Source organism: Capsicum annuum, chromosome 7, assembly GCF_002878395.1.
Source record: "Capsicum annuum cultivar UCD-10X-F1 chromosome 7, UCD10Xv1.1, whole genome shotgun sequence".
In the NCBI taxonomy this organism is placed as follows: domain Eukaryota; kingdom Viridiplantae; phylum Streptophyta; class Magnoliopsida; order Solanales; family Solanaceae; genus Capsicum; species Capsicum annuum.
In genome coordinates, this window is record NC_061117.1 from 59,360,506 (window position 1) to 59,432,594 (window position 72,089).

Consider the following 72,089-nt stretch of genomic DNA (forward strand, 5'->3'; position numbering starts at 1 on the left):
ACGCTTACTGTCAAGTACAATTGAAGATAAAATTCAGAAATCAAACAAATACCTAATCAATCAAATGGTCTACTAACAGAACAACAATAATGTATGATCGAACTGTCCCCAACAAGAATATGTATCTAAAACACCATTACATTGAATAAAAATTTGAACTAACTGATGAAATTTGGAAAAAAATTTGCCATGCAATCAGCAAGGACAATCATAATCTATCACATATCCATCAACAATCAAATAAATATCAACTTAGAAACACAGATTTTTAGTAAAATCAAGCCCCATTTTTTTAAAAAAATTTAAATTCCTTCATCCAAATCAAATAAACACCTAATCAATCGAATAATCTATTAACAGAACAACAATAATATATGATTAAATCATCTCCATAAGAACATGCATCTAAAATACCATTACATTGAATAAAAATTTGAAGAAAACTCAAAATTCTAGGCACACTAGCCAATTAAATTCGCAAAAAAAAATCATCATGCAATCAACAAGGACAATCAGAATCCATCAAATATCCATCAACAATCAAACAAATATCAACTTAAAAGCATAGATTTTCAGTAAAATCAAGCCTCATTTAAAAAAAAATTCATTCAAAATCAAGTCAATCAACACAAATCGAAACTGAAAAAACGCAAAAAAAAATCCATTAATATAGAGCATAAATTACTCGAGAAATGGAGAGAACTAACCTGAATTACAAGATGAAATATCTTAGAGCTTTAAAGAAGATATAAATCAAAAATAAAGGTTGGGGAAGCTGGAAAACCGAAGAGTTTTGTGAGTGAGAGTGAGGAGAGAGAAAATTAATATGGGTATTTTAAAGAAAAGTAGGGATGAAAAATATCTTAAAAAGACTTAAGGGGTGACAACAAATTTTGAGACTTTACAAATTGGCTCATACGAGACACCTTTTCTATTTTATCTCCCTAAATCCTGAAAAAATAAATCCAAAAAGAAAACATTGTTTCTTTTCTCAATTAAGTTTTTAGGGTGTCTATTATACCAAATCATCTTCAGAAATTGGTAAATTTAATATTTCTTTATTTCTTTTAAGTATTTAAATGGTATCTTGAAATATCAAAAGACCAATGTTATGAGTTTGTATCCAAAATGACATCTACTAAGACCGTTTTATTAAGGGTAACTTACATAAATCCCCAAATGTTTAAGCGTTATAACACTTTATCCCAACAATTTGCTAAGTTGCAACATATCTCGAATTTTTAAATTTGTGATACATATGTTATAACGTGATACATATAATTAGTGATACATTTAAAACAAAAAGGATTTTTATTTTAGGAAGTAACAGATTCAATTATTACGGGGAGTAAAATTAGGCATAAATCGTGAAAATGATAAATCTGATTCCAGATGTATCATAATGATACATTTCATAAATTTACTCTCTAATCATAAAAAATTCAATATCACACCCAAAGAAATAATTTACATATGTCAAACATATGTTAAATGTATCAAATATTTATAAATAATTTAAAGTTAAATATTTGTTAAATTACATCATATCCCGAATTTTTAAATTTGTGATACACATGTTATAATGTGATACATATAATTAGTGATACATTTTAAAAAAAAAAAAAGATTTTTATTTTAGGAAGTAACGGATTCAATTATTACAGGGAGTAAAATTAGGCACAAATCGTGGAAATGATAAATCTGATTTCAGATTATCATAATGATACATCTAGTTCAAGTGTATCATAATGATACATTTCATAAAATTACTGACTAATCATTAAAAATTCAATAGCACACCACAATAAATAATTTACATATGTCAAACATATATTAAATGTATCAAATATTTACAAATAAACATATGTTAAAATTTTATCAATTGAGATTTTATAGGATGAAATATTTGGGGAAAAAAAAATCTTCAAAGATATACAGATTGCATGAATTAATTATGGAGTAAAAGTAGGGTGAGGATTTTATTCATATGTATCAAGAGTAAAATACAAATCCGAGATTTTAAGTAATTGTTTAAAAGGTAGGGGATTTTGGAAAATAAAGTCTCTTAGGTTTGTGGTTTTGGTAATTTATCCTTTTATTAATAACTAGTTTAGTCGCACGGGCCTCGCACGTGTAACTTTTGATTATTTAAAATTAGACGATTTCATTTATTACAAAGGTTTTTAATGAAGTACAAAAATTAAGAAGACATAACAAACAGTTTTGTAAAATAAATAAATTCAGTCCTAATTCTATACAAAGAAAAAATAATATACATCATAAATAGTAATAACACATACTATACTCCAAATTTGTAGATGTAGATGTAGATTTGTAGATTTTTTCAATCTTCTTAGAATCAAATTTAGTTAATTTATAATTCTTAAACTAATGGAAAAAATATTAGTTGTCATTAATTCTGATAACTTTTTATAAGAAAAAGTTTTACTATAAATATATTTAATTAATTTTCAACTCTTAAATATTAGGAAAAAATACTGAAATGATGATTTTGTCTAAAACAAAGATTTTTAATGAAGGGCAAAAAGTTCAAACGACATTTTTAAGACCCTTCACACTTTTAATATATTATAGATAATAAAAAATCAAAGTAGCTATAAGTCCAATCTAACAACAAGCTAAAATAAACAGATTAACTTATTTAATAATTAAAATTAAATTTCAAAAACTATACGAAAAATACTATAAGTTGTAACTTTTTCTCTTTTTTAATTAGATGAAAATCAACAACAACAAACTCAATATTCCCACACAATAGGGTCCAGGGAGGGTAGAATGTACGCAGTCCATACCACTACCCCCGAAGGAGTAGAGAGGTTGCTTCCGATAGACCTCCGGTTCAAGACAAAGGACCGTAGACCAAAAGAAGAGCAATATGATAAAGTAACAAAGAAGCCACATCCACAAAAATGAAGTATAATCAACAAACCAAGGATCCCCCTCCCCCAAAATTAGAACTACCCACCAAGTTATTCTTAACCCTCCTATCTACAGACTACCACTCGACCACACACCTTAGCCCTCAAGCTTAATATTTTTCCTCCAAACCTTCCTATCAAGGGTCATGTCCTCAGTAAGCTGTAATTTCTCCATGTCACATCTAATGACTCCTCTCCAGTACATCTTTGGTCTACTCCTACCCCGCTTGAAACCCTTCAAGGCTAGCCTCTCGCAGCTATGAACTGGGGCATTCGTGCCCCTCCTCATCACGTGGCCAAACCATCTCAACCGCACTTTCTGCAACTTATCCTCCACCGAAGCCACTCCCACCTTCTCCCGAATAGTCTCATTCTTAACCCTATCAACCCTCGTAAATCCACACATCCAACACAACATTCTCATTTCCGCTACCTTCAACTTTTGGATGTGAGAATTCTTAACAGGGCAACACTCCGCCCCATATAACATGGCCGGCCGAACTGCATCTCTATAAAATTTACCTTTAAGCTTGAGAGGCATCTTCTTATCACATAAAATTCCCAAGGAGAGCCTCCATTTCAACCACCCTGCCCCAATACGGTGGGAGAGATCCTCATCAATCTCTCTATTTCCCTGGATCATAGGCCCAAGATACTTCAAATTATCCCTTTTACAAACCGCATGCGACTCCAACTTCACTACCACCTCATCCTCTTGCCTCGAGTCACTAAAATTGCACTCCAAGTACTCCGTCTTAGTCCTACTCAACCTGAATCCTTTAAGTTCCAGAATCTGTCTCCAAACCTTCAGCTTATCATTAGCACCTTGGCGAGACTCATCAATCGAAACTACATCATCCACAAAAAGCATACACCAAGGTACCCCCTTGTATATTCTGCGTCAATACATCCATCAACAAGGCGAATAAAAATGGACTAAGCATGCAACCCTTCCAAGGCCGAAAAATATCTGGAGTCCCCACCCACCGTCCTTACCCGAGTTTTCGCCCCCTCATACATGTCTTTAATCAAACGAATATATGCCACTGGTATCCCTTTTACCTCTAAGCATTTCTAAAGAACCTCCTTAGGACCTTGTCATACGCCTTTTTCAAATCAATAAACACCATGTGCAGGTCCCTCTTCCTCTCTCTATACTGTTCTACCAACCTCCACACTAGGTGAATTACCTTAGTCGTTGAGCGACCAGGCATAAAACCAAATTGATTCTCTAAAATAGGCGTTATCTTCCTCAACCTTCGATCCATCACCCTCTCCCAAACTTCATCGTATGACTCAACAATTTAATACCATGGTAGTTATTGCAACTCTGAATGTCACCTTTGTTCTTATATAAAGGAATCATCGTGTTCCATCTCCACGCATCGGGTATCTTAGCGGTCTTGTAAATGCTATTAAACAAATGTGCTAGCCACCTCAATCCTTCTCCGCTAGCAAACTTCTAAAAATCTACTGGAATCTCATCAGGCCCCGTCGCCTTGTCCCATCGCATCTTGCGAATAGCCTCACAGATCTCCTCCACCTTAAAACGCCGACAGTAGCGAAAATCGCGAGACTTCTCGGTGTTCTCCAACTCCCCAAACACAATACCCCTATCCTCCACATCATTCAAAAGCTTATGAAAATACGACTACCATCTTTTCTTAATTAGAACGTCCTCCACCAGAACTTTGCCATCCTCCCCCTTAATGCACTTCACTTGGTCCAAATCCTGACCCTTACGCTCCCTAGTTTTGGCAATCCTATACAACCTCTTTTCCCCGTCTCTCTCCTCTAATCCCGAATACAGTCTCTCAAAAGCTGCTGTCTTAGCAGTCATAACTGCTAACTTAGCCTCTTTCTTAGCTAACATGTACTCTTCCCTGCTCACCTATTTCTCCTCTTCATCCTTAATCTCAACCAACTTAATGTAAGCCGCCTTCTTCATCTCCACCTTCTTCTTAACTTCTTCATTCCACCACCAATCCCCTCGATGCCGATCAGACCAGCCTTTCATGACACCTAAAACCTCTCTAGCAGTTTCGTTAATGCACCTCGCAGCCCTATCCCACATACTATCCACGTCCCTCTGACACTTCCACGCCCCTATTCCATCCAACTTTGCCTTTATCTCTAAAGCACTGATCGGAGTCACGCCACCCCACCTAACTCTAGGTCGACCCTCCCCACTCTTCCTCTTCTTGACTATCTTTATAACCAAATCCATCACCAGGAGTCTATGTTGGGTCGCAAGATTCTTATTTAGAAAAACCTTACAATTCTTACACAGAGCTCTATCCCCCTTCCTAAGCAGCAAAAAGTCAATTTGAGTCTTGGCTATCCTAATACGAAAAGTAACCAGATGCTCCTCTTTCTTTGAAAAGTTAGAATTCATTACCACCAACCCAAAGGCCCTCACAAAATTCAAAAGAGCAGATCCCTCGTCATTCCTATCCCCAAAACCAAAGCCTCCATGCATATTATCGTACCCTATTGGCAAATGCCCGATGTACCCATTGAAGTTCCCTCTTATGAAAATCTTCTCCGAACTAGGCACGCCTCGAATCATCTCATCCAAAACCTCCCAAAATCTCCTCTTCTCCTCCTCGCCCAGGCCCACCTGAGGCACATAAGCACTACAGACATGCACCGTAAACCCCCAATGACCAACTTAATAGTCATCACCCTATCACTAACCCTATTAACCTCCACTACCTGCCCCCTAAGATCTTCGTCCACTAAGATACCTACTTTATTCTTGCACCTCTCACTACCTGAGTACCACAACTTATACCCATCCACATCCCTAGCCTTAGAACCTACCCATTTAGTCTCCTGGACACATGCAATATTGATCTTTCTCTTCCTAAGAATCTTAGCTAGCTCTAACGACTTACCCTGAAGGGTCCCTATGTTCCATGACCCTACCCTCAACTTATCATCTCTCGATTCTCCTCTCCTAAAACCCTGGCCTCCGCGTCTCAACTTCAACCCAACACCAGGCCCCGACCCCAACCCCAGCCCCCCAGGATATGACCCTAGTTCACCATTTACCACCCCAGCCACTACTCACCAGATGTAACAAAAAGGTTCAAAAATAGCAAAACAGTAAAAACACCCTAAAAGCACACAGTAAATCCAAATTTTAAGAACGATAGCTACTAGAAACCCACTTAATAGATAGAAAATCCCACACAAATTATAGGCAACGCAAATACCAAAAATAATTACACGAATACAATACGATATAATAAAATCAAGTTCAAGGGTTAGAAGTCACCGGGAGTAATCCTGCTATTGCTGGATAATAGAATTTTGTTGTCGAAATAGGTCCATCGAAAAAGATACCACCGGAATGTCGCTGAAATTTCACAGGCGCATCTCCTTGCAGTTGTCAGACGCTGGTCACCAGTTGTCGTCGAGCCAACTATTTTCACTGATTCAGACCGGTGCCGCCCTCAGTGCCGCTGTGAGAAAGGGGCTCGGAGGAGAGAGTGCCGAGGAGAGGGAGAACTGGGGACTGGGGAGGGAGAGATCGAAGGAGAGGAAGTGGACCTTACCTTTTCTGAGGCGTCAACACCGTCGCCGGCGACTCCAACTCCGTCGCCGGCAGTCAAAAGTGACTGTTAGATTGGAACGTTAAAGGAGAAGGAGCGTTCAGAAAAGGAGAGAGAAAGGTGAAAAATGATAATAAATTTGAGATTGAGGGAGTAATAATATAAAATTATAAATCTCTTTAATACTAATTTTAAAACTTATATTTATAAATTATTTAAATATGTAGTTCAAACTAGTTTAAACAAAATAATTAATAATTATTTAATTGTGCATCATATCAATAACAAATATGATTAATGATTCACAAATTATCGGTTGATGTACCATAGGGGTGCAAGACTACAACATTAATGCGTCTCTCTTGGGTTGGTGTTAAATAAGGTCTCACTATAAACTATATGATTTTTATGGTTACTATAATACGTTGTTGTTTGCTAAGTTTAAATTATTTTGAGGTGTTGTTTAATATGTTTAAACTATTTTGAATTTTGACTATCGTTATTGAAATATTTTAGATCATAATCTAAAATATTATATTAATATGTCATTAAAATTATTAAACATAAGAATTAATAAAATTACTTAATTATAGGTCATATTAAAAACAAATTCAAGTAATGATTCACCAACTATAAAAATGACATAAAATAGAAGCGCCAGACTACAACATCAATGTATGACTCTATTGACTTGTTATTATTATAAAATTTCAAACTAAAGAGTAAAAAAATAAGAATTATCTATCTTGTAAAACCACACGATTAAGTAAATATAATACATAGATATATTTTGTCAAATTTAAAATTCGAACAATACTACTTTGGCCACCCTGATTTTGATCAAATGAAAAAATAATTAATCAATTTTATATTTATATTTTTACACTAGACTATTTTTTCTAGCAATAAGTACTACACAAAAACCATTATTTATGAAAATCATGATAGTTTGTCTATTCCCATGTATTGTGATAGTTTTCAATATATTGAACAATAATTTCTTTGTTTCGTATTAGTTGACCTTCTTTCTAAAAATATTTATTTTAATTTAATTGTCCAAGTTCTAAAATCAACAATATTTCATACATATGTTTTCCATCTTACCCTTGATAGAAATACTAAATGCATCCACGGTTTTCAAAATTATTAAATGATGCATAAATGATCTCAATTTTCAAAATCAAAGTTAAATGATTATTACCAGTTTCAATTATAAATACTCAATTTTCTAGATGTAATGCATGAGATGGAGTAGTATATATTAAATTTTTATGTTTAGTTATTGCATTGATTATTGGAATTTAAAAAGTATAAAACGGTAATTATGTAAAATGTATCTCTATTTATCAGTTTTTTAATGGATGTGCCAAGTCCATAGGGGCTAACTAATTCGAAACGAAGGAAGTATTAATAAATAAAGTAATAATAGAATTTTAAATTTAGGATGAAAGGGACAAAAATTTTCAAAATAAAATTAATTTATAGTGTGAAATAATTTTTATTATTATTATGGTCAAATTTGAGTTAAATTTTTATGGACAAAAGAATTTATTCCAAGATTTATCTATATCTATAATTTATAATCTATAATCTATATCTATAATAATAATAATCTATACTATATTAAAAGTGTAACAGGTCTTCGAAATATTGTTTGAACTTTTTGCCCTTCATTAAAAGTCTTGCTTTACACAAAATTATCTTTTTACTATTTTTCTAATATTTAAGAATTAAAAATTAATTAAATATATTTATGGTAAAACCTTTCTCTATTAGAAGTCATCATAATTAGTGACAACGAATACTTTTTTCATTAGTTTGAAAATTCTAAATCAACTAAATTTGATTTTAAGAAAATTTCAAAAATCTACAAATAAATATAAAAATATTAGAATAAGAAAAATTAAAAAGTATCAAATTTTTATGAGTTTTAAGTACGTTATAAGAATGTAATTAAGGATTTGACTTGAAAACTAAGAAAAGATTTTAAATATTAAAGAATAATTGTATCACAAATATGTTTCAAATTATTGCGTCTCTTTTAGCCCATGATAGCAAGGAAAAAAGGTATTACATGACAAATGCAAAAATGATGAGTCATCAACCATTTGAAATTTCTAGCGGTAAAATATATATATGCGTACACTAAAATATATGTTTATGTTTACATTATTATATTAAAGTGTGAAGGATCTTTGAAAAGTGATTTGAACTTTTTGCACTTCATTAAAAATTTCACAGTAGGCAAAATCATTTAATTTTAAGTAATTAAAAACTACACGTGCGAGGCACATGTAGTTAAACTAGTAGTATATTAAAATGTGAAGTGTCTTAGAAATATTATTTGAACTTTTTGTCCTTCAATAAAAGTCTTTACTTTAGACAACATCGTCTTTTCACTATTTTTTTCTAATATTTAAGAGTAGAATAATTAAATATATTTTTGGTAAAACTTTCCTTATTAGAAATCATCAGAAGTCATGACAACTAAGACTTTTTCCGTTAATTTAAGAATTCTAAATCAACTAAATTTGATTTTAAGAAGATTTAAAAAATTTAAAAATAAATATAAAAGCGTTAGAATAAGAAAACTTAAAGAAGTATTAAATTTTTAAAAGTTTAAGTACATAATAATAATGTAATCAATGATTTTGTAAATATTTGACTTTAAAATAACCGCACCATAAATATGGTTTAAATTGATGCATCTCTTTAGCCTCTAACAATCATAAAAGGTGATGATTCATCAATCACTTGAAACTTCTGGTGGTAAAATATATATGTTTATGTTTACATTATATATTAAAGTGTGAAAAATCTTTAAAAAATAATTTAAATTTTTATATTTTATTAAAAATCTTCATAATAAATCAAATTATTTTATTTTAAATAATCAAATATTATACGTGCAAAACAACTTCAGTTAAACTAGTATCATACAAAACTGAAAGGGCACAAGTCAAAATAAAATGGAGGCGGTACCACTTAACACTTTGTTTGGATGGTGGTTTGTCATGGTTTCATAATGTACGGTATAGTATGGTATGGTATGATACTGTACAGTATAGTACAGTACAATGTTTGAATAGACTGTATCGTTCACGACTGTTTGATAACAGTTTTATTGTTTGGTTTGATGTTATGGTATTGTATCGTAATGGGTAAGTTTACTAAAATGACCCTAGTTAATATAAATTTAAATTTATCAATAATTATTAATAAAATAATTTTCTTTCTACAAATATATTACAAATCATACCTAAATATTTGCAAACTAATGGTACAAAATCATACTTGTGAAAGGTTAAATAACTTTTTTACAAGTTGCTTGTCCTTCTCGTTTTCCCTTATCCTCTATCTCTCAGCTATGTCATGTATTGTATATATGAATGCATATAACTAGTTTCCTTTTTCGAGTGAATAAATGAAAGAAAACAGATTTTGTTGAAAATTAAAAAAATGCAAATCGAAATTAAGTAAACCCAGAAATAGATTTTTTGGGCAATTTTATTTCATCTTTTGTTTAGTGCTATATGCAGAGGTTTAATTTTAAGAAATTAATTTATTTTTTAAAAGAGATTGAAAGAATAATTAGAGAAAATAAAAAGGAATTAAATTGAAATGAGTTTTGTGCTTGCCTTTTGAAATAGAAAGGAATTGATTTTGTGATTACAAGTTTTAAGAATGGTAGAGAACAACGCAGGGGAAGGATTGAGCAGAGAAGCACAAGCGTTGACGGTAATATAGGGCAAAAGATAAAATAGGATTAGATAATATTATATAATGACATAATTGAAAAAAAAAATAAGAAAAACACGAGATATCATCAAATTGGTGGTTCTACAAATTGAGGTTACCATACCATATCTTTTAGAAAAGATTTAAGTCATTGCCAGACACCTAAAGTTGTCCCGAAAATTCACTTAGACCCCTCAACTAAGGCGACCCTTAACTCATCGAATTTTGATCAAATCGGGCCTTTTTTGTCTGATCAGCAACATTTATAGAGTGTGTGTAACGCACTCACCTGATGTGGCAAAAATGACCTATTAATAGGTGATGCGTGGCATTAAATCCAAAAATAATTAAAAAAATATTTCATAACTAATTAAATTATAATTAAAAATGAATTATAACTTATAGAAAAACATTAAAAAAAAAAAACTAAACACCCCACCCCTGCCTAACATTAACCCAATTCTGTTGCCTAAGAAATAATCTACTGCTTCTGAGAAGGCTTCGACACCATAGGCCCAAAAGTCACCAAAGAAGGCTTAAGGGATCAGATTTTAGAGGTTTTATGTTTGGGTTAAATGTGCAGTAAGCTTTTGTTTAGTTTTATTATGGGTAATCTTAGATTTTAGGGGTTTTGTTTGGGTTCTGTTATGATTTGGTAACTTTGGTGTAATGTGCTTTTGGAAATATAATAGAAAGTAACTCGTTTTCTATCTTATCTTCTCAACTCCAGTTTTTCTTTTTGTAGCCATTTTTTCTTTGATTTAGTATTGGCCGTGCTTGTCAAATAGAATTATAAGAGAGCGAGAGAGTCGATGAGGAGACCCTAATGGATAATTAAAGATAGGGGTGAAGATGCGGTGTGTGTGTGAAGAAGAAGAAGACGATGAGGGGGGGGGGGGGGGGTGGGATTGTGTGAAGAAGACGATGAAGGAGGGAGGGGGTGCTTTTTTTATTTTTAAATTAAGAAATTAGGATAATTAAAAATTATATTAATAAAATAATTTAAATATAATTTTTTTGATTGAAAAAAGTAAAATATTAATTTTTCTTCAATTCACGCACTCTAAGAGAGTATGTTACACTCTCCTTGCCAAATCAATATTTTGTGATAGGTATGAATTTTAGTAGTTCTGGTGCCTGACAGGTACAGGTCGTATGGCGATAACTTAAAACAATAAAAAATAAATATGGGTCCTTCACCATCCAAACAGGCACTTAAACTAAAGACCTCCTATATTATTGATTTTTTGTTTTAACCGCACCTAATTATTGATGAACAGAATAAGATGGGATTGGTGTCATCACTGAGTTGGAGTCCGGTTTATCAAGTTCTTTTTTTCCTGTCTCTTGGCGTCTTTTATTTCCTATTTTCCTATGTATCTTGCAATATCATCTTCAATGATATTCTTTCTATATACTCGTGAATGCTTTTTTACCTTAAATAAAAACGTTGAGATAGAGAGAGGTGTAATTTCTTATATTTTCTTGGTATTAGATTGATTCTGTAGAAGGGTCATATCAATGGCTAAGATATCTCGTCTTCTTGGATCCACCATTAAAGCAGCTATCACAGCACAGGTTTTGTTTCTTTTCTTAATTCTATTTGTTTTCTTGTTAAACACAATTAACTTTCTTCGTTGAATCTCTTTTTTTTTTTTTTTTTTTAAATTCTCTCTTGTTTGTTTTCTATGTTTTTTAATGGATTTATTTATTTTGATTTTCTACTTATTTGATAGAATGTGAATAATATATCAAATGATACTTTTGTTTGGCGTTTGAGGCAAACAGGAAATATGAACATTGAGGAATGTAATCAGTGTTATTGTAAGTGAGGTTTGTTCTCCACATTTGTAAATTGTAATAAAGCCATGACGGAATCAGTGATACACAATAGAAGACTGAGGGGGCAAAATGAGATAAAAGGAACGTATGAGAAATAAAAACAAATGGGTAAATTACTAACTCCAACTCCATGTACACTTATGCAAACATAGAGTACTACTTCCTGTAGGTCCATGTACACTTCTGCAAACATAGAGTACTACTTCCCGTAGCTATCGTATTCTTGAATCATATGCCCATTAACAACCCCTTGGTCCTCAAGGGCGATCAGGAGCTTCATCTGTCCATGATCAAATGGAAAACCAACTTACATCCTGTTTGGATTGGCTATGTGAGATGAAATCATGAGTTGAAATTGAAGTTTTGTTTGGATATGCAATTTAAACTTTTCATGTTGTATATGTTCTCATAAACATAAAAACTTCATAAGTTGTAAAAACTATCTGAATTGCCCCAATTCTTCATACAATTTTATCAAATAAGCAAAAATTTGTAACAAAACTATAGTACATTATCACAAAGCTATTCCATAAAATGCAATATTTATTGATCATACTTTAGTTCAATAAAAAAGTAAAAGTGAACATGATCAGTTGTAGTGTACTACTCTTTAATATAATTCTCCCACATTGTACGAATCTAAGCTTGCATTCTCAATCAAATGACTGAAAAAACGAACCAATATTATTATTTTGAGCCGTTTGTTGGTCAATATCATTAGTAACTATATCTCCATGTTCATATACCGTGAATATTTCATCACTCCTTGGGTATTCTCGCAAAAAATTATGTAACACTGCACAAGCTAGGACAATTGTCACTTCTGTGTCAATATCATAACTGTTCATGTCTTGTTTCAATAATGAATTTGGTGAATAATAAATGGTAAGGTAGGAGTTGGTTTGAAGTAATAATAAATTTTATGTTTGTGAGAGTAATGGTTATATGAGATATAAATAGTTTAAAGAGTAATAATATGAACTTTAAATTTTATTTACATATGAAATAAATGGTTGATAGATATAAATGGTGAGGTTTTATTATTTTATAAAATATAAACTTGTGGGTCAATTTTTGTATTTGAAAAATCTCAAATCATGATATGAAATCCCAAATCAAGTTTTTTGGAGAATTTGGGATTTCATCTCATGATATGAAATTAGCGATAAATCATATGTCCAATTGATCATTTCATCTCATGATTTTCCATCACGAGATGAAATCGCATGTCCAAACGACTACCGAGTTTTTAATCAAAAAAACTTTTAAGCACTTTTAGGTGTTTGGGTAAAATTGAAAAAGTACTTATAAGCACTTATTTTAAGCCAAAATAATAAAAATAAGCCAAATATCCTAGGATTTCTAACTTAACTTTTGGCTTATCCAGACAGGCTCTTACTCCTCTCATGTCAAACTTCATTAGCTCAATCAAACAATCAGGTTAAGTTGTGCGGACTCTTCACATCCGATGCCGTATCCGTGTTGGATTCTTCAAAAATACACTATTTTCGAAGAATTCGACATGCACCCGCTGACAATTTTGAAGAGTCCGAGCGACATAGCAACCAGGTCCAGTTAAATAGGATCCCATATATTCTCAATACTTTGCACTGTGCAGACTTGGCATATTTACCATCCAAATTAAAATCCTTTTCCTCTTTAATAGAAGCTTTCTTTATCATAATGTCTATTTCTTTTATCTGGCATGCATGAAAAAAAAGCGTTGGCGGCAATAAACTTGGCACATATAAAACTAAAGACGTGGCCAAATGACCAGTGAATTGTTGATGAAAAAGCAAGGGCGACATATAATTAATTCATTGCAAATTGACTCATAGCAGCTTCGTTTGATATTATTAGTCACAATAAGAGACCGAACTTATTGACACTGACTTATTGATATTACCGAAAGTTAGCTTTACATCCAAAAAACTGCAAAATTGTATGTGTTCCCTTCTCCAAATGCTTTTTGGTTCATTATGTGATTTCCTCACAACCCCAAATATCAATAAACTCTTTTGATGGTGTTTGGTTGACTGTCTCTTGAAAAATCTGTATTTTTGGTAATCAATCATTCAACTATTTATATACAGCTGAATAATGACTCCCAAATTGCATTTGGAGCATCACCATCTATTGGGTGCACATTTAGATTTACTTTATCTGACCACGGACCTTGGCGTTACATATACAAAGGAGTATTTCATTCAGTCATTTTTATAAAAATTTACAGCCATGACTCTTATTTCAAAATGTAATATTGAGTAACACGGGAAGTGAAGTTTCTTGAGATGCTTATCTAGTGCTTTTAAGTTCATTTTGTGCTATCATATTACGTATTTTTGAAAAGGTAAGATTTTATTGACATATTGTGGAAATTCCTGGTAAGAGGGTCGCAGAAGGTAAAAACCTCACACAAAAAATCTATCTACAAAAATCTGGCATGGTCCGCTGGACCTAAATATATTTAGCACCATGCACCAGCTATCCAATTGATCTCTTAGACTTGTCCTTAGGTGCAAGATTTTCAAGTCTTGACAAATTAATTTCCATGAAGCAGCATTGTTCCATTAAGTTATTTCTGCTCTAATTAATCTGGTTTTGTAGGCTGGTTTCCATGCAAAGCATGTTCCAGCAGTTAGCAGTTTACAGGGGCATATAGTTAAAACAACACCGGCAAGATATAATAGCTCCCAGGCATCTTTGGAAAACGATATTTCTGGAACTGATAAAGGGTAAATTCTGTTTCTGTTTCTTACCACTGAATCTCTTTCTTCATCTTCGTTGTTTATGGACAGTTGTTGCTGAATGGCATGGCATGTCTTCATGAGCACTTCTCCATTTTCAGTCATGTGTGTTTATCAGTATATTGTTGGAATATATTTCACTCTTTTGACATAAAAGGTGCACCGACAAGTATAAAAGAATTTTCTTAACCAATATATCTCGACTTTGCAGGTTCAAGGGTCATGATATGTTGGCACCCTTCACTGCTGGATGGCAAAGTACTGATGTGGATTCTTTGATCATAGAGAAGTCTGAGGTTGGATTTACCTCTACTTTTCTTGTTTAACTTGAGAAATCTTTATCTTTCCTGATCAACTTTTACAATTTGAAATAGGGCTCCTATGTCTATGACAATTAAGGGAGGAAGTATCTTGATACTCTGGCTGGTTCGTGGTGCACAGCATTAGGTACTTACAATCCCTTTTATTCAGTCTTTGGCGTACTTCTAACTCCAAATATATTAACATGTATACACATGTCTTTCATGTATGTTTTTTCTGTTTGGTTAATAGCTCTTGTCATACATTGGCACACTTAAGTTCTCTGCCATGTAAGATGTTTTTCTCTTACTATCTAACTGCATAATTTCTTTCAGTAATGACAATAAGTATTTGCTTTATGATCATAATATCCAAACGATTTACTTTTTGACCCCATTAATGAAAAAGCCGTGAATCTTCATTTTATTAATAGTCAGTGTCCGCTATGTTTTCTTGATTTGTTGCATTTGAAATGTGTTGGAGACTAACAGCTTGAACCATATATGTTGCATTTGGTGTAGAAGTGGTTTTGCTATAGCTGCAAATTAATTTTCAAAAGAAAGTGTTAAGATTTATTGTTGTTGTACAATTGCAACATGTATACCATTCTTACATCCCTACGCTGAATGTCTGCATGTTGAACTGTGATAGTCTAGTCTAGTGCATGATCGGAGGAGACAGGCCTTTAAAGAATCTTGGTTTTTTATGTGATTACTCAAATGTACTGCCCAGAAAATGGCTAATTCCTGGCAGCTATGGAACTTTGCAATGATTTTTTATTTATGATGTATCTGGAGCATGTGTACACTGCTTTACCAACGTAAATATTCCTGTAGGGGGGGAACGAGCCCCGCCTTGTTGATGCTGCCACTAAACAATTGAACACATTGCCCTTTTATCATTCATTTTGGAACCGTACTACAAAACCTTCTTTGGTATGGCAAACCCTGAGCATTTACATGAAAAAGGAAAACTAAGTGATGTTCGAATTTTGGTTTTTAAGTTTTACTTGGATCTTTGGCTGATTGATTTTCAAATATACAGGATCTTGCAAAGGACCTCCTGGATATGTTTACTGCAAAGAAAATGGCAAAAGCTTTTTTCACAAATAGCGGATCGGAAGCCAATGATACCCAGGTTTTGCTTATTGCCTTCTAGCACATAATTGTATAATCTTGGACTAGCACTCAGTTCTTTCCTTAAAACACTTGATAACCATCAGAAGAACTCCATATGTTGGGGATAATGAAAGAGTTGGGACATTTTTCTCTTTTTTTATTTTTGCATGTGCCAGTTCTGTTAGGCATCAAATGAAATTTATACAGTAGTTGCTTGAATTTATTTTTTGGGTGTGTGATAACATATAGCAGGATATTATGTGAAGAAGTATATGAGGATAATATGTCACTTTTTACCTTGTACTCCAAAATAGGTGAAGCTGGTTTGGTATTACAACAACGCTCTTGGAAGGCCAAACAAGAAGAAATTTATAGCTCGAGCAAAAGTGTAATCTGTGAATCTCTATTTATTATTTTCTTTTGGTTGCTTTTTCCTTGAGCTTACATGACGTTTTTTATTCGTTCATTGTGACAGATATCATGGTTCAACTCTTATTTCTGCTAGTCTCACTGGGTAAGATAATAAACACCATCGGTAATCAAAATCAGTGAGATGCATTAGTTTGCTACAAGTATCTATTTGCTAATACATTCTTTTGCAGTCTTCCTGCATTACATCAAAAATTTGATCTTCCTGCTCCATTTGTTCTGCACTGGCGTTATCATCAGCCAGGTTGTTACTTATTCTTACTGACTCTTACTTTTCCTCTTCTTATGGTGTACTAAATCATTTTCTGTTGAAATGTATGTCAGGTGAGACAGAGGAGGAGTTCTCCGGTGAGCGCGCCATTCCACGCGTCGGCTCATGCAGAAAATTCCGACAACTTTTTCGATAGTTTCTTTTTTTCAGTAACCTCGCCTCTTCATTCCGAGGCCGGTCATATGATTATTTTCTGATTCCGAGCAACTTCTGGACATCAGATCTTATATCCGGCAACTTTTCTCTTTTCCGGCCAAATTTCGGTAATATTTCTTTTTCCTGATTAAATCTGAATTTTAATGAGGAGATCAGAAACTCAAACGTCACAGTTTATGAAGAATCGACGAGGGTAAGGTCGATTTGGAAGATCTCGACCTAAGTGTAGTTATTGTAAAAGGCTTGAACATACTCGTGGCGTATGCTATTCTCGACCAAAGTGTAGTCATTGTAATAGGCTTGGACATACTCGTGAAATATGTTATTCTTTACATTTTCGATTACCTAAAAATGCTCATATTGCTTAGTCTAACACCACAGGTGATCAATGGGTGTATTTATTTGACAAGGAATATATTGAGTATCTCCAGTATCGAGCAAGTAAGCATATATCTCTACCAATAACCTCAACTGCACAATCTCTTATCTTTGGGTCATGGGTTGTGGACTCAAGTGCTTCTGATCATATTTGTTGTGACAAATCACTTCTGTCTGATATTGTTTATTAACAATATCTTCCTTCTATTACTTTTGCTAATGGAATCCGAGAAGAACCAAAAGGAGTTGGACAAGCCAAACCCCTATCTTTTGTCACTCTAGACTTTTCTTTATGTCCCTGGTTGTCCTTTCAATCTTGAATCTGTTAGTCATTTGACACGTTCCCTTTATTGTATTTTAACTTTTTTTGATAGTTCTTTTCTAATACAGGACCGCAAATTCCTTCACAGCATGCTCCGTTACAGATCCTTCCGATCTTATTCACAAACATTTGGGACATCCGAGTCTATCCAAGCTACAAAAGATGGTGCCTAGTTTGTCTAGTCTATCCGCATTAGATTGTGAGTCGTGTCAACTTGAAAAACACACTCGTACTACATTTTCACGCAGTATTGAGAGTCGTTCAGAGTCTATTTTTTCATTAGTTCATTATGATATTTGGGGTCCTAGTTCTGTTCACCCTTAGGATTTTGTTACTTTGTTACTTCCATTGATGATTTTTCAAGATGTACTTGGGTTTACTTGATGAAAGATCGTTCCGAGTTATTTTCTATATTCAAAAGTTTTTGTGCTGAAATACAAAATCAATTTGGTGTTTTTATTCGTGCTTTTCGTAGTGATAATGCCTTAGAATACTTATCTTCCCAGTTTCAGGAGTTTATGACTCATTAAAGAATCATTCACTAGACATCATGTCCATGCACCCCTCAGCAGAACGGTATTGCAGAAAGGAAAAATAGGCCTCTCATTGAGAGTGCTCGCACTCTTCTCATTGAATCCCATGTTCCGCTGCATTTTTGGGGCGATGCAGTCTTCGTATCTTGCTATCTCATTAACAGAATGCCCTCATCTTCGATCCAGAATCAGGTTCCCTATTCCATACTATTTTCTCAGTCACATCTATACTCTATCCCCCCTCGTGTTTTTGGGAGCATATGTTTTGTTCATAACTTAGCCCCAGAAAAAGATAAATTAGCCCCTCGTACTCTCAAATGTGTCTTCCTTGGTTATCTCGAGTTCAAAAAGGGTATCGATGCTATTCGCCTAATCTGGGTTGCTACCTTATGTCCGCCGATGTCTCATTCTTTAAATCTCAACCTTACTATACATCTTTTGATCATCTTGATATCTCTGTGGCTTACTCATACCTCCAGTCTTACCTACACTAATCTTTGAGGAATCTACGGTTACTTCTCCATCTCCAGCTGCAGTACCACCACTTTTGACTTATCACCGCCGCTCATATCCAGCATTAGTCCCAGATGATTCATGTCATGCGCTTTACGCTTCCCCTACTGCGGACCTACCTCCTCTTAGTCAATCAGTTGTACTTCAAAAAGGTATAATATCCACTCGTAATGCTAACTCACATTATACTTTCTTGAGATATCATCGTCTGTCATCACCCCATTATGCTTTTATATCATTTTTGTCCTCTATTTCCATCCCTAAGACTGTAGTTGAAGCACTTTCCCATTCAGGGTGGAAACAGGCTATGATTGATAAGATGTCTGCTTTACATACGAGTGGTACTTAGGAGTTTGTTTCCCTTCCTACAGGTAAATCTACTGTTGGTTATCGTTGGGTTTATACAGTCAAAGTTAGTCCAGATGGTCAGGTTGATCGGTTGAAGTCTCGCCTTGTTGCCAAAGGATATACACAGATATTTGGGCTTGATTATAGTGACACGTTCTCTCCCGCATCAGTTCGTCTTTTTCTCTCTATGGCTGTCGTTCGTCATTGGCCTCTTTATTAGTTGGACATTAAGAATGCTTTTCTGCATGGTGATCTTGAGGAAGAAGTCTATATGAAGCAACCACCTAGTTTTGTTGCTCAGGGGGAGTCTAATAGCCTTGTATGTCGATTGCGCAAGTCACTCTATGGTTTGAAACAATCCCCTCGAGCCTGGTTCGGAAAGTTTAGTCTACTGTTAGTTGCCGTTGGGTTTGTGCAGTCAAAGTTAGTCCAGATGGTCAGGTTGATCTATTGAAGGCTCGTCTTGTTGCCAAAGGATATACAAAGATATTTGGGCTTGATTATAGTGACATTTTCTCTTCCGTGGCTAAAATAGCATCAGTCGTCTTTTTTTCTCTATGGTTGTCGTTCGGCATTGCCCTCTTTATCAGTTGGACATTAAGAATGCTTTTCTGCATGGTGATCTTGAGGAAGAAGTCTATATGAAGCAACTACCTAGTTTTGTTGCTCGGGGGGAGTCTAATAGCTTTGTATGTCGATTGCGCAAGTCACTCTATGGTTTAACAGTCCCGTATGTCGATTGGGCAAGTCACTCTATGGTTTGAAACAGTCCCCTCGAGCCTGGTTCAGAAAGTTTAGCATAGTGATTTAGGAGTTTGGCATGATTCATAGTGGAGCTGATCATTCAGTGTTTTATCGCCATTTTGAATTAAATTTGTTTATTTATTTGGTGGTTTATGTTGACGATATTGTTATCACTAGCAATGATCAAGATGGTATCACTAACTTGAAGCAACATCTCTTTCAGCATTTCCAGACTAAAGACCTCGACAGATTGAAATACTTTCTAGATATTGAGGTTGCTCAGTCTAGATCAGGTATTGTTATTTTTCAACACAAATATTCTTTAGACATTCTTGAGGAGATAGGAATGATGGGATGTCGACCTATGTACACTCCTATGGATCCAAATGCTAAACTTCTGCCAGGACGAGGGGAGCCACTCAGTGATCCTGGAAGGTATAGGCGGTTGGTTGGAAAGTTGAATTATCTCACAGTGGCTAGACCTAACATCTCTTTTCCTGTAAGTGTTGTAAGTCAGTTTATGACTTCCTCTGTGATAGTCATTGGGATACAGCTATTCGTATTTTGCGATATATAAAGTCATCTCCAGGTAAAGGACTACTCTTCGAGGATCAAGGCCATGAGCATATCATTGGAAATAAAGATATTGATTGGGCAGGATCACCCTTTGATAGACGTTCTACATTCGGATATTGTATTTTAGTAGGAGGTAATTTGGTGTCCGGGAAGAGTAAGAAACAGAGTGTGGTTGCTCCATCTAGTGCTGAAGCAGAATATCGAGCAATGGCTGCAACAACTTGCGAGTTGGTTTGGATCAAACAATTGCTGAGAGAACTAAAATTTGGAGAAACTAATAAGATGGAACTTGTATGTGATAATCAAGCAACCCTTCATATTGCATCTAATCCAGTGTTCCATGAGAGGACCAAGCACATAGAGATTGATTGTCAATTTGTTAGAGAAAAGATACTCTCGCGAGATATTATTACAAAGTTTGTGAAGTCAAGTGATCAACTTGCAAATATCTTCACCAAGTCCCTCACCAGTCTGCGTATTAATTATATTTGTAATAAGCTAGGTACATATGACTTGTATGCACCAGCTTGAGGGGGAGTGTTAGAATATGAGTACGAATTGAAATAATATATAAAATCCTACATGGAAAAGGATTCTAATGTAGTGTCTATAAATAGGGTCTCATTGTAATTATGTAGGTACACAATTCAATAATATTTTTCTCTATTATTTCTCACAGTTTTATTTCTGGTAGTTTTTGGAATTATCTATCTTTATTCCTTCAAATTATGCTCATACATTACTGAAACAGCATTTTCTCCCTTTCATTTATAGATCCAAGCTGTAGTGAAGAAATATGACATTCTTTTCATTGCGGATGAGGTCATCTGTGCTTTTGGGAGGCTTGGAACAATGTTTGGCTGTGACAAGTATAACATCAAACCTGATCTTGTCTCCTTAGCAAAGGTAGGTAAAAGAACATCCTATCTCAGCTATACCAACTTATATATGGATGTATAAATTGTCCTTCCTGAAATGCTTTTCAGGCTCTTTCTTCCGCATATATGCCAATTGGAGCTGTTCTTGTAAGCCCTGAAATTTCTGATGTAATATATTCTCAAAGCAATAAACTTGGTGAGCATTATATTTATTTGATAGGATATCAAATCATTTCCTTTGTCGGTTAGACGAAGCGCTGATTTTTTTTCCGTAACTAGGTTCCTTTTCACATGGATTCACTTATTCTGGGCATCCTGTTGCATGCACGGTGGCATTGGAAGCTCTTAAGATCTACAAGTATGTATACTTGAATTTCCTTCCAACTTCCTTCCAGTTGTGAATTTGTATGAACTTGTACTTTTAGACTGTTTTCCCTCATTTGCAACTTGCATATAACTTATTACTAGTATGGTGTGCTTATTTTAATATTATGATTACGGATAACTCTGCACTTTAATTTATAGACATTGGGCTTGATAATCAAGAATTCTGTTAAAATTGTACGTCCATTAGCTATTGTACTTGGCTCATGCTAAATATATGAAAATGTTCAAATTATTTCAGGGAAGACAATATGGTTGAGAAAGTAAAAATAATATCCCCAAAGTTTCAAGGAGGTCTGAAAGCGTTTTCTGACAGTCCCATAGTCGGAGAGGTAGATCTAATCACTTGTATATAAGTGTGATCGAAACATGCTAAGGTTTGGCTATTCATTTGCTTCTTTCTTATTTTTTTGTAGATTAGGGGAACTGGTTTGATCCTTGCCACAGAGTTTGTGGATAACAAATCTCCTAATGATCCTTTCCCTCCTGAATGGGGTATGCAATTTCTTCATTGGCTCTTCAATTGAAGGTTGCATTAAACTCTTAGTTCATTCAAACTTCTCATTGCTTGTCAGGTATTGGTACATATTTTGGAGCGCAGTGTCAGAAGAATGGTATGTTGGTACGTGTTGCTGGTGATACTATCATGATGTCTCCTCCATATATAGTGACTCCAGAAGAAGTTGACGAGGTATGTTTATGGCTTGCATTTATATACATATACATAAATATATATACATAAATATGTATGTGTTTTCCTTGAAAATTGCTTTAAGGCCTCACTTTTATATCCTTTTTTGTGGTTTCTTGTGATAGCTTTGCTGTTTGATCTCTTATCTGATGATGCTGTGTAAATCTAAACTATATTTTCCTTTGTGCAGTTGATTATCATCTATGGGAAAGCATTGAGGGAAACTGAAAAGAGGGTAGAAGAACTCAAGTCCCAGAAGTAAATACTAGTTGACCGTAATAGCTTAATGATGGCGAAAAAATAAATTCAAGCACAATAAAAAAAAAAAATCAAATTATCATGGATATTATGCAGATGTCCAGAATGAAGTAAGAAGTATAATTTTAAGTCCCAAGTTGCTCCTCTTCTCTTTCTTTGGATTGTAATTTTACTTGCAGTATAGTTCCAGCAGTTGACTCATTGATGAAGATGTCTATACCCTTTACCAATTGTCACCCAAGATTAATGCGTTACAAACTTTTGAAAGTCAATTGCATAGAATGCTTGTAATTATTTGGTATTTGAATATGTTCGGGTTTGTATTAACACATTTTTTCTGAAGCCTCTTTTTGCCAATAATATTTTTCTTAACAATTACAGATTAATCATATTGTATTTCGGAATTGTTATAAAACAATAAAGAACAAAAAGAAGAGTAGTAAGAGTAGAGAGAGTGATTCTTATTTATTCTCTTGAGGGATGAGAGATCATAAGATTGTAAATACAATGAATAAAATCCCTCTATTTATAGGGGAAATTTACTCCTAGTCTGAGTAAAAGACAGATGCTTCAAATCCTAATAGATATCAAAGTAGATCTTGATAGACATTCACTATAATGTAAATACATTTATAACACTCCCCCTTGAATGTCTAATTAGTAGATAATGTGTTTCGTTAAAACCTTACTAGAAAAAAACTCAGTAGGAAAAAAATCTAGTGAAGGAAAAAGAGTATACATTTCTAACAATACATATATTGGTTGCCTCATTAAAAACCTTACAAGGAAAACCTAGTGGGACAAAATCTTGTAAAGGATAAAGAGTACAATGCGTATTAACCCCTAATGAGAACATCCTTGAACCTTTGCATCCCGATCTTGTGTACTACTTCTTAAAAGTTGTAATTGAAGAAGACTTAGTGAATAAATTAGCCACATTTTCACTTGAACGAATTTGTTGTACGTTGATATCGTCATTCTTTTGTAGCTCATGTATGTAGAAAAGCTTTGATGAAGTGTGCTTCGTTAATCCTCCATTAAGATGTGCTATGCATGATGCATTATCTCTATATAAAATTGTGGGTAGATTGTCATATTTCACCCCACATTTTTCTCGAATGAGATGTATCATGGATCTCAATCATATACATTCTCGGTTTGCTTTATGAATAGCTATTATCTCAGCATGATTCGATGAAGTGGCTACGATAGACTGCTACGTATATCTCCAAGATATTGCAGTACCACCACATATGAACACATAGCCTATTTGAGATCGAGCTTTAGGTAGGTCAGATAAGTACCCAAAATCAGCATGACCAATAAGATCGGGACTGCAAACTTGCTAACAAATTAACTAAAAAAAAGGCTATATCAGACCTTGTAGTATTTGCAAGATACATTAATGCATCAATTGCACTAAGATATGGTACTTCATAACTAAGGAGTTCCTCATTCTTTTCTTGAGGTCGGAATGGATCCTTATTCAATTTTTGCATGTTTCTCATTTTAGAAAATACTCTATTGCTTTTGAAAGCTCTCCAAGAGTTTCAATGATACTCAAATCATCAAATTATATCTTATGAAGATAATAAAAAGTTTTCCAGAAACTTTATATGCTTTAGGAATTTTAAATCCATTAGTGATTTTCATATGGATGTTTGTCAAGTAACACTATCCAACATGTCAAGTGTGACATCTTCAAGTGTCTAGACTGTAAATCAAATAAGTTTTACGCTTACCAAAATGCATCCTTTCAGGCCACTTGATAAATATTTTTACGTCAGCATGTTTAAATTAATGTAGAATTCAGATCCTCATAATATTTTATAATATTGCGTCAATATTGTATCAAAGATATCATCAACGATTTCTTATTTTGTATCGATTCACAATGCGACATAACATTTTGATATCTCATCACTTCATTATTTTCAGGTACCTAAACCTCTCATAAGGTTTCATGAAGTGTTATGTCGTAGGCTCTTCAAGAGCACATTGCCATCTTATCATGAGTATTTGCTCCTTATCCTTTTTAAGGATTATTTCATTTGAAACCAATTGGTCTATTATGCTTCACGCATGCATAGACTTTATCCTTTAAGGACACAAAATAGGAGCACTTGCAGCTAAATATGAGATGCTTTCGGCATTTGACATGAATTATCTTTTGAATGAGGATCTGATGATAATTTCTAACATATTTCATAGTTGCTTATAATCTCCCCCTTATGTTAGGAAAACTAACATACATCCTCCATCTTCTTTGAGGAATCCATCTTTGTGCATCATGGTATATTTATTAATCATATACCGCACATAAAAACTATTAGATGGAATTGTTGGTTCCTGACCTTGAACCAATTGAGAGGGAAGAAATAATCATAATATATTGGTCTAATGCATACAAGTGTTATTGTATGCAATATATCATATTTCATATCAATACATAAAACTTTGTTCTCATTAGTAATGGTTCAACTATTTATGGAAGGCATTCAATGCTAAACCATCATCATCAAGATGAACTATCTTGATTACACAATCTGAAAATTATGCTCAATTTATATTGAACAAGTAACTTCATGAATGTCAAACGTAGGTTGACCATGAATGTACATGTGATCATCTTATTGATGCATCTTTTCAATATATCACATGATAGGTGAACGGGCCCTTATTCACCTTTTATTCTTTTCAGACTTTGAGGGATCCAATCCCAAAATTAGTTGGTCCAACCAACTTATCATAAGAACAAGCAACATTAAAGTTCATGAAGAATTTTCTAATTCTTCAATATATGTTCAATACTCAGTATGCACATCTTCGGGATATCACAATCATTCATGTCAACTTATGAACTTTTAATCTAGTAAACTCCAAGTTTACCATGATATGTGTTTTTGCTTTAGTAAATTTCAGATTTACTATTACATGAATAAATTTTAGATTTACTACTTCAGAAGTAGATTCCAAAATTATTCAACCTCTTTCAGAGGTGAGTTGAAATACAATCCAATCAAGTGCACGTTTGCATTAATAATCTTCACATTTCCCAGGAATGGAATATAATTGTGTCTTAAGCCTATCAAATTATGATAGCTTATAACCTCTTTCAAGATTTTGCTACTTCAGAAACAAATCGAGGCATACATATGATGTAGAGAATTTTTCTCTAGTATATCTTATAATCATATAAGCGTGAGAAAATATCATTATTTTTTATGATCATTATCATATTGTCCCTCTACGCGTATATTTGTGCATTCAATCACTTGTCTTCTTTCAGACATATTATGCGTTGCTACCACATTCACCTCAAGAATGAAGTAAGTTGTCATATTTCAGACTTATCATATATTGCTACCATATTCACTTCATGGAATGGAGTATATTCAATGGGTCGAATTTCATGACTTTTTGTTAAACACCCATTATTTTGCCTTAGCCATCAATATCATCAATATGGTGTATTAAGATTCAAACTCAATATCTTATCCATATAAAAACGCTTTAGGCATAGATCGATGGGACTTGAACCCAACATATCATCATCCTTTTTGATAATATTGTTCTTGAGGAATAAATTTAAGATATAAATAGTTCCAAACCAATTATTTTTTCTCAAATCCAATAATAATTATATTATCTTTCTTTAGAGACATCAATTTGAATTGGGACATTCTCTACAGGAATATGTGATTTGGTGATCCTTTTCAGATCAGTAAATGCGTCTGGCATTTTATTTGCAATTTTCTGCAGATGAATAATCTTTTGTACTTCTTGTTCACAAATAGAAGCACGTGGATCAAGATGAGATAGTGATGGATATTTCCACAAAATATCTCTTTTGATATCACTATCTTCTCCCCCTAATTTTGGAAAAAGTATCTCATCAAACCGACAATCTGCAAATCAGCAATGAACATATCTCCCGTTAATGGTTCAAGATAGTGAATAATAGAGGGTGATTCAAACCCAACATAAATTTCTAACCTTCTTTGGGGGCCCATCTTGGTGTAGTTTGGTGGTGCTATAGGCACATATACACCGCACCCAAAAGTTCTCAAGTGAGCTATATTAGGCTCTTGACCCAAAACCAATTTTAATAGAGAAAATTTATGATAATTTGTCGGTCTAAGACGAACAAGTGTTGTAGCATGCAAAATTGTATGACCCCAAACAGAAGTGGGCAACTTAGTTTTCATTAGTAATGGTCTTCCTATCAACTACAAACGTTTAATTAATGACTCGGCAAGGCCATTTTTAGTGTGCACATGAGGTACAAGAAGTTCCACTCTTATCCCAATCGATAAGAAATAGTCATTAAATGGTTGGAATGAAAATTCTATAGCATTATCAAGGCGAATAGACTTAATTTGATTATTAGGAAATTGAGCCTGTAATCGTATTATTTGTGCCAATAATTTTACAAATGTCAAATTGCGAGATGACAAAAGGCACACATGAGACCATCTAGAAGAAGCATCTATTAGGACCATGAAGTATCTAAACGACCCACTTGGTGGGTGAATTGGTCCACAAATGTCCCCATGTATGCATTTCAAGAACGCGGGGGACTCAATCTCAACTTTTGTTGGCGATGGTCTCACAATCAGCTTGCCTTGATAACAAGCATTACATGAAAATTCACCATTCGAAAGAACCTTCAAGTTCTTTAATGGATGCCCATTTGAATTTTCTATTATTCGTCTCATCATTATTGATCCTGGATGTCCTAGATGATTATGCCAAATTATGAAAGTATTGGAATCAGTAAACTTCCAATTTACTATGGAATGTGCCTCAATTGCACAAATCTTTGTCCAATACAGGCCAGAAGATAAAGCAGGAAAATTTTCAATAACACATGTCTGTCAGAGATATTCTAGGTGATAACAAGATATTCAACATTCATCTCATCAATTGTCTTTATATGATAACCATTTTCACGAATATCTTTAAAACTCATCAAGTTTTTCCAAGACTTAGGACAAAACATGACATTATTTATGATGAATTTAGTTCCCTTGGGCAAGATTATAATGGCTTTTCTGAAGCCTTCCATCAAATTAGCACTACCAAAAATGAAGAATGAATGATTTTTAATTTTGTTTTATTTTAATTGATAAGAGTTAGTGAATGAAGAATCATGTAAAAGTAGTTGTTTGCATGATTATTAGTTTTTTATTATTATTGATTAGATCAATTACATTATTGTAATTTATTATTAAATTAAATTGAGTTTTAATTTTTCCATTTTTTTGTTGAAAGAAATAAAAAATAATAGTACTATTGTTTTTCCAGTACTACACATTTCTGAAAAAAAAGAGGACAAATTGTTTGCATGTTAATATTGTTTGCATGTTAAAACAACGTCTACGATAGTACTATTGATTAACATATTGTTTGCCTGTTTTTTTTATAATGCCCACATACATATTGTCATTAATTATCCATATTATATAATACAATAATATTATCATATTCTTTATCAAGTATAATATAGTAATATTATATTGTTATTGCATATCCACGTCCTGAACAAATATAATATAACAATATTATATTATTGTATGTTTTCATATTATTAATTATAATAATAATATATTACATTATTTATCAAATATTATATTCCATAGTTTTTAATTTGGACATATTATTTTTTGTGATTAACAATTTCTTATAAGCTTCACTTTGTACAAACACTTAATAAATATTTTATTTGGTTGAAGATATGGATAATTTTCAAGAAGATATTTGTTTGATTGATTTTGGCACTACACATACGATATTCAAAGATAAGAAATATTTCTCTCATCTAAACGTGGGCAAGATTAATGTTACTATAATTTCTGGTAGTGCTAATTTAAGTGAAGGCTTCAGAAAAGCCATTATAATCTTGTCCAAGGGAACTAAACTCATCATAAATAATGTCATGTTTTCTCCTAAGTCTCGGAGAAACTTGATAAGTTTTAAATATATCCATGAAAATAGTTATCATATCAACACATTTTAATAAGATGAATCTTGAATATCTTGGTATCACCAAGAATGTCTCTGGGCAGACATGTGTTGTTGAAAAGTTTCCTGCTTTATCTTATGGCCTGTATTGGACAAAGATTTATGTAATTGAGGCACATTCTATAGTAAACCGAAAGTTTACTGATTCCAATACTTTCGTACTTTGGTATGATCATCTGGGACATCCAGGATCAATAATGATGAGACGAATAATAGAAAATTCAGATAGGCATCCATTAAAGAACTTGAAGGTTCTTTTGAATGGTGAATTTTCATATAATGCTTGTTATCAAGGCAAGCTGATTGTGAGACCATCGCCAACAAAAATTGGGATTGAGTCCCCCGCATTCTTGGAATGCATACATGGGGACATTTGTGGACCAATTCACCCACCAAGTGGATCGTTTAGATACTTTATGGTCCTAATATATGCTTCTTCTAGATGGTCTCATGTGTGAATTTTGTTATCTCGCAACTTGGCATTTGTAAAATTGTTGGCACAAATAATATGATTACGGGCTCAATTTCCTGATAATCAAATTAAGTCTATTCGCCTTGATAATACTGCAGAATTTTTATCCTAAGCATTTAATGACTATTGTTTATCGATTGGGATAAGAGTGGAATATCCTGTACCCCATGTTCACACTCAAAATGGACTTGCTGAGTCATTAATTAAATGTCTGCAGTTGATAACAAGACCATTATTGATGAAAACTAAGCTGTCCACTTCTATTTAGGGTCATGCAATTTTGCATGTTGCAACACTTGTTCATCTTAGACCGACAAATTATCATAAATTTTCTCTATTGCAATTGATTTTGGGTCAAGAGCCTAATATATCTCACTTGAGAACTTTTGGGTGCAGTGTATATGTGCCTATAGCACCACCAAACCGCACCAAGATGGTCCCCCAAAGAAGGTTAGGAATTTATGCTGGGTTTCAATTACCCTCTATTATTTGCTATCTTGAACCATTAACGGGAGATATGTTCACTGCTCGATTTGCAAATTATTGGTTTGATGAGATACTTTTCTCAAAATTAGTGGGAGAAAATAGTGATATCAAAAGAGAAATTTTATGGAAAAATCTATCACTATCTCATCTTGATCCACATGCTTCTATTTGTGAGCAAGAAGTACAAAAGATTATTCATCTGTAGAGAATTACAAATCAAATGCCGGACGCATTTACAGATTTAAAAAGGATCACTAAATCACATATTTCTATAGAGAATGTCCCAATTCGAATTGATGTCCCTAAAGGACCATCCACTAGTATCATACCTAATGAATCTAAAGCACGCTTGAAGCATGGCAGACCATTAGGTTCTAAGGATCGAAATCCTAGAAAAATAAAAATAAATGGTCAAGATGACACTACGAAAGATTCACATATGGAAGTTCAAGATTTGAGCAATGTTGATATCTTTGAAGGAATCAATGAGCCTGAGACTCAAGAAAATGAGGAACTATCCATAAATTCAAGTGATGTTGAAACTAATTTGAATCGATATGAAATAATAGTGGATTATGTATTTGCATATAATGTTGCAACGAAAATCATGTTAGATAGTGAGGATCTTGAACCTCAATCTATCACAAAATGTCGACAAAGAAATGACTGGCCAAAATGGCAAGAAATAATTTAATCTGAATTGAATTCACTTGCCAAATGTGAAGTTTTTGGACCTATAACTTAAACATCTGATGGTGTTAAGCCCGTTGGCTATAAATGGGTCTTTGTGCGAAAAATAAATGAGAAAAATAAAATACAAAGGTATAAAGCACGCCTTATTGCATAAGGATTTTCACAACGGTCTAGTGTCAATTATGATGAGACATATTCACCAGTTATGAACGCAATAATATTGCATTATCTTATTAGTTTCACTATCCATGAGAGACTTGAAATGCATTTGATGGATGTGGTAACAACCTATTTATATGGATTACTTGATAATGAGATATAAATAAAAATTTCTGAGTGATTTAAAATACCGAAAGCATATAGTTCAAAGCCTCGGGAAATGTATTCCATTAGATTGCAAAGATCATTGTATGGATTGAAGCAATCTGGATGCATGTGGTATAACCATCTTAGTGAATATTTATCTAAAGAAGGTTATACGAATGATGAAATTTGCCTATGTGTTTTTATAAAGAAAACAACGTCGGAGTTTGTTATACTTGCTATCTATGTCGATGACATAAACCTTATTGGAATGCTAATAGAGCTTCAAATGGCAATTGGTTGCCTAAAGAAAGAATTTGAGATGAAAGATCTCGGAAAGACAAAGTTATGCCTTGGTTTGCAAATTAAGCATTTGACAAACGACATCTTTGTTCATCAATCTGCCTACACAGAAAAAGTGTTGAAAAGATTCTATATGGATGGAGCACATCCATTAAGTACTTCGATGGTTGTTCGATCACTTGATGTGAATAAGGATCCATTCCGACCTCAAGAAAAGAATGAGGAACTCCTTGGTCCTGAAATATTATATCTTAGTGCAATTGGTGCACTAATGTATCTTGCAAATACTACAAGTCCTGATATTACCTTTTCAGTAAATTTGCTAGCAAGGTATAGTTCTGCTCCTACTAGGAGACATTGGAATGGGATCAAACACATATTACGGTATCTAAAGAAAACTACCGATATGGGCTTATTTTATTCTAAAGATTGTAGTTTCGATCTTGTTGGTTATGCTGATGCTGGGTACTTATCCGACCCACATAAAGCTCGATCTCAAACAGGCTATGTATTCATATGTGGGGGTACTGCCATAACTTGGATATCAACAAAGCAGTCTATCGTAGCCACTTCATCGAATCACGCTGAGATTATAGCTATTAATGAAGAAAGCCTAGAGTGTGTGTGGTTGAGGTCCATAATACATCTTATTCGAGAAAAATGTGGCTTGAAATATGACAAAGTACCCACAATTTTATATGAAGATAATGCATTATGCATAGCACAACTGAAAGGTGGATTCATAAAAGGATATAGAATGAAGCACATTTCGCCAAAGCTCTTCTATACACATGAACTCCAAAAGAATGGTGATATTGAAGTACAACAGATTCATTCAAGTGACAATGTGGCTGATTTATTCACCAAGTCTCTTCCAACTGCAACTTTCAAGAAGATGCTACACAAGATCGAGATGCAAGGGTCAAGGATTTTCTCATTAGGGGTAGTTAATACGCGTTGTACTCTTTTTCCCTTAAGAGGTTTTGTCCCATTGGATTTCCCATGTAAGGTTTTTAATGAGGCAGCCGAAATACGTATTATTAGAGATGTGTACTCTTTTTCCTTCACTAGATTTTTTTCCTACTGGGTTTTATTCTAGTAAGGTTTTAAAGAGGCACATTATCTACCAATTAGACATTCAAGGGGGAGTGTTATAAATGTATTTACATTATAGTGAATGTCTATCAAGATCTACTTTGATATCTATTAGGATTTGAAGCATCTGTCTTTTACTCAGACTAGGAGTAAATTTCCCCTATAAATAGAGGAGTTTTGTTCATTGTATTTACAATCTTATGATCTCTCATCCTCAAGAGAAGAAATAAGAATTACTCTCTCTTCTCTCTCTACTCTTTTTCTTTGTTCTTTATTATTTTATAACACGTTATCAGCACGAGACTCTGCCAAAAATCATCCCTCGAGAGAAGAAATAAGAATCACTCTCTCTATTCTCTCTACTCTTCTTCTTGTTCTTTATTGTTTTATAACAGGAATCAAATAAAATAGAAAATTCGCCTAGCACATCTAAATACATACATGTTTTATGTGATCCACCATTTCGTACTCTTTTCAACTTAAGAATATTTAGAGGGATTTTTGTTGGGCTAAATAAATTTAGTATAGATAACACAAATTCCAACCTTATTAGACTTATTTACCTTCTCTCTCATCTTCTTAATTCATTTTTGTTCTCTCCTAATTAATATACATAGCTCAGCTGCTATATACATAACACGCTATGTATATGAAAATTTGCTGCCAATGTTTTAATAGGAAAATAATAGATTTTCCTCTATATTTAGGATGCAATTAATGCTGCAACATTACTAATAGATTACTGCATTCCTTAATTTGTGTAACAACTATACTAGTTCAAATTTTAAAAAACAACAATACATAAAAATAAAATAAACCAAAAATAGAAATCACAAATAATCCAATCACTGATTTTTGATCTCTTGAAAAAAAACTTGATTTTATTTGTATTAAATAAGATGAATATTTCAATTCTTTTGAGGTACTCTGTTGAGTGCAAAATCAAAACAAAATATATATTCATAGTATCTGCCGGAGTTTGAAGTTGAAAATTTGATCTGTGATAGCAATCGTATTGACGTGAAGGTGAAATAGATGTAGAAGGATAAATCGACGCTTGTTTTAGTGATGTCTAAATATGTAGTGCCGCGTGATTTTAATTGCAGAGAAAAATGCTCGGACAAAAAGAGGTATTTTTTTAGTTTTATTACGATATATTTTTACTTAATTTTTGGTTGTTAATCGTTTAACTTTAACAACAGTATAATGTTGCGTGAATTTTATCTTGATGTTAAAGTTGTTTTACGAAGATTGTTGTAGCGTTGAAGACATGAGATTGTCTGTTTCTTTGTGTTGAAATAATGTCAGGCATAATGTTGTGATTTATTGTGTTAAGTAATTTATGTATATGTAATAACTATATATGTATATATCATAAAGTTTTTATGGCATTTTAGTATATTTTTATTTGATTTTGGTTCAAGCTATATCCATATAGTCAACCACCTGAAAATTATTAGTATTGTGAGGTTATTTGATTTTTTAGTTTTGTATATGACTGTTAGTTTGTGCAGCAATTTTGTGATTTTTTTCAGGAATGTCATGGTTTAGTAGAAGTTGAAAGTTCATATACACAACATTAGTTATGTATATGATAAACATATACATAAATAATGTTATGTGTATGAACTAAACTGATATGCTTAGTTCATGTATATATCAGAATGGAATATACATAAGTAATTTATGTATATGTGCTATACTGGTATGTATAGTCAACATACATCTCATAAAAAAATTTATGATTTTTTTTATATTTTTGTAGAATTTTATTTGATTTAGTTCAAGCTATATATATATTGTCAACCACCAGGACATTATGATGTTTTTTAAAAAAAATTTACAGGGTTAGAATTTTGTATGTTTCTGTAGAATTTTATTTTTTATTTTGTATTTTCGAAAGTGAATCGTGCAATTTTGGGAGGCTTTAAATATATCATATACCTTGTCCTCACGCTATTTTCTTGAAGGTTAAACATGTAAAGAATTTAGGTCATACTGCTTTGATTACTACAAGCCAAGCACTTTGTTGAAGACTTATGAACTTTCAATTATTTCAGTGCCAGATATGAAGCACTGGAATGTTCCTAAAAGTGTAGAAGAGGAAGAAGTGTTGCCTCCGATATATAAAAGACAAACAGAAAGACCAAAGAAAGGGAGAAAAAAGAAATCAAGCAAAACGTTGTCATCAAGCTCAAATTATTGTGGACGATGCGGACATGAGATTCATTCCTGTAACTTTTTTCGAAGAATAAATGACTTATAATTTCTTCTACTTATGATGATTAATCACCTGTTTATCATTTTTCTACTTTTATGTAATGTTTTTTGAACAATTTAAGTTGGTTGTTTCATTTACAAACTTAATTATCATGATGACATATAATTATGTGTATTTTGGTAATTAATATTTGCTTTTGATGTTATTAAATGTTTATGGAGTATTAAAATTATGTAACTGTACAACTATGCTAATCACAATAATTTATAAGTAAATATGTATTTGAAAATAAAAATGACTTTAACTAATACTTTATTGATTATTATGTGAAAATGTAAAGATTAGTTACGTATATGAAAATTTTATTATGTCATTGGATATATTGTATTTGAAAGTAATATGTTTTATATATATATATATATATATATATATATATATATATATATATATATATATTATGTATTTGAACCAGTTAGATATCTAGATATGTACATACTTGTTATGTGTACTACCTGTCATATACAAAGCTTTTTATAGATATATACTGCTATATGTTTTTCGTCGGCTGTGTTTTTAATAGGGGAAAGGACATGGGCTGGCCACTTTAAAAAAAATGGCCAACAATTTCAAAATGTGGACAATTGGAGTCAGTCGGTCCAATTTATTTCCCTTTTATAGTCATTTGGCCCAATCGGGCACATGCAGTTTCTATACTCAATTGATACACTTTTATACCATATTGATACACTTTTATACTACATTGATACACTTTTTAAAAAAGAGAAAGGAAATTTTATGCAAGCACATGCAGTCCCTATACCCAATTGATACTCTTTTATACCATATTCATACACTTTTATAACAAGAGAGAAGGGAAACTTATGCATGCATATGCAGTGTCCATATACCCAATTGATACTCTATTATACTAGATTGATACACTTTTAAACCACTTTGATACAGTATATATACCATATAAATACACCTTTTATAGAGGAAATCTGTACAAATATATACAATAATTGCGACTAAAGATTGTATATAATGTATAGAAATCATGTAATTGTCATATAGAATGGGTATATAAACTGTAAAGTTATTGTACAAAATATATTTTTATGGTATATACAAATTATATCATTGTTATATAAAAACATAAAAATAAAATAAATAGCATTATCAACTAGCTAGAAAAGAATAACTACAAACTTATATTTGATTGTTTAAACGATAAAGAGCAAATTATTATTTTTTGTACTACTAAAAAAAAGAAAAGAAGTAAAATAACGACTATAAAAAACAAAAAATAAAAAAGAAGAAAAAGCAGAAGAATCTTACCAAAGTTGGTCGCTATATGGTCAACAAATGCGGCTATAAGTTAAAAATTAAACTTTTGGCTAACTTTTGAGATTACTTTCAGCCGAGTTAAGCGTGAATGACTATTTATAGGGGTTTTACTTTCAGGCGCTATTTTTAGGATATTATTTTAATTTTAGGTGCTATTTTTGTCCTTTCCCTTTTTTAATATACATACATAAGTACTAATTTGTTATGTATATTATATGTTTTGTGATATACATAACAATGTTAGATACATATCTATAAAATATGTTAGATACGTAGTTATATCATATGTTAGCTACGTAGGTAGTTTGCATATATGTATATTGTATATATATATATACAAAGCTATGCTATGTATATGCTGGATACATAAAAATATTGAGCATGCAAATCTACAATACAATACGTGTATTAACTGTCATATACAAAACTTTGTATACATTTATACTGTTATGTGCATTAGAACTGCTGTGTATTTAAAATACATATGCAATATTTGTTATCTATATACTGAATACATAAAATTTTTCTTATACAATCTAAATTACATTCGCAAGTATATGAAATAGGTATACATATGAAGCATATAAATTGGCCTTGGTCTTGCAGGATCATCGTTAGCGCTTCGTTATCATAACTGAAGGCACAATAATTCCTTCACAAACACTCCATAATCCCTGCAAGCAAATAATATACATACATATTTAATGTTATGTTAACGAACCATTACTAAAGCATAGCCACATTAATGAAAAAACACGCATAACGCTGCCCACACTAACAATCATATTCAAGAAAAAAAAACCTCACATTACTGAAAAACACTGATATGCATATTGCGTCAAAAAAACCAGTCAAGCATAATCTAAAATAACTTAATCCCATAGACCTTTCTGTCACGTCCATATTGAATATGCATAACAGTAGCAAATATACATAACTTCTGATATGTATATTGCTATAACTAAATCAAACAATTTCTATAGAAACTACAAAAACACAATATACAAGTCTATGATGTATACGAACTATACATATCATTATATTTCAAATGCGTACCATCAGTTATGAATATGTCTATCATGTACATAAGTACTGATATGTATATATACTGACAACTATTAATGCACCATCAAATTCATGAAAAAACAAACATAATAATGCAAAACTAACAACCATATTTAAAAATAAAAAGTCAAAAACTCACATTGATGAAAAAAATATACTATATCTCAGTACAATAAACAATCATATCATTATATTTCAAATACGTAGCAACGTTTATGTATATGTCTATTATATACATGAGTACTGATATGTATATATACTGGTAACTACTAATGCACCCTCGAAATCATGAAAAAATCCACATAATACTGCAAAATTAATAACCATATTCAAAAATTAAAAATTAAAAGAACTCTCATTGATGAAAAAATCAAATAATACCCCCGTTCGATTTGAATTTTTAAACTTCGATCAGCAGCTTTCCTGAGCTTCTTCATCTTAATAGGGCCGTTACTATATTTTGATTTATTTTCAATAAAATTAGGGTCCTCATAATCAAATTCTCCAAAAACAAACCCAATAACCCGATTTATTGATTCACAATGGTCTAACTGAGTTAATCCTAAACTAAAAGATGGAGTATCATCCATTTCTAAGTAATAATGAGTGAATGGAGTACATGCAAGAACTTATTCTATAGAATTTTACAATTTTGGTAAAGTAGAAAAAGAAAATCTTACTTAAAGTCGAAAAAAAAGAATTTGAACTTATTCTAATGAATGAACAACGTGCAAGAAATTGTTCAATCATAATCTATGATTTTTTGGTAAAGTCAAAAAAGATAACTAAGCCCAGATCTTAAAAATTATAGAATGTTGAAAAATAGTATTTTTGTTAGAATTGAATACAATTGAGTAAGAGTTTGAATCAAACATGGTAATGAATTTAAAAATGGTAACCTTTACATAATGTGATATAATCCAATGACCAACATAGCTTTTGATGCCATCATTCGATGTCAACATGTAAAGGATCATGCTTTGGTTACATTGAAGGCACAAGAATATGCATGGGCAAACCATTTTGGACAATAAAGCAATTCTGTGTGTGGAGGATTGCTTGGAGGCTTGCCTTGATGACTATCCGAGAGCTCCAAAGGATTGCACATATTGAAGTGTGAAGAGGATTCCAAACACTCCAAGGCCACCCCTCCTCATTAAGGGTGTTTTGGCCATTTCATCATGAGAATTCCAACACTCCAAGGCTGCCCCTTGTCATTAAGGGTATCTTAGTCATTTTATTATGTAGTAACATGGCTATAAATACACTCTTATTAGGCTTATTTTTCTTAGTTGATTATAGATATTTGAAAGACATTGAAAGACTTCTTCTCTCTTTAAGAGTGTAGTGTAGAGCTTGAAAAAGCCAGTATTGAACATTGCTTAGAAACGATGGTTGTAAGGCAAATATAATCCCAATTTGCGGTCACCGTAAGAAGATTGGTGTTTGATTTTGCGAGTTTAAGGGTCTTAACGTTTGATACATGGTTTGGTTCTTAATTCTTCGTAACTTCTTATGTTATCTTATCTATCTTTACCTTATTGCATTTGTTTGATATCTTGTTTCTCTTAGTCTTCATCTCTTTAGGCTGGTTCTTGAATCATTTGGTATCAAAATCAAGGTCTGATTTCATTCCAACGAAATCAATCTTGAGATTGTTATCTAAAAAATCAACAAAAGTGTCAAAAAATCCAAAAATCACATAAAAAAAAAAGAAATTTGTCCCATTTTTACCCTTGGTTGAAATTTAAAGTCTTAAAGTTTTGTTTCTTTTTGTGTTTGTAGTGTTATATCCTTGTTCCCTAACACTAATAGAGTGTAGAAATCAAAAATCACAAAAAAAAAGTGTCAAAAGTCAAAAATCCCTAAAAAAGTACTATTACCATTTGTTATCCTAGGTCAAAATTTGAGTTTTTGATTTTGTATGTTTCTTGTGTTTTTAGTGTTAGATTTGTGTTCTCTAGTACTATATGAGTCTAGATCTTTAATTTGAGCTATTTCCGGGTTTTTTTTTAGCCATCACCATTGTTGAACTTGAAGTTGAAGAAACTTGAAGGTGGGATCTCATTTTTTAAGGTTGTTGTTGACGTTTTTGGAGATGAAAATGTGATATTTGTGCTTGGATTATCAACTTGAGCTTGGATCTACAAGAAAAATCAAATTTCGAGTTCATTTGTTTAAGGGTCAACTTTGGGTCAAACTTTGAATGTTCTTCATGTTCTTCATATATTGTTGAAGAAGAACATTCAAAAAGTGTTGTTTGATACAAAAAGGAGGAGAAAGAGAGTGTGGTCCTTGTTTTTACAGAGAATATTCTAAGCATATTCCAAGTCTTTCAAAGGAAGAAAAAATTCAAAAGGCATCAAAAAGAGAATATTCTCAAAGAAGAGGACAAGGGAAAGTACAAGGGGAGGACTACAACAAAATTCACAATTAAAGGGTCCATTCCTTTTATTTTTCCTCATCAAAACCGAATTGCCATACTCCCCAAATTGAAGATTGATTGAATTTTGAAATTAGAAACAAGTCAACTCCAAACGTTGACCAATATTGACCAAGTTGTCACATCATTAAAGTTGCCACATCATCAACGTTCCAAAATACCCAAAGCTCAAATTTAGGTTCTAAGTTTCTTTCTTTGATTCTTTGTTTCATTTCTTGATTCTAGTACTAATTAGCTACTAGTAATCACTTACTAGGTTGTGAATTAGTCTTTTGAATCCATTTTTTTTCGTGTCTTCTTTATTTGTGTGCTTTTCTCATTTTAATTCATTGAATTTCTTTGTTTCAAGTTCATAAGTAGATTTTATTTTGAGTCTTGAGTCGATTAAACAAGAATCTATTCCAGCCGCAAAGTAGTGATTGACACCTTATTGACTACCAAAGTATAAGCAACTTTTAATATTCGCCGCTTCAATTGTGAGGATCACAAGGTGAGTGCATACAAGTGTTGGTGAGGAGATTTTACTACTAATATTATTTGTTCATTTTGTAAGTACAAGGTGATATATGGAGAACATATCTTCGATAGCCGTGGATTATGTGACTACGACATAAGAGACCATGATTGTAGTAAGGGATTTTATGGATATAATGATGAGGCAGATTATGGGGGCTATGAATATAGCCATAATCAAGATATGGACAGAAAAGAGAGTTATGGGTTTGAATGATAAAATAAGGTAAATAAAGTGCCTAGTGCTTATGGTGAATATAGAGATGATGAAGAGCCTCGTGATGGTTCTTATGATGAAGCTAGGGTATGTGAGGATTCTTACACTACCCACTCCGAACCTAGAATTAGTGTAAAGTATAACCCTTTTATTTGTAAGTCTTATGAGAGCTATGGTGAGAGTGCACATATGGAGTATGAAGATTCGTATTCTTTACCTTGTAGTATTCCTTATCAAGGTCTAAGTGGTGTGAGTGCTTATACTAGTTATAGTGGAGGTTGTCCCATGAGAAAAAGAGGGTATGCATCTCCAAAGCCGGAGAGTACTCATGTGCCCATGAGGTATACAAAGCCTTACAATGTTGATCCAAGAAAGAACGTTTACTCTGGAAAGGTAATCATTTGTGGGGTTCTAGTCTGCCTCATTGTGCTAGATGACAGGTGTTATAGAAACTACATCATTCCATCCATGGTTGATTATGTAGGGTTGTTTCAAGAACCTCTACTTGTTCCATATTACTTGGATGGGTATAAGGTTACCGATAGAGTGAAGGTTGTCTTCACCAATTTAAATACCATGAGAAGGTGTGGTGCGATATCTTCCCGTTGAAATAAGGTCATTTATGCTTGGGTGTCGATTGGTTTGCACAACATAGAGTTCCAAATATGCAAAATTGGCCTAAAGTTGTAAAAGATCACTAGGGATATCATCTCTTTACCTCCATTCTTCCCTAATCTCAAAAAGAAGTGATCACTTACTCCAAGCCAAATAAAAAAAAGAGATAAAAGATTGAGAGGAGTAAGGGTGGCAAGGTGGAAATTTGAGAGTAGAAAAAGAAGAGGTTGTGAAGAGCGAAGTGAGGGGGCTACCACCAAACCAAACTAACTTTGTTTGTCCTTCTATTTCTAAGGACATTAATATAGGTACCAACATGGCAAACGGAGGAGAACAAGTGCCAAAGAGAAGAGTCCCTTTGAAGATTTGACGAGGGAAATCTTAGTTGTTGCCAAAGCTTATGGGGGACCTTCACACTAAGTTAAATAAGAATATACTCAAGAACTTTAAGGTAAAATAGTTAACTCTTACACTTTTATGCTTGTGAATGATGATTATGTGGCTAGTAGCCCATTGAGTGTGAGTAGTAGCTTACCGATTTGTGCCTCTATTGATTCTTTACCTCTTGTTGATGATGTACACTTTGTGAGTGTAGATACAGTAATTGATCCTATTGATGACCAAATTGACTTTTCTTTTAAGAGCAATTTATGTCCACCTAGTGTTGAAGCCATTATGTTGAATGATAGTACATCATCTATTGATTATTTGTCCCTTAATGATGATGCACATGTTCTGAGTATGGATAAACCAGTTTATCCTATTGATGACCAAATTGAATCTTCTTGTAAGATCAATTTATGTCCACCTAGTGTTGAAGCCATTGTGTTGAATGAAAGGACATCATCTTGTGAAAATTGTGTTGATCAACTTATGTACAAAATTTGTCCACCACTTGAGAATGTGTGTGATGTGTTTAATGGATCTCAAGTGAGTAATGATTTTGAAAATATTGATCAAATGAATAGGAGTGACCCCTTTAGCATGACCTCTAGTGAATGTTCTACTCTCAGTTTTGCTCATAGGGATAATCATGTGCTTGAAACATCTTTGATACTTGATAATGGTCTTTTAGAGAATGGATTTACATGTTCTATGTCCTCTTCATGGATAGATGTTTCTCTCTTTAAGGACAATATCTTGTTCGAAGATGGTATAATCACTCCTAATGAACCTAATGGTGAGAATGACATTGAAGATATAGCTTGTCTTGAAGGCTATAACCTATATGCTAACCCACTATGGTGTGACAACATTCCTCCTAAAGATGAAAATCTCTTTTTGGAAGATGAGAGTACTCTTAAGGGAAAGGAGTATGAGGTCTTTGAAAGAAATAATCAATTGGGTGATGATAATTTTGACTTTCTTGAATTCTTAAAAAACCTAATAAGTAATTGTTCCTTGAAAATTGATTATGGTTGTGATCCTTTGTATGACACCCCACCCATGTTTGAGGACTATGAGGATGAATTGCTTGCTTCTTGTGAAGACTTAAGTAATAATCCCTTTGATTTTGGTGGTGGTATGTGTCTACTTGATGGTTCTTCCGTAAAAGGAGAAAGTGTACATTGCTTGGAAATTACTTCTTCTTCTACTATATGTTACCTTATTGTTGAGAGTACTCATGGTGATGATGTTGAAACTAGTAGTGAGTACATACATGATGGCACCTTATATGAGGTTGACTTGAGTGATACCTTTCTCTACTCTTTATTTGCTTTTGATAATGTATATGTTATTATAGAGAGTATGTCTTTTAGATTAGGTGAAGCCTATGGGGAAAAAGAGTATTGTCTAGGCCCATGTCTATGGCCACTCTTTCCATTTGACCCCGGTACCAAATATGGATATGATTATGTTGGCACACCCAACTTGTTTCTTGGTCTACATGACAAGCAAAGTGACATTCTTGAAAACCCGAGGACAAAGGTGTCATTGTCTTCTTGGGGTAATGCTACTAAATGTGTATCATTGCTTGAAACACTTGTGCTTAAGTTGTATGATTCCCAACTTGTGGATGCCAAGTTGATACTTTACTTGAAAGGAAGAGGCCATATGTGTTTAAGTGCCTTAATTCCATCCTGGTGTGCCTTATGTGCTATATCATTTTATCCAAAGAGCATTCTTATAGATGATTGCACCTTGGATGATACTTTTATACTTGATTCCTTTCTATACTACCTCTTTGCTTATGATGACATCCATGTTAGTCTTGGATTTTTTCTATATAGAGGTAGGGAACTTGTTGGGTGGTCCACGTGTTTGAGTAATAATGTTATATGGGTCTTGTGGACTTTAGAACTAATTGAAGAACCCCCTTGGCGTGGTCTCTTGAAAAGGTAATGAAACAATTGTGTCTTATGGCTCATAAGATGGAGGTAATTCTACCTTTTGGATTATGTGATGCCATTAGGACCATTATAGTTTCCTTATCTCTTGGTGGTTTCCATAACCAAATCCTTTGTGCACTTTTCTTTGAGTTTTTAATATTCAACTCAAAGGATCCTTAGTTATATTTCAAGTATATGCAACCTTGGCATGATGAAATAATTATTTATGCTAATCCTAACCCTCATGCCATGAGAAATTTGTGTTCGCTTGTCCTTCTTTTGATTTTGCAAGGTATGGATTCGAGGTCGAATCCTTTTCAAGAAGGGGAGGATGATACGATCCAAATGGACAACATCTCTTTTGATGCCATCATTCGAGGTTAACATATGAAGGATCATGCTTTAGTCACATTGAAGGCACGAGAATATACACGAGGAAACCATTTTGGACACTTAATAGAGCAATTCTACGTGTGGAGGGTTGCTTGGAGGCTTGCCTTGATGACTACCCGAGAGCTCCAAAAGATTGTATGTGTTGAAGTGTAAAGAGGATTCTAAACACTCCAAGGTCGCCCCTTCTCATTAAGGGTGTTTTGGCCATTTCATCATGTGAAATCCAACACTCTAAGGCCGCCCCTTGTCATTAAGGGTGCCTTGGTCATTTTATTATGTAATAAGCTAGGCTATAAATATACTTTTATTATGCTTATTTTCCTTAGTTGATTATGGATATTTGAAAGACATTGAAAGACTTTTTCTCTTTTTGAGAGTGTAGTGTAGGGCTTGGAAAAGCCAATTAGTGTAGGACTTGGAAAAGCCGTGTAGTGTAGGGCTTGGAAAAGACGGTATTGAACATTGCTTAGAAAAGATGGTTGTAAGGCGAATCTAATTCTCCTTTGCGGTCACCGTAAGAAGATTGGTGTTTGATTTTGCTAGTTTAAGGATCTTAATGTTTGATACACGGTTTGGTTCTTAATTCTTCGTAACTTCTTATATCATCTTATCTATCTTTACCTTATTGCATTTGTTTGTTATCTTGCTTCTCTTAGTCTTCATCTCTTTAGGTCGATTCTTGTATCATAATGACTCCTTGATTTTAGGCTTCTTTCAAGGAGAACAAACCGGTTAAAATTGGAAAAGTTATGTATATGTACTTTTAGAGAGAGAAATTGAAAAAGTGGGATATACGTAATATGTTTTGAGAGTTGGGATTTTGTGTTTAGATAAATTTATGGGGAAAATAAAATTTTAAAATATATACGTATAGGAATATGTCTGTTACAGGTTTAGAAAATGCAACAGTAAAGTTGAAAAAGAATGAAAGAGACTGAAAGAGACCACAACTGTTTAAATATTTGGCTATTCTGAGTGAAAAATACATTTTTTAAATTTTGAGATAATCCACAGCTGCTAGCACTTTGTGCATACTGGATAACCCCCTCCCCCTTCCCTCCTCGTGTAATAACATGCAAATCACACAAGGGATGTAAACCGCACTAGGCAAGCCATGTGCGACAGACTCGACTTAGAAGACAGTGAGGAGGGATTGATCCCGGTTCATCCATGTGGATACCACCCTCCAAACCAACTGAGTCATCCCGTAGGACACCGAGTGAAAAATATTATTAGGCTATATAAATGTAAATTGTTTGGTTAGTCTGTATATTTTGTACAAAATTCCTAATATCAAATGCAAGTAACTGCATGAATTGAAGTGTAAAATGCAAAGGGAGAGGATTTGTATAATTTGCGTGAATTGAAGTGTACAATGCAAAAAGGAAGGATTTGTATAATTGCGTGAATTGAAGTGCAAAATGCAAGAGGGAAGAATTTGTAAAGGGTCCAACATTTCATTGTGACGATTTGCTCACTTTAATGTCATGATATCTAAATAGTTTTCTACTCCCTTCGTTCCATTTTACTTGTTCCCAATTAACTTGACACATTAATTAAGAAAAATAATTAATCACATGACTAGTTTACCATAGTATCCTTATTAAATGATGTTTACATTTTAATTTGAAGAAAAAGTAATTAATGCAAAGAGTAAAACATAGAAAAAAAATTGTCTCTTCTTGATTTGTGAAAAATAACAAGTAAAATGAGAAATTAAATTAGGAAATTTAGGACAAGTAAAATGGGTTGGAGGAAGTATTATATAGGGGATAGGGAAAGGGAAACAAAAAGGATAAAATTCATAAATAACATATTTAAGACCATAATTGTGAGATTCATAGCAGTACTATCATAATTACTTAAACTGGAACTTGTATATTGTATTTGAACAAACTGTTGCCATAAAAATACATATACAAATCATTTTACTGCCCATATTTAACTCAAATCAGTTGAGTTAAATATGGTATAATTATCCATGAATTAAATATGGAGATTTCTTTTTCATTAAAACCTCTTAATTAAAATGATTTTCGTTATTTGTTACCAACTGAAATCAAAACTCAAATATCAGTTTTATTATCATTTTCATCCCCAAAAATCAAAATCAAATTCAATTGAAACTTCTTCTGTTCAATATCTTTGAAAACTCAAATTAAACCATTACTATTGTTGAAGGTATTTAATCGCAATATTGTTTTCTTATATGAATTTCATCAGTTGTTTGAAATCGATCAAATTTTTCTCATTCTAAATTTTTTTTGAATGACTACTGTTATTTCGTTTAATTTTTTTGAGCCATTAATGATGTTTTGTTCAAATATAGTGATCAAAATCGATTTTTTCTTAAATTATTTTTGAATATTTTGAGTCATTAACGATTTTTCGTTAGAGAGATCAAAATCAATTTTCCGTTACGTTGTACAATTTAACAATTTATTTTGTTAAATTATTTTTGAATATTTTATGAATGAATTAAAAAAAAAAGTAATGTAACAGTAAATTGAACTAATCAAACAATATAATGATCAAAATCGATTTTCAAGTTGCTCAAACTCAATTTTTTTTCTTTTTCACTTCCTTTTTTTTTTCATTTTTTCACTCTTTTATCTCTAACATTATTTTGAAAAGACGAATATGTATATCACATACACATATTCAAAAAATATACAAAATACATAGTCATACAGATATGGATATGTATTTACAGTACAAAACATACGTATGTATCTTCATATATATTTACAAAAATACACATCCCACTCATATGTATACATAAAAACATATAAGACCCAAAATATCTGTAAAAATGACAACTATATACATATACATATAGGTAATCAAAAAATACACGATACATATCCTATATATTTATATATACATGTGAGTCAGATATGTATTTCTGTAAATACATATGCAGATATATATATATATATATTTTACCATACATACATATGCAGATCTGTATGTTTATTTATTTTATATATTTTTTGAATATGTATATGTGAAATAGATATTTGTCTTTTAAAAATAAAAGATAAAGAAAGAAGAGTAAGAAAATGAAAAAAAAAAGAAAAAAAAAAACAGAAAGAAAAATAGAAACTAGAAATAGAAGTGTAAAAAAAAGCAAAAAATATATAAAAAAAAAAAAAGAAGAAGAAGAAAACGGAAAAACATATGAGAAAGGAAAAAGTAAGAAAAAGGAAAAAATAAAAAATGAAAAAAAGAAGTAGAAGAGAGAAAATAAAGTGGAAAGAAAAAATGAAAAAGAAAAAGAAATTAAAATAAAAAAATAAAAAGACAAAAAAATGAAAAACTAGCAAGAAAAAAAAGGTAGAGATATAAGAGAGTAATATTTTAAAATTTTGAATATCATTAAGATAATAATCTTCATAATTGAGTTTGATTTGAAAAAAGAATTTACTAATTTAAATAAGAGTAATTTATGGAAAAGAAAAAAAATTGAAAAAGGAATCTAAGAGATTTCAAATAATAAAAGGTAAATAAAAATCAATTAAAGGCAAGAGAAAGAGAAGTGACATGAAAAAGGGAACCTTATACATGGTAATTTCTCAAAGGCAGTAAGTGAGGGACCAAACTTAAAATAATGTTATGTTTACTACATAATGTAATTTCATTAAAGTGTTGCTATTTTCATAATTTAAGTCTTAAGTATACTACTTCTTGTAGTTTTTTCAAACAAAAAAGTGATGATTGAATGGGCTTTTATTGTGTAAAAAGTTCCACTGGTACCACTAAGAGTCCGTTTGGATAGCATTAAAATATGATCAAGTCAGTTTTTAATATTTTTTTTTTAGTTTTTTTAGGTGTTCGGTAAAATTTATAAATGCTTTAAAAAAGTTAAAAACTGATTAAAAAAAGTAAAAAGTGAGAAGTTGTGTACCCCAGTTTTTCACTTTTTAGATTAAAATTCTTTTAGGTTTGATCAAAATATTTATCTTTTTATCCCTTATATTTTTTCCAATTCCAACAATACCCTGAACTTGCAGACCTTAAATATATAATTTTTTTACTTTTTCTCGTGGTTGCTTCACTTCATCTAAATAAGTATGGACTCATTCGCTCATAGAAAATGAGATCAACTCTTCCCTCCAATTTGCTCTTCATCTTTCTCCTTTGTTTTTAATGAATCCATTATTACGTCGGAAGTTTACATATTTTTTAACATAATCAAATTATTACAAGCTTGCAATATTACCATATAATACTATTGTTATAAAATAAATATCCTAATTTTTTTTTAATATTTAAAAATAAAAAATAACTTATATTTATAGACTTCACATAATCACTTTACGCTGAAAGTGCATTTAATAGAAATTATTTTTGAATTATTAAAATTAAAATTTTTAAATAATTCACCTTACTTATGGTGTTAACAACTTTAAGAACATTTAAGTCATTTTAATAACAAAAAAGTGTTTAACATCACTTGTTAACCAAACGCATCAATAACTTTTTTTTCAATTTCAACACTTCTATTCAAACACTTATCTACTTAATTTATAAGAACTTATTTTAAACTTTTAATCACTTAAGTTAAAAAATTTTTTTTTTAATCCTATCAAAGCGGCCTCTAAATTGTAAGGTTTTGTTGATTATTTTTCAAGTAAATGGGGGATCATTTATCTTCTTTATTTAACTAGTATTTCATTGTAATTCAGCAAGGGCAAAATTCAGAAATAGCATACTTATCCCCTTAATTATGAATTTCATAGCAACAGTTTCATAATTATATAATATAGCAAATTGTATTTTGTATTTTTGCAAACTGTTGCTACAAAAATATAAATACATATGATTTTACTGTCCTTATGATCGATATGTATTTTTTATTTTTGCAAACTGTTGCTACAAAAATACAAATACATATGATTTTACTGTTCTTATGATTGATATGTATTTTGTATTTTTGCAAACTGTTGCTACAAAAATACAAATACATATGCTACAAAATGTAATTTGATAAAAGTGTTGCTATTTTTTGTAATTTAATACTTAAGTATGCTACTTTATGTATTTTTTCCATTCAGCAATTAACAAACCTGAATTTCTGAAATGGGTTGGGCCTTGCTAGCGTAACATACCCAAAAAGAGGTCTTACTATCATTTGTTGGCCATTAAGTGGGAAATGTCCATTGATTTTAGGGAAAATATCATAAGCGGTATTTTTGCAAAATATTTGATATATTTCAAAATGTAACAGTTTTTTTTATTTCAAAACATAGTGAATAAATTGTAGCCGTGTGGATATAATTTCCATCTAACTAAAATTGTTCTTATACCGTATTAGATTGTGATTCTATATGTTTGTATGTGTGGCTTGTATGCATTTGTTTTCAAAGTAGAAGCTGGATATATGTGTGTGGATGTAATTTCAAAGCAGAAACTGAATGCATGCAAAGACATCAACTGTGTGTTCAACTGCATCCAATATATGCGTTTTAAAACTATATGTGCATAACAATAATTCTGGTAGAAATTCGGCAAAGTGCGGAGAAGCTGCATCCCATTTTTCAGTAGCCAGGTCAACGAACTCTGGCCTAGGTGAACGAGTGATGTTGGGTTGGGCAATGACGGCGTGAATTTTTGGATACACACACTATATTATAAGTGTGAAAAGCATTAAAAATATTGTTTGAACTTTTTATCCTTCGTTAAAAGCCTCCATTTTAAATAAAATCGCCTTTATATTAGTTTTTTAATATATAAAAATTTTAAATTAATTAAATATTTAGAACCCCTAAAATATAGGTAAGAATGGTAATTTTTCTTTTACCGTATTAAATGTCCCCCAAAAATAGGCACATCCAAAAATTATAATAAATATCACTAATTTTATGTCTTTCTTTGTTTAGACTTAGAACCTGTTTGGATAAGATTAAAAAAATAGTTTTTTAGCTTAAGTGGTTAAAAGCTTAAAATAAGTGTCTATAAATTAAGTAGATAAGTATTTGAATAGAAGTGTTAAACTTGAAAAAAAAAGTTGTTGATATATTTGGTAAACAAATGAGGTCAAACACCTTTTGTTGTCATAATGACTTAACTGTCCTTAAAGTTGCTAATACCATAAATAAAATGAATTATTTATAATTTTTTAATTCTAATAATTCACAAATAATTTCTAGTTAAACACATTTTCAACATAAAGTGATTATGTGAGGTTAGTTTATAATATAAGTTATTTTTTAATTTTTAAATGTTAAAAATAAAAATTTTAGGATATTATTTATATAAAAATAGTATTATAAATTGCAAGTTTGTGACAATTTGGTTATGTTAAAGAATATGTAAACCTCTGATATATTGATGGATTCGTAGAAAACAAAGGAGAAAGATGAAGAGGAAATTGGAGGAAAGAGACGAAGAGAAGCAACAAAGAGAAAAAGAAAGAAAAATTATTTATTTAAAGGCTACAAGTTTAGGGTAGTGTTGAATTGGAGAAAAATATAATGGATAAAAAGTAAATATTTTGGTTAAATCTTAAAACAAGTTAATCTAAAAAGGAAAAAATGGGAGTACCCAATTTCTCACTTTTTACTTTTTTAATCAATTTTTAGCCTTTTTTAAGCAGTTTTTAATTTCACCAAATACCTAAAAAAAGGTTTAAAAAAAAGATTAAAAGCTGATTTGATCATATTTTAATCCTATTCAAATAGTCTCTTAGAGTTAACTTAGGATTTAAGAATAGTAAATAGCAATTCGTTGTGTGGTTCTGTAGGTTTAGAATTCCTTAAACAAGGGTATTCAAGCATTCTACGATGAAAAACAAGTTCAAACATAAAACGGTAAGTATAATACCACCTATAAGATTTATGAGTTTTTTAACTAAGGCCTGTGAAAAATATCTAAAGGGTTTTTTTGGAAGAATAAATATCATAGTTTCCTAGTTAAGTTTCTAAAGTAGTCTAGTGATTGAATATCATAGGTTCTTGTAGAATCTCCTAATGTTGTGTCTTGAAAAAGTATCTTGAAAAATTATCTAAATATTCTAGAGTTGTGGTAGAAGATAACGGTCATTAGATTTTTGAGAGAATACTCACAAAAATACCTGAAGTTTGATCGGATTACCAGCTGAGCATACTGAACTTAGTGGGGGTCCTATTATCCCCCAGACTTTTTTTTTCTTATTTTAATGGCATATATCTGCCACTTGGCCCATTGCATGTTAGTCACGCGCATTGAGCGTGTGAAAAGTGTTAAAAATGTTATAAACTCTTTTTTTTTTTGCCAAATAAACCCTTCATTTTATAATTATTTAGAGTTTTATATTTTTTATTTATTTTTTCATTCTTTTTCTTGTCTCTTCTCTCTTCTCTCTTCTCTCTTCTCTCTTCTCTCTTCTTTCTTCTTTCTTCTTTCTTCTTTCTTTCTTTTCTTCAACAATAGTTGCTCCATTGTTGAATTAAAATTAAATTCTTGAAGATTTCATTTCAGTTTCCATTCTGGAAGATTAATGGAACTTGCTAATTGAAACTCAATGGAAGATTCGAAAAATTCAAACTCAGAAAATCGCTAATTGAATCTTTCGAGTTCCATTAATAGAAATCGAATCTTCCGAGTTCCATTAACGGAAGATTGAATAGCTTCATATATGTACAGTCTGTATTTTTTTCTTCATACATGAAATTAAATTTTTCGAATCTTCCGAGTTCCATTAATGAAAATTGAATCTTCCATTGAGTTTTCAATTAGCGAGTTTCATTGAATCTTCCATTAATGGAACTCGATAATTGAATCTTTCAAGTTTTAATAAAAAATTAATGGAAGATTTCATTCAATTATTTGAAAAAACCTTCTTCATAAACTCAATGAAATTCAAAGTTTGAAACTGGAAATTGAAAACTTTTGGAGTGATAAGAATGGACTTAGAATTTGAAATTGACTCAATGAAATCATTTGAAATATTTCATATGGTTGTAATGGTGATAAAATAGAGAAGAAACAGCGTGCGTACCACACTTTCCACGTAAAAACTGGGTATAATATTTTTTTTTAGAGAGGGGATTAATTCCACTTTAAAAAAGTCCGGGGGGAGGCGGGAGGGGAATTAATTCCAACTAAAAAAGTATAGGGGGGTAATAGGACCCCCGCAAAATTCAATATGCTCCACTAGAAATTTGGTTAAAGTTCAGATATTTTCGTGGGTATTATCCCTAGATTTTTCTTGTACAATATCTAAAAGATCTTCTCGAACCATACCTACACAAGTATAAATAAGGAATGAAATTAGGCATTTGTAACCAACAAAAAAATAAATCCAATACAAAGCATATTCAAGTAGTCTTCTTCCAAATCGTAGTTCTCCCTTTTAATATTTTCCTTCACCTTTATAGCTTCCTCTTCTTAGTGGAATCTTTCGATCTTAGTTAACGATCTTGGGCTAGTAGAAGGTCTCTCCAATTACGCATTTCTTCTACTATTCTTTACATGGTATTAGAGCCAAAGCCGTAGATTGACTTGTGTTTATTTCAAGATCGAATTTGTGGTCGATTCAATTAGTTTGTCCTAATAGATTTAAGCAGTTGCGTTAATGGACTTGGAATGAAGTTGTTGAATCAGTCTAATTACAAGGTATGGAAGACTTGTATGGAATCATACTTTGTGGGCGAGGATTTGTGGAATGGTGTTAGCGGAAGTAACAAAAGTCCTCCGAACGACGGACCTAAGAATAGTAGTGCATACAAGAAGTGGAAGCAAATTAATATGAAGCCGGAGTTCATTCTGAAAAGGTCCATCTCCTTTAATTTATTTGACCATATAATAAGGTATAAATTAGCTCATGAAATTTGGAGGACCCTCGACCAGTTGTTCAATAATAAGAATGAAGTTCGACTACAAATATTGGAGAATGAATTGGCGAACACCACTCAAGATAATATTTCTATTACCGAGTACTTTTTAAAAACTAAGAGCTTATGTTATGAGATTTGTTTATTGAATACGGACAAGGCTATCTCTGAAGCACAAATAAGAATAATTATCATTCGTGATTTGAAACCAGAATGCATTTCTTTTGTGACATCAATTAAGGGATGGGCTAAACAACCATCCTTGGAAGAATTTGACAATTTGTTATCATCACAAGAGTTACTAGCCAAACAATTGGCTGGTGAATTTGTCAAAGAAAGGGAAGGAAATGCTATTGTAGCTATCAAGAGGAACGTTAAAGAAAAACAATAGATATATCTCACTCTCAATTCGCATGAGGTTCAAGTTCTCCTAAAATAAGGAAGAGTCTTTTAAGAATTATAAAAAGCCTCGTAGATGTTATTGGTGTGGCAAAGCAGGACATATAAGAAGATATTATCGAGCCAAGGAGAGCAACATGACTTATATTGAAAAAGTTGTTGAACAAAAAGAAGGCTGAAAAATATGCTTAGAAGCTGAGAGTCGAGAAATAAATGCCTTGGCTTCCATAAATTTGGAAAGAGATTAGAGCAAATATAATACAATCCATCATGTGGAAAAGGAAGGCACTGATAAAAATTAAGAAAATTTTATAAAAATTCAGACAGGAGACATAATAGCTGCCATAAATGAAATCAAAGAACCGGATTTTAAAAATGGCAATAAAAGTCTGAACGTGGAAGATATTGAAGTAGATTTTGAGCAGATAATGTATGAAATTATGTATGCCAGTATGACTTTATTAGAGAAAGTATTAAGAGAGATATAGTTAAAGTTGAAGCCTCTGATCAATCATCTATTATATCAAGGTCAATCACAGGCTCAGATCAAATAATGAAAGTTGATTAAGAAGCTAGAGATCAAATGAATTATGAAGTTGAAAGTAAAGCCCCAATTTCAGAAGGAGAAATCTATAATATGATTAAAGAGTTGGAAACAAAATTTAGTGACGGATCGTACTATGATGATGAGGCTTCACGAGAAATTAATGATCAGGTTTTCATCAAATCAAATGAGGATACTGATACAAATGAAATATCCCTGTGTTATGGAGTTGCTTCAGAAAGAGTAAGTTCTAAAATCTTGAATCCTAGAGCTCTAAACTTTTCCATCACATGTGTGTTTCCAGCAAATGAAGTTGTGGAGGAGTTCAGAAAAAAAGGTAATGACAGCACCCAAGCGTACACGCAAGTGTACGTGGTCTTATCAAGTAGTAAAGTGGCTTCAAGAAAAGCCAAGTATCGATCTCTCAAGGACTTGCATTCGCCGCCTATCCAATTCTAGTTTAACAAGTGAGAAAAAGTAAACAATATAGTTTTAGAATTGTAAGCTAAAAAGAAACTAAACTAATACAGAAAAGTAATGACTTGGGACAATTAATGCATAGAAGCCCAGGGTTAAGGCTTACGAACAATCCTACTATGTTATTGAACTTTATTTGTTAACTTACTTATCTTGGTTGTTGATTCGTAGGGTTAATCCCATGGTCATGGTCTCCCGACCTCTAACCGTTTACCTAATATGGACATTACAACTACATTGTTGAGCGGGGATGTAATAATCCAACTAAGTGATTTAAAGCTATCATCATACATGTGAATCAAGTAAGGCTTCTAAGTACATTCCTGTCCTAGATGCTAATTTGGATTCCTTATTTTATAAAAGAATACAAACCATACTTTTCTTATCCCCATGTTCTATCTTCCTATTTTCTCTCTCGAGATTAAAAGGTCGACAATATATGTATTCTAAGGGTAGCTAATTCTTAAAATAGTTAAAACAAGGATAAAGAAACAATCACGATGACAAGCAATTCAACAAATTTAATTCAAAATGAAAGTAGTCATGATCTTGGATTTAACCCCGGAAAGGGAGTTTTAGCCTTTAATGGAAACATTCATTATCCAATCCCTTGGATTGATGATACAAACCATGAAAGAAACTAAAGTAAAGAGATATAAACCCTAAAAGAAGTGTTGAGTAGTACCACAACTAGTCCAAGACGTCCAAGAGTGAATAATAATGTTTAAAAATATATATTTATAGTATCCAAGTAGTCCTAAGCCAATTAGGATTCAAATCTGCAGTTTTACTGTATTTGAAATAGGGTCGCTCCGCGAGGGCCATTTGACTTAAGTAGGGGTCGAAACGCGAGCCCATAGAAAGGGTACACTGTTTGGGTGACTTCTGAGTATTTTTGTATGTAGCACGCTCCCATAGAGCTTCCCACGCACCCACACTCGCCCTGGACATTCCAGATGTCCAAATTGAGTCCAATTAGTGTATTATGCTTTCGTTAAGCCATTCTGAGCCTTTTTGAGTTGTTTCCACTTGATTTGAAGCTTGTATATCCTTAATATATCATAATAATCCACTCACCAAGCATAATATAGAATTAAACACAATAATTTAAAGCTCAAAATAACACAACATTCAAGATGGTGAACTAGAAACACGAGCTAAGCATAGGCTAATTTCACTTTGATCTTTAACTTATTGTTTTGACTCTTGTCTTGATCCAATTGACCCTAAAATATTATCAATAAGTTGTTTCACATATAAATACACAATAACAACCTTAGTAACTCATTAAAACACATTAGAACCTAAGCACCTAGCTTAAGCTAGTAATACTAGTTTTCTCGGTTGAACTCTAAATGATCAATTTGAATCAAAACTTTCTTGGAAACACCATAAAACATTGTAAATACATACATGGACACTTAAATGCACATTTATATCATTATCAACATATTAATCACATGAATCATCCTCAAAAAAAGGCTAAATGGTCTAGAATAGTAATGCTAGAATGCATAAATACACCCAACATCACCACCCCACACTTAAAGCCTTGTTCGTCCTTGAATAATTCTTCACTTTAAGCATCAAGATCTGAAGAGACTCCACACTTCTACAACATGAAAGAAACTCAAGCTAGCACTACAATGACTACACAAATGGAAATTACTACACTAAGCATATATACACAATTAAAAGCTCATGAACACTACCTCAAAACGTCCTAACCTCAAGAATTGACTCACTTAATTAGCAAACTCATGATTATCATTCAATCAAGGACATCATACAAATCACCCATATTCATCAAACATGTGCCCCTCACAACAAGAGAGTTACCCATTATCACTCACAATAATGCAATTTATAACATGATGGGTACAAGAATCATATTACGCTCACTCTCACAAGGAATTCACAAGTCACACATAATGAACCATAGGCTTGCCCATAGGGTAATGCTCCACTAATAGTCGAATGTAAAGTTTAGAATCAATTAGGACTTTTTTGGGTTGTAATGTAGGCTAGGGGATGGGTAGGAACTATTTGAGAATAGTGACTAACCTCTCTAATCATTTTAATACACTACATTAAACAATTAAAACCACTCTCCTACAACCAAATTTCACATTTTCATCTACCCATACCTTTTGTTTTTTTGCCCCATCTCTTTTAAGTATTTTCACAAACACTTGGTGGATGCATAGTTTACTACCATAAGAATAAATTTTTTTCACAATCATGGCAATATTTTTAACATAAATTATATCACAAACATCCACCACACATCAATTATACACCAATAACTATTACCTTGGGGCATCAATTTTACCTTTTTTTTATTCAATTTCTCAAACTCTTTTCTCAATTTTTCTTTTCAATTAAAGCACTTAGGAGCTTTTGGATCAAATTATGGTCTATCAAAGAAGGAATTAAGCTACTTATGCGGCTACCAAAGAAAAGGTTAAAGGCTCAATGGGATTTAACTAGGATAATGCACAAGGGTAGGTAAAAAGAAGGTAAAAAATAAGGCTATCAAAGAAATGTCTATATCATCTCATAAACCCACATTCTTTATTTCGCTTTACACATACACCGATCAAGTTCTAGACATCACATGCAATAAGGAATATACAAAAAAAAACCTTACACACACATGGCACATGCTCAACTCAATAGGATCATCTTAGAATCCCAACCAACAATAACATGAATTCAAAATTAAGCCAATATGAAAAAAATCATAAACTTAAGCCTAGGAGTTTAAAAAATAACAATTCACATCAATCAACATGCTTTTACAAACAAACCCACTTGCATCATATTATAAAAAATAGCGCTAATAAGAATATCTAACTTATTCCTAACCTGAAAAATTTTAAATTGAGTCAAAATTTGGAAATTTTCCCCCACCCCACACTTAAAAATCTACTTTGTCTCCAAAGTGAATTTAAAGGTAAGAGATAGAAATACTTCTTGAGGCCTCTAGGCCTAGCTAGTAGCATCTTTTCAAATAAAGGAGATCCATGGGACCCCACACTCAGTCTTTGCCATGCTTCTTAGCTCAAGTTTATGGTACTCAAACTTCCCATTAACCTGTGACTCAACCAAAAATAAAAACTACGTGAAATAAAAACTAAAAACTGAAAAGAAAACATACCTACTTAAATTGGGTTGCCTCCTAAGAAGCACCAAATTTAGTGTCGCGGCATAACCCATCTCAACTCAACCATATTCCTTTACCCTTTTACCCCTTTTTGGGAGCCATTTTTTCATTCCTTTCATACCTCTTTTACTTTTTAACATGTTGGAAAATGGTGGTTTCATCTTAGGCCGCTTAATCAGGTAGTCGAAAGAGATCTTTAGTGGCTTAAGCACCCCACACTTATCCCTTTTAGACACATTGATCATTTATAAATATATTTATATAAGGGATTTTCAATGGGAGCCTTGTAAACATCAAATACTACCTCTTCATCATCTACCCTCATCTTGAGTGTGCCTTCTCTAACATCAATCAAAGCACCTTCGGTCGCTAATAATGGATGCCCCAAAATAATTTATACATGTTCCTCTGCCACAAAATCAAAAACAAAAAAGTCAGCAGGAATAACAAATTTACCAACCTTTATGAGTACATCCTCAATTATTCCTTTCAGATATACCATGGAGCCGTCTACTAACTGCAAAACCACAGTGGTCGATATCGGCTTCCCGAACCCAATTTTTCAAATAGAGGTAGAGGCATCAAGCTTATACTTTTCCCTAAATCACTCAATGCATAGACCTCTTTGCTCCCAATTTGAATAGGGATGGCAAACTTCCCTTGATATTTCAATTTCTTGGGGATTTTTTGTGTCATCATAGCGCTACACTCTTCAGTGAGTGTTATGGCTCCCACATCTTGCAATTTCACCTTCTTCGCCACCACACCTCTCAAGTACTTTGCGTACTTAGGCATACTCTGCAAAACATCTAGCGAAGGTAAATTTATATGCGACTCTTTGAATGTGTCAATGAACTTTTTGAACAATGCATCCTCCTTCATTTTTATGTACTTTTGACGGAAGGGCAATGGCAGTGTCTTCTTCTTCTATGGTTCAGCAACTTTTTCATTCAAGTACTCAGACTTTCTTGAATTTTCAGCAACTTTTTCATTTACCTGTTGGGTCACCACCTCAACATCTACCTCCTTTGTTGCCTTTAGAGGTTTTTCATGAAGCTCTTTACCACTCCTCAAGGTGATTGCCATAACTTGTTTTGAATTTTCTATATCAGCTGGCAAACCACTTTATGGTCTGGTATTTAGCGTTTGTTGTATCTGCCTAACCTACAACTTTAAATTTCTATGGACCACTTTCTGATTTTGTAATTCTGACCTTTGACTATTCAGATCTGTAATCAATTGTGCTTGCTAATCTACGAGTTGCTTCATCATCTCTTCCATGTTGCTCGTAGATTGATTCAATTGGGTCTGTGGTTTGGGGTATTCCATGACTGATTTAGTGGTTGAGTTTGCCACTTCATATTGTAGGCATTATCGTAATTTGTCCTTTGAGCATTGCCTACATACATCACAGATTCTGGATTTAAAACACACTTGGTAGTTGTATGACCACTATTTCCGCATACTTCACACCAAACTGAAGCTTGTTGAATGGCATTGATTGTGGCTGCAGGTTGTGCTACTCCCAACTTCATGGTGCTGAATGTTGTGTTAATCAAATTCTGTCATGCAAAAAACTGTGCTGATAGGGCTGTGAATTGGTCTACCTCAAACACATCCACAATTCTTTTCATGGCACTTCTAGAATCTGAATGCCACTCTGAATTTTCTTTTGCTATGAGGTTCAATAATGTGTACAACTCATCATAAGTTAGCTCCAATGCTTGACCACTTGCAGCTGAATCTAGCAAAATCTTCGTATTGTGATCAAGAGCTTCTACAAAAGTGTGAGCAAGTGCCTCATTAGACTGCTAATAATATGGACAATCTCGAAGAAGAGCCTTGAAGTTTTCCCAAGCATGACAGAGGTTTTCATTAAGCTTTTATTTGAAGTTCACTATCTCACTACGAAGTCTCGCAGTCTTGTCTGATGGAAAGAATCTGACGAGGAACTTTCTAGCTAAGTTGTCCCATGTTGTGATTGAACTGGCCAGCTCCGCATTCAACAATATTTTTGCTTACCCCAATAGAGAATAGGGAAACAATGTTAGTCTAACATAATCCTTTCTCACCCCATTCGAAATAAATGTGTCAGTAAGCTCAATAAAATTCTACAAGTGAACTTGTGGATCCTCTTGTGAAAGCCCTATAAATTATCTATTGCTAATAAGAAGCTGCAGCATATTGTGTTTCAACTTGAAATTCCCCCCAGTTGTCAATCTTTGAATTGGGGAAGTCAAGTTCATTGGAAGTGGGATTGCCACTTCCCTAACCTTTCTACCAGCTGCTTGTTGTTCAGCCATAGGAACAGTATGCTCTTGATCTTCTCGAACTTGCGAAATTTGGGAGAAGGATTGCTTCTCTCCTGCGTTGATTGTAAAGCTGCTCAGGTTTCGAGTTTGGTTTAACTAACTCCCGATCCCTTGCCAGCTTATTATCTTTTTAACCCATTTTCTGCAAATCACAAAAATAAGACCAAGCGTAAAAACACCAAATAAATCTAAAAGTAAAACTAAAATAAATAATTGCTAAAATATAAGTTCCCGGTAATGGCACCAAAAACTTGACAGCGTCCAAGCGCACACGCAAGTGTACGTGGTCTTATCAAGTAGTAAAGTGGCTTCAAGAAATCCCAAGTATCGATCTCTCAGGGACTTGTGTTCGCTGCCTATCCAATTCTAGTTTGACGATTGAGAAAAAGTAAATAATATAGTTTTAGAATTGTAAACTAAAAAGAAACTAAACTAATGCAGAAAAGTAATGACTTAGGACAATCGATGGATAGAAGCCCGGGTTAAGGCTTACGAACAATCCTACAATGTTATTGAACTTCATTTGTTAACTTGCTTATCTTGGTTGTTGATTCGTAGGGTTAATCTCATGATCATAGTCTCCCGACCTCTAATCGTTTACCTAATATGGACATTACAACTACATCGTTGAGCGGGGATGTAATAATCCAACTAAGTGATTTAAAGCTATCATCCTACGTGTGAACCAAATAAGGCTTCTAAGTACATCCCTGTCCTAGATGCTAATTTGGATTCCTTATTTTAATAAATGAATACAGACCATACTTTGCTTATCCCCACGTTCTATCTTCCTATTCCCTCTCTCGAGATCAAAAGGTCTACAATATATGTATTTTAAGGGTAGATAATCCTTAAAATAGTTAAAACAAGGATAAACAAACAACCATGATAACAAGCAATTCAACAAATTTAATTCAAAATAAAAGTAGTTATGATCTTGGACTTAACCCCGGAAAGGGAGTTTTAGCCTTTAATGGAAATATTCATCATCCAATCTCTGATGATACAAATCATGAAAGAAACTAAAGTAAGGAGATATAAATCCTAAAAAAAGTGTTGAACAGCTCCACAACTAGTCCAAGACGTCCAACAGTGAATAATAATGTTTACAAAGATGTATTTATAGTATCCAAATAGTCCTAAGCCGATTAGGATTCAAATATGTAGTTTTACCATGTTTGAAATAGGGTCGCATCGCGAAGGCCATTTGACTTAAGTAGGGGTCGAAACGCGGCCCCATAGCAAGGGTTCACTGTTTTGGGTGCTTTCTGAGTATTTTGGTATGTATCACGTGCCCAGAGAGATTCCCTCGCTCCCACACTCGCCCTGGATATTCCAGGTGTCCAAATTCAGTCCAATTAGTGTATTGTGCTTTTGTTAAGCCATTCCGAGCCTTTTTGAGTTGTTTCCACTTGATTTGAAACTTGTATATCCTTAATATATCATCATAATCCACTCAAATAGCATACTATAGCATTAAACACAATAATTTATAGCTCAAAACAACACAACATTCAAGACGGTGAACTAAAAACACAAGCTAAGCATAGGTTGATGTCACTTTGATCTTTAACTCATTGTTTCGACTATTGTCTTGATACAATTGACCCTAAAACATTATCAACAAGTTGTATCATATATAAATACACAATAACAACCTTAGTAACTCATTAAAACACATTAGAACCCAACACAATAGACTAGACAAGCACCTAACTTAAGCTAGTAACACTAGTTTTCTCGGTTGAACTATTATAAACATATAACCATATTTAATTCAACAAGACTTCTACAATATCACACACCATATATTAAATATCAAAACAACAAAATATTCTCAACAAAAAATCAAAACAAGAGCTAGGATAAGGCAAATTCGCAATGATCTTCTACTCATTATTTCGACTCTTGACATGAAATTTTGCACATTACAAACAAGTTATTCCACTCATAATTACACATTTAAAATATTTGGAATAAATTAAACACATTAAAATCCCTCAAGATCAACTAGACATACACCTAGCTCAAGCTAGTAAAACTAGTTTTCCGGGTTGACTCTAAATTACTCAATTAATTACAAACTTGTTTTAAAAAATACTTTGGACATTGTAATCACACACTTGGACACTCAAATTATTATTTATATCAATATGAACACATTAAGCACATGAATTGCTCTCAAAACAAGGTGAAATAAGCTAGAATAACAATACCGAAGTGAATAAAACCGCCTCAAATCATCACCCCACACTTAAATCCTTGTTCATCCTCAAACAACTCTTTAATCTAAGTATTAAAATTTGAGGTGATGCTACACTTATACTAAATGCAAGACACTCAAGCTAGTACTACAATGACTATACGAAATGCAAGTTTTTACACAAAGCATGTTATTTACACAATTGAAAGATCATGAACACTGCTCCAAAACATCCTAGTCTCAAGAATTGACTCACCTAGTGGCAAACTCATGCATATTTCTCAATCAAGAACATCATACAAATCACCCACATTCATCAAACATTTGCCCTTACAACAAGAGAGCTACCCATAATTACTCACAATAATTCAATTTATAATGTAATGGGTACAAGAATCAAATTACACTCACTCTCACATGGAATTCACAAGTCACACACAATGAACCATAGGCTTGCCCTTAGTGTAATGCTCCACTAATAGTCGAAGGTTAAGTTTAGGATCAATTAGGACTTTTTTGGGTTGTAATGTAGGCTAAGGGACGGGTAGGAACTATTTGGGAATAGTGACTAACCTCTCTAAGAATTTTAATAAACTACATTAAACAATTAAAATCACTCTCCAAATACTAAATTTCACATTTTCATCTACCTATACCTTTTTTTTGCCCCATCTCTTTTAAGCATTTTCATAAACACTTGGTGGACGCATAGTTTACTACCACAAGAATTAATTTTTTTTTCACAATCATGACAATATTTTTAACATAAATTATATCACAAACATTCACCACATATCAATTATACACCAATAACTATTACTTTGGGGCATCAATTTCACCTTTTTTCTTCAATTTCTCAAACTCTTTTCTCAATTCTTTTTTTTAATTAAAGCACTTAGGAGCTTTTGGATCAAATTATGGTCTATCAAAGAAGGAATTTGTAACGATCCAATTTTCTGAAACCAGAACGTCACACGATGCTCATGATCCCAAAGGACCACAAGCTAACCCTCTACTAATATATGTACCTAAATATAGATAATAAATGCAAAAACTATCCATAAGGTTCAAAATATCTAAAAATACTCAAAACTGAAAATTAAATACTGATACATATGTTCGAAAAGCCTCTAACTATCTGAATTGTGGAGTTGATGGGACATGCCCCCAACTAACTTCGTCTACTGAAAATAAACAAAATTTAATGCGATAAAAAAAATAAGGATCATCCTCGAATAAAGAGGACTCACTGCTACGCCTACCGTTACTGACAGGGACTGAGCTGCTAGGGGTACTCTGGATCTCGTGCCTCTGAATCTATGGTGTCAAATAAAACACCATAGCGCAAATACGTCAGTACGGGAATGTACCGAGTATGAAGATGAGGTAAGGCTAAATGCAAGGGTTTATGCATGAACAATTACTTAACTGAATAACCATGAGAGTACTGAATGAGAACACGTGCATGAATGAATAAATCATAATTGAAATCATCGTGACTCAAAATACTGCAACTCGGGTACTTCTTTACTAGCATTTGAACTCACTACTAATACTGAGATACTGAACAACTAAATCTTCTGATATCGATAATTGAGTACTGAAGTTAAGATCAGTTTTATCTAGCGAGTGATCTAAAAAACTGATGATACTGAAACCGATTAACTGAATCTACTCATATCAATGACTGAAAGCTGAGCTTACTACTCTCGACTGACTGAATCTGAGATCAAAAATCTCTAATGGATGATCCTTGAATCTACTATCAATGATAAGAAATGATTATGTCCGAGATCAAACCTATCTAGCAGAAGATCTCTAAATCTGATAATGAGATTACTTAAATAAATCTGAGACTGACATCAAGCCTATCTAATGGGTGTTCTCTGGATCTGATAATGAGATTACTCAACTGAATTTGAGAATAAGATCAAGCCTATCTAACGGTGATATCTGGATCTAAAAAATGAGATTACTCAACTAAATTTGAGACTGAGATTAAGCCTATCTAATGAGTGATTTCTGGATCTGATAATGAGATTGCTCAACTGAATCTGAAATTGAGATCAAGCCTATCTAATGGGTGATGTATGGATCTGATGATGAGATTACTCAACTGAATTTGAAAATGAGATCAAGCCTATCTAAAGGGAGATCTCTGGATCTGAAAATGAGATTACTCAAATGAATCTGAGACTGAGATCAAGCCTATGTAACGGGTGATCTCAGGATCTAATAATACTGATATTGAATATCTTTATGTGAGACTATGACTATCTAGTGGGTGGTCTATGAATCAATGGAACTATCTGAGTTCCTTACTGAGATAGGTGACTGTATCTGACAGTTCTAATATTTGAGCTCTACTCTGAAGACTGATACCGAAACTATAACTATGGGAGTTCTCACTTAACCGACATGCCCTGAATATGAACTGGTGGGGTCAAACTTGTAACCCCAGCTAGAAGGGTATCAATATCGTGCCACGGGTAAAGACCTCTACTCTGGTCAAGCCTCTCTAACGGGTGACCCTCACAGAAAGTCAAGCCTAAGGCAATATAATAGTCAAGCCTTATTCTAACAGGTGACTCCTACTCCTACGTTGGCTACGCAGTTCTGGAGTTCAGGGAATGCTCCTAACGACTCTGCCTCTCTAACGGGGAGCCATCATTTCTACACTCGCTCGGTGCTAGCTCCTACTCCCAACTGAAATACTCTAAACTGATTCTTTACTGAACTTGAACTGAGCTGAATCTAATACTGATCATGTTTCTCGAATGATCTGATTGGGTTAAGCTGAATTCACTTGGTTTCGTATTTGACGAAATATTACTGAATCTCGTTATCTGACTAAATGATACTGAGCTCTAAAAAGATTACTTGAATACTATTGAGGTCTGAACTGAACACTCGAATACTACTAGATCTGAGCTGAGTACTGAATTGAGGCTAGACTACTAGTGATACTGAGATTACTGAGATTTCTTAAGTTCTGTATCTTTCTGAGAGTACAGAGTTCTATAAATCACTGAGTTCTGAGAATCATGGCTTGACTGAGATTATCATGAAAACTGACACTAGCTCTAGACTACAGCTAAATTGTAGGGTATAAATACTCCAAGACTCGATAACATAAAAGTAAAACATAACCATTCTTGAATAATCAAGACCATGGACACTCATTCACCATCACAATCACTAAAGCATCTCTTCAAGCATTTAGGAATCATAAACATGTGATAATATAGAGAGACATTTTATTGACTCATACTCCATTCAATAAGGTCTTGCATCAAACGCTTAGCATGCATTAAAGAACACATAATTGGGGAATTTCATGCTATCATGCCACAATTCATTCACTAAGGTTTTTCAACAAACACTTGGCATGCATGGGCTTGCACACAATTGGGGATTTCTAGTCATCATGCTATAATTGCTCTAATTTCTTCACATAAGCATTTCATCGAACATATAGGGAGTATGCTTTGCTTATTTAATAATTTCTACACTTAATTGACATGAACACATTACTTAACAAGCTACTTGAAGAGGGTTTGTCATGAACATCACATGAATATCACATACTAGGGTCAAAGCTTGAAAACCTTGAAAACAAACATGAATTAAAACTCAATAATAGCATGAACTTCAATTTTAATTCACATGAATCATAAAAACTCATAAACATAAGAAGCTTTGAATTTTAAAAAGGATTCTTGAGCTTCTTGGGTGAGAGGGACCCAAGAATCAACATCTGCATACCTTAGGAAACTTTTTCTTGAAGGCTCTTGGAGGGATTCTTGATTTTTCTTAATTTTTTCTTGAAGAAGAAAGAAGGGTTTTGATTTTATAGAAACCCTAGTTTTTTATGTTAAAGATGAGAAATGAAGTTGTGAGCCTTGATTGGATATAAATAGGGGCTGAAAAGAGTGGGAAAAGGACTAAAAAGCCCTTTTAAAATTGAGTTAAAAATGCTAAACGGGGGCTGCGACGGTCGAAACGACGGTCTGTCGCTTAGCCTGACGGTCTGTCGAATCGTCCATCGCATGTCGATCAGAAAAAGGATACACTACCTTGATGCGACGGTCTCAGCGATGGTCCATCGCAAACTCGATGGTCTGTTGGATCATCCATCGCATGTTGGCCAGGATGAGGCCACACTGCCTCAGCAGCGATGGTCTGTCGCAGTCTTGACGCTACGTCGTCCTGGCCATCGCACTTAGGCCAGTCACTTCCTTGGTTGCGACGGTTTGGGCGATGGTCCGTCGCAAGATCGATGGTCCGTCAACCCGGCCGTCGCACCTGGGCGATTTCGATAGCTCTTAGTAGAACGATCATAACTTTCTCATCCGATGTCGGATTTTGACGAAATTGGTATTGATGGAAAGCTTATTCAATTCTCCACATGACACAAAGTTGATATTAGGGAAATTCTACATGGTTCAAAATACTTCTCACTTGGGAAGACACTTCTCAACCTTTTAAAGCCGGATTAACACTTTACTGAACATGCTCTAAGGCTTAGACTACGAGAGAATTTACCGGGTCTTACAGAATTAGGCTACTTATGCGGATACCAAAGAAAAGGCTAAAGGTTCAATGGGGTTTAACTAGGATAATGCACAAGGGTAGGTGTATAAAAGAAAAAAATAAGGCTATCAAAGAAATGTATATATCATCTCTTAAACCCATATTCTTTATTTTGCTTCACACATACACCAGTCAAGTTCTAGACATCACATGCAACAAGAAATATACAAAATAAAAACTTACACATATATGACATATGCTCAACTCAATAAGATCATCATAGACTCCCAACCAACGATAGCATAAATTTGAAAAAAATCATAAACTTGAGCCTAGGAGTTTAAAATAGAGCAATTCACATCAATCAACATGATTTTACAAACAAATCCACTTACATCATGTTATCAAAAATACCACCTACAAGAATATCTCACTTATTCCCCGACAACGGCGCTAACAATTTAACAGCGCTCAAGCGCACATGCAAATGTACGTAGTCTACCAAGTAATATAGTGGCCTTCAAGAAAGTCGAATATCGATCCCACAGAGACTTGATTTGGCAGTGATTTAATTTTAGTTCACCGTCTAGATTAATTTAGTGCAAAATTAAACAAAAAGAGAATCTTAAATTATTTTATAAATTAAAAATAAAATAAATAATACAAAAAAATAATTTCTTAAAACAATCAATGGAGAAGCCCAGGGTTAAAGCACTCCGAACAATCATACTATGTTATTGAATTTCATCCGTTAATTTATTTATCTTGGTTGTTGATTCGTAGGGTTAATTGCATGATCATGGTTTCCCAACCTATAATCTTTTACCTAATTTGGACTTTACAACTACATCATTTAGCGGGAATGTAATAATCCAATTAAGTTAATTAAAGCTATCATTCTACATATGAATCAAGTAAGTGTAACGCTCCGAGTCTGGTACCCCGGATGCTACACGGTGCTCATAATCTCGAAAGACCACAAGCTAACCCTTTTTTGGTATCTATAACTGAGCACTGCATAATATACTATTAAAATGTGGAAAACTGGCGGAAAACTTACCATAAGGTTCAAATATCTGAAATACAACTGAAAACTATACTGATATATCTGTTTGAAAAGCCTATAAACTGTCTGAACTGTGGAGTTGATGGGACAGGTCCCCAACTAACTTTGTCTACTAAAATACTGAATCTAGTACAGTAATAAAATAAAGATTATCCTCGAATGATGAGGACTCACTGCTACGTCTACTGCTGCTAACTGAATCTGAACTGCTAAGGGTGCTCTGGATCTCGTGCTTCTGAACCTATGGTATAAAACACCATAGCGCAGAAAAGCATGTGTCAGTACAATGGAATGTACTAGTATGCTAGATGAGGTAAGGCTAAATTCAGGGGTTCATATGCATGAACAATACTGACTAAATAATCTTTGTATACTGAATGAGGATACATGTATGAATGCACAAACTATAACTGAAATCGTAGGAACACTAACTACCGAATTCTAATAATTGGATTTCTGATAACTGAGTCTATTGATATTGATATCTGATTGACTAAGGTTGAGATCATTCCTATCTAGCGGGTGATCTCTGAATATACTGATAATGAAGATGATTATCTGAATCTGAGATCAGTCTTATCTAGCGGGTGATCTCTGAATCTAATGGTACTTGATACTAATTGATTGTATTTGTGATCAGTCATATCTAACAGGTGATCTCTAAATCTGTTGGTACTGATACTGATACTGCTTGACTAAATCTAAGATCAGTCCTATCTAACGGGTTACTCTAAATCTATTGATAATACTAATGAGTGACTGTATCTAACAGTCCTAAATCTGTGCTACTGAGCTGAGTTCTTTTACTGAGACTGATTCTGAAGCTGAGACTGTGGAAGGTAGTTATCTAACCGACATGCCCCGAATCTGAACTAGTGGGGTCTAACCTGTAACACCAACTAAAAGGGTGCCAGTACCGTGCCACGGGTAAAGATAACTGCTATGGGGTCAGTCCTAATCTAGCGGGTGACCCCTGAGACTAGTCTTGTACTAGCGGGTGATCCCGGAGTATGTCAGTCATATCTAACGGGTGATATGTCATACCTACGCTGGCTACGTAGTTCTGGAACTTAGGGATTGCTTCTAGGGATCTCAGTTTTATCTAGCGGGTGAGCCCCCATCCCTAGGTTCACTTGGTGCTGAATCCTACTCCCAACTGAAAGACACTGAACTGATTACTAATTCATACTAGGCTTGACTTAACTGTTACTGATCGTACTTGTTTGACTGAGCTAAACTGAATTCACTTATTTCTATTGACTGACGGAATATTACTGAGTTCAATCGATTACTGAACTGAAGCTGGAATGCTACTAATACTGAGATTACTGAGATTTTCTAAGTTCTGTAACTGTCTGAGTTCTGCTGAGTTCTGTAATTGACTGGGAGTACTACTAATCATGGCATGACTGAGATTATCATGAAACTGACACTGGTTCTAGGCAAGCAGCTAATTTATCGGGTATAAATACCCCTAGGACTCGATAACATAAATAATACAAGACAGGACAACTCGTACATAATATGGCAATAGGCTATCATTCACAACACAATCAATGAGGCATCTCTTCAAGCACTTAGAAGTCTTAAACATGTAAATGTATAGGGAGTGGATACTATTATCTCAAAATTCATTCAATAAGGAATATGCACATGAGTAGGAATGCATGCAACATATCATAATTCATTCACTAAGGCCTTTCAACAAACACTTGGCATGCATTAACTTATACACAATTAGGGATTTCTCGTCAACATGTTATAATGACTCCATTTTCTTCACAGCAGCATTTTATCAAACATATGGGGAGCATACTTTATTTAATAAACCTAATTAACATGGTTATATCAATCAACATACATTTTGAAGGGGTTTATTATGAACATCACATAAATATCACATACTAGGATCAAAGCTTGGGACTTTGTAAATAAAACATGAATTAAAACTCAATAACAACATGAACTTCAATTTCAATTCACATGAATCATGAAAACTCATAAATATATAATCTTTGAATTTAAAAAAAAAAATTCTTGAACTTCTTGGGTGGAAGGAACCCAAGAATCAACATCTAACATACCTTAGTTTTTTATTTTACGAAGATTGACGGTGGAATTTTTTTGAATTTGGATCTTCAATTGAAAACCTTTAACTTGTTCTTGAGAGAAATTGAGAGAAACCACTATAGTTTGGGTGAAATATGGTCGAATCACGTGTTTTAGGGTTTTATAAGAGTGGGAAAAGGACTGAAATAACTCTGGGGTCACGACTATTTTGATGACTGAAAAATTGGGTGCCGATGCGCTAGTCGACGCGGTGCGTCGATGCCATCGACGTAATACCTGACGCGTCGCGTTATGATCGCATCGAGCCTCAGTACTTTTGACTCTGGCAGCCTGCAACAATGTTGACCAACGCGATAGGCGACGCGGCACGCCAAGAACGCGTTGGTATACTATTTTGAGACCCCAAACGTGGTCTAAATGAGGTCCGAACAATCCAAAACTTGTCCGAAAACCCCTATTGACATTCTGAATCATAAATTAGCTAAAATATCCACTACCGAAGGTCGGGAAGGTCATGAAATAAATCATCAAAGTTCAAAGACTTATGAAATGAAGAAGTTCCAACACTTAGCCAAATTTTCTAAGTGCGAAGCTTCCCTTGACATGCTTTAAAGAGTTTTAACGACTAGAAAAATTTTCGGGGTCTTACAGTAAGGCATCTAAGTACATCTCTATCTTAGACACTAAGTTTAATTCTTTATTTTATAAAAGAATAAAAACTCAAACTTTGTTTATTCCCATATTCTATCTCCCTATTCCCTCTCCTGAGATCGAAAGATCAACAATATGTGTATTTTATGAATGATCAATCCATAAAATAATTAAAACAAAAATAAACAAACAAACAAATATGATAAGTAAAATTTACGAATTTAATTCATAATAATAGTACTCATGTTCTTGACTTTAACCTCGAAGAAGTTTTTAGCCACTAATATTTATAATTATGATCCAAATAATTGAATACATGATATAAAAAATTAAAGACTAAAAACGAAATTAAAATCTAATGAACTGTGTAGTCGCCTCCGCAATTTTCGTCGAAACAGTGTCCAGACGTCCCTTCACTGTACGGTCCTCCCCAATTGACCAAATTGTGACTAAAAATAAAATAATGGTACCACCTGTCTTCTAAATATAATATGGGTGCGTTTGGTACGATGAAAAATATTTTCTTGAAAAATGTTTTCTAGAAAGATAAATTGATTTTCTACTTATTTTTTTATATTTGATTGGTAAGTGAAAAATATTTTTTGAAAAATATTTTATGGTGTTTGGTTGGTGAGTAGAGACTATTTTTTTAAAAAATATTTTCTAGTATTTGATGGTGAGTGAAAATATATTCTTTTAGAAAATACTACTAACAGTTAACTAGTATATCAGTGCCTCTAACAATTCAATAATTTGTAAGAACTAATTTAAGCATAACAAATAATATCAATATCGACTACTAAAATATTACAATCACTAAATTTAAGCAACTATTAATTAGCAAATATAGGAGACACTTTTTAATATTTTGTCAGGACAATCTCAAGATACTACAATCAATAGAAATATAAAGGAACAACAAGCTTATTCAACCTCGTGAAACATGTTACATCGATGATAAGATGAAATATGCAATTAGCAAAAGTAATATAGGTAAGACTTCCTCTATGTATATGAAAATAGCAATACATTCAACAAATATTGGAAATGGAAAAAAATTGGGCTTCACTATTTTTATTTCAAGCATTGAAAACTTGAAGCAAAGTACAGTGAAAAATATTTTTGAGTAATGTAACTATTTGAGAAATATGAATTTTTTGAGTCATGTGAATATGAGTGTTGTTGGGATGAGAAAGATGGATGAAAGTGGAGTCATAAATCACATTTGTCATTTTTTAAAAAAATAACTTCCCTTAATTCATGAGGGAAGTCATTTTCCCTCAACTCAAATTGAGAAAAATAAGTTGTTATAGAAAATATTTTTCAAATATTTTATTACAATCAAATAAGAAAAAATAGAAAAATATTATAAAAAACATTTTCCATCATACCAAACACACCTATGTATATATAGTATATAATATTCCAAAATAAGGGTGGATTTGGAATTGGTCACGTGGTCCCCTCTTTTCAATTCAATTCAGAATGGGATAAGACCCGTGCCAGCCCAACTTGACTTTGCAATTTTGAACACACCGAACACCGACCCAATGCGTTGAGTTTGCGTTGAGTTCGCATTAGTGTACTGGAATTAGCATTCAAAAATTCTTCTAAGTATAATCGATGTGATGCACTGACTTCACATTAACTCACTGAAATTTACTTTCAAAATTTTAGTTAAGTGTCAAACGTCTTATTTTTTATCCATATCTTTTGTAATATATTTTTAATAAATTTTTAAACTTTAAGAGCATATTTGGTCATAAAAAATTCTCTTTTTTTTGAAAAAAAAAAATTGGAGTTGAAAATTGTGATGTTTGATCATAAAAATTCAAAAAATAATTTCAAAAAATTTATCTGAAAAGGAAAAATAGATTTTTGTTGTTTTCACAATTTTTCAACTCCAATTTCAACTTTTATTAGTATTACATATAACCCCAATCTTTTAAATTTTTACATAAAACTCTCCTTATAACATTACTTTTTTAATATTACGTATATGACAATTTTAAAAAGTAAGATAATTATAATTTCAAACTTAATATTATCCTAATTATTATATATCTCTTTTTCTCTCTCATCATTATTTTTATTCCTTATTTAATTTTCTCTCTTATTTAAGACATTATTTTACTGTTAATTTATATTTATACCCATAGATATATGAAGTATTATATTTATACCCATAAATATATAAAAGTATTATATTTATAATAGAAATATACAAAGTATGTTATATATAAAGATTATATAATGTATATATCATATACACACATAATAAATATATAAAATATTAAGAAACATACTAAGCATATTTATAATATAAATATATAAAGTATGCTATATATAAAATTTATACTATATATATACCATATACACATATATAAAAATACAAAATATAAAGAAACATACTAAACATATTTATATATTTATGGTATATGATATAATATATCATAAATATGCAAAACATGTTTTACATAGAAATAATTTATTCACACACAATAAAATCTTTCATGAAAATTAAAGAAATAAATTAGCGACATCCTAAAATTTAATAACAACTCATCATTTCCTATTTTTTAAAAAACGAAAAATTAAGAAAATAAATTA

General features: G+C 32.9%; 1 pseudogene; it reads left to right on the top strand.

Moving 5' to 3' along the window:
• Positions 1 to 11,345: 11,345 nt before the first annotated feature.
• On the top strand, positions 11,346 to 23,064 carry LOC107876633 (annotated as a pseudogene).
• Positions 23,065 to 72,089: the final 49,025 nt, after the last annotated feature.